The sequence below is a fragment of the Arachis ipaensis genome, chromosome B6 (genome assembly GCF_059453495.1).
Source record: "Arachis ipaensis isolate K30076 ecotype BB chromosome B6, ASM5945349v1, whole genome shotgun sequence".
In the NCBI taxonomy this organism is placed as follows: Eukaryota; Viridiplantae; Streptophyta; class Magnoliopsida; order Fabales; family Fabaceae; genus Arachis; species Arachis ipaensis.
The window spans coordinates 46,607,330-46,679,418 of record NC_142441.1 but is presented as its reverse complement, the minus strand read 5'-3'; the positions used below and the strand labels follow the sequence as shown (position 1 = coordinate 46,679,418).

Genomic DNA, 72,089 nt, shown 5'->3' with positions numbered 1-72,089 from the left:
GGGAAGATCAAATTAAAGCTAGATCTAGAGAGGAACAAGGGTTTCTCTCTCTAGAAGAATAAAGAACCAAAAACTAGCTAAAAATTGTGTCTAGTGTAAAATGATTGATCCCCCCCTTTCCCCCTAGTATCCTTGGGTCTTTTCCATGCAGAAACAGCTTGAATTTAGGCCTGATGAGTCTCAGAAATTACCAAGCACGATTTCCTTTAATGAGGTCACGTGCAGCTTTCTGCGCGTGCGCGCCATGCGTGCGTGCGCGCCGATTGCTTTTGAGATCCACGCGTGCGCGCCAGGTGCGCGTGCGCATCGATGGGAATTCTCTGATCCGCACGGATACGTCCATCCTTGCACGCCACTTCTAGCTATCCTCATCCACGCGTGCGCGTGGAGTGCGCGTGCGCGCCAATGCTGAATTTCCCAAAATCCAAATCTTCATGTTCCTTCCTCTTGTGCATACTTTCTTTCTCTCTTCTAGGCCATTCTTACCCTATTAACTCTGAAATCACTTAACAAATACATCACGGCATCGAATCGCAATAAAAGAGAATCAAAATATAGCAATTTTAAGGCAAAATAAGCATGTTTTTCATCATGGAGCAATATTAGGAAGTGAACACAAAACCATGCATTTCTTGTGAATAAGTGTGAGAAATATTAACAAAAACTCGCAAATTAAGCACAAGATAAACCACAAAATCGGAGTTTATCAAATCTCTCTCTCGCTTGACCCTTATTGTGGCTTAAAGCCACTTTTTTCTTTTTATTATTTATTTTCTTTTGTTTTAAGTTGCGAGTTTCACTTGAGTTAGGATCCACCAAATATATATAAATAAAATTTTGTTAACAAATGTTCATAGGACATTGTTTTAGGTTATTACTTATGATCATTTTTTTCTATTAATAAATACATTATAAGTACGTCGAAAAATTCAATTATTTATTTTTTCATAAAATTTTTTTTATTAATGACCTTAATTAATGTCCTTAGACATTTTTTTAGAACCATAGTAGATATAGTATGTATATATAGCTAGACAAGGGTATGATTATACAAGGTTTATAATTTGGATTATTTTGACTTAGGATATGGACTTGGTAAAATCTATACTTTTAAAAAATAGTTTATTCATGAATTTTAAAAAATAATATTCTAAAGTTATAACAATTAGGTTTACTAAATTGAAATAATTAAAAATAATTTTAAATAAGAAAAAATTATAATAATTATATTTAGTAAAGTTATTTTTAAAATTTTAAAAAAATTAATAGACAAAAATGGAATAAAAATAATAATAAATCTACATATTTACTAAACATATACAAATTTGTGTCTAAGTAAACAAATAGTAGACATATACTGAAATGTGCTTAAAAGGATATTTTTATTACTTTAGAAATAAAGTACAAAATTGATCATTTTATCATGTTCAAGAATATTAGAATAATTACATTATGTCAGTCTTAGTTATTTAAAAACTAAGAGTTCATCTCAAAAATAATGGTGTTGACTTGAAATGCATAAACTTTGAATTTATTTAATTAGAATTAATTTAATTTATTGTTAGGATTTGTCTAACAAATTTTGTAGTATTTTTAGGCTTTAAATTTAAATTAAAGCTAATCTAATATAATAAGATTAAATCTGATTAAAATTTGTTATCATATCTCTAGGGGTTTAAATTTAAATCGAATTTAATCTTATCTAATAAGATCAAATATGATTTAAAGTAATTAGAGTTAATTTTAGAACCATATCCTTTATTTAATTTCGTATTTTATTGTTTTATTCTAAAAAGATTTCAGTTAGGGGTCTATTTAAACAAATTTGTAATACATTTTATGCACTTTTTGATAAATAAAATTTTTTAGTTGTTTTATGCACGTTTTTCTTTGTGTATTCAAGTGAGGTGGGTGATTTGCTTTGTTTGTTGCATGAAGAAATTGAAGAATCCAACCTAAGGTAATTCTTAGTGTTACTTCTTTCAATTTTATTCCTTTGATCTAGGTTGTCAAAGATAGATTCTTTGAAGGTCTAGTAAAAAAAATCTTTTCGATAACCTAAGTTGCTAAGAATAAGTTTTTTTAGAGGTCTAATAGAAAATTCCTTATCTTTCTTAGTGTTTCTGCTGTGTTTCTTGTACTTCATTTTTTCTTATCATATACTACTATACATTAAGGTAGCATTTAAAAGGGAGACTGAGATTAAGAGACAAAAACTAAATTAAATTTTTTTATTGTGTTTAGTATAAATTGTACAAAATTGAGTTATGTTTTAGTATCTTGTTTAGTTTAATATAAAGGTGGAGACTTAAATAAATAAAAGTACTGAAATCCTCTTAATTAAATCAAAACCTACCCTTTTTCTTTTCTTTTTTTTTCTACCTGCCACCCTCTTCTCTCTCTCTCTCTCTCTCTCTCTCTCTCTCTCTCTCTCTCTCTCTCTCTTCAACAAACCACCATGTCGTGTCTCATATGTATTTAAATTTTTATCCATCCCCTTTCTCCTTAACCTTCTGCTCAAACTGCGCATGAGTAGTGTGTCTAACTTCTGTTCAACTATGCCGCCGTCAGCACTGCCCAAGTCGGCATAGAAGACGTTTCTGTCAAGAAAAGCGCGCTACTGTGTCCCCAACTCTTTTCAATCATGCCGCCAAAAAATGTCAAAGGTAGTGCCTCACTGCCATTGCATCTCACCATCATTTTGCTGATGGTTCTTTTTCTGTGCATCTTTCTATGTCTCTGTTGAAAAATAAAGTGGTCTGTGTATTGTGCTTTTTTATTTTTTCATGATGGTGGTGATGGAAAAAAAATTGGTCTCTGCTATGGTTTGTTGTTTTTTCATGATGAAGAAGAAGAAGAATGATCTTCAGAGAATAAATTAGTCTGTCCTGTGGTTTGTGTAGAGGGATAAACTTGAAAAATTAAAAATATAATGAGGATATTTTAGGAATGAAATGTTATTAAAGTTTCAGTTTCTATTCTTAAAAATTTTTGTCCCATGTATCCCTTCTTTTTGGAGGTACTTGATAAACCCTGTTTTTAGGGTTTATCTTGTAGTGATTTTAGAAGATTTTATGACTTTTTACCCACATTTATTCAATGAAATAGCATGGTTTCATGATTGTCTCCTAATTTGTGCTTGAGTATGAAAACATGCTTTTTAGGCCCTTAATTGCTAATTTTGATTCACCTTTGATTACACTAGATACCTTGATATGTTTGTTAGTGATTCTAGGTTGAAAAGGCTAGGAATAAATCAAAGGAATAGAGAGGAAAGCATGCAAAGTGGAGAAATCATGGAAAAGCAAGGATTTGGGATGCTGAGATCGATGCGCACGCGCAGCAGACGCGCACACATGGATTGTGACGTCGCCATATGCGCACATAACGTGTACGCATGGATGGAAAATTGTCAAGCGACGCGTACGCGAGCTGTGCGCGTACGCATCGATGCTCGCACGTGACTCACTTAAAGGCAAGACGCTAGGGGCGATTTCTGGGCTTTCCAGGCCCAAATCCAACTCATCTCTGATGTTATTTAACCCAAGGACTGAAGGGGAATCACATGTCTAGTAACCATTAGTTAGCTTTAGTTTAAGTTTTGGAGGGAAAGTTAGTTTTAGAGAGAGGAGCTATCTCTTCTCTCTAGAATTAGGATTAGGTTTCTTCTTCTAGATCTAGATCTACTTCTTCTCTTGCTTCAATTTTCCTTTTGCTTTATGAATTCCTATGTAGATCTCTATTTCTCTTTCAATGTAATTTATGAATTCCATGTCTTTTTGTGTTTGATTTGGTTTTCTATTATTGATCTCTTGCTATTGTAGTTAGATCTCTTTTTAATTCTTGCAATTTATATTGTTTACCTTTATTGCCTTTTATGTATTTGATGAAATGCTTCTTTTAGCTATGAGTTAGATTTTGTTCCTCTTGGCTTTGGTTGAGTAATTAGTGACTCTCGAGTTATCTAATTCCTTTGTTGATTGATAATTAGAAGTTGCTAATTGACTTGAATGCCACTAAAGCTAGTCTTTTCTTTGGGATTTGGCTAGGACTTGTGGAATCAAGTTAATTCATCCACTTGACTTTCCTTTATAGTTAGAGGTTAACTAAGTGGGAGCAATGGACAATTGTCATCACAATTGATGAGGATAGCTAGGATAGGACTTCTAGTTCTCATACCTTGCCAAGAGCTTTGTTAGTTGTTAATTTATTTCCTTTGCCATTTACATTTCTTGTCTCTTACCTAAAAAAAACCCCAAAATATACCTCATAACCAATAACAAGAACATTTTATTGCAATTCCTAGGGAGAACGACCCGAGGTTTGAATACTTTGGTTTATAATTTTAGGGGTTTGTTACTTGTGACAACTAAATTTTTGTATGAAAAGACTATTGTTGGTTTAGAACTATATTGCAACGAGAATTCATTTGTGAATTCTATACCATCAAAAATCCATTCATCAAAATGGCGCCGTTGCCGGAGAATTGCAATGGTGTTATGTTATTGGTTATTGTATATATGTGAATATTGTGAATAGCTTGATTTTTGGATTGCTTGTTAGTTTTTGCTAGCTTTAGGACTTGTTTCATTCTTTCTTATTAGCTTTTGTTTCTTATTTTCTCTTTCTATTATGAATTCTCACTTTGGCTATGAGTTTGGTTCTAACTATGTTATAGGAAATGAGGACTACAATGAGGATGTGTATCAAGAATGGGACAATCAAAGGTGGGAGGAGCCATATGCACATGATCAATCCTCATGGCAACAACCTCCACCAAGACACTATGAATAAGAGCCATTCTATGATGCATACCAATCAAATGGCTATGGTGAGCTTCCTTATGACTTTCAAGAACCACCTCCTCCATACTATTACCAAGATGAACCACCACATCCTTATTATGATGAACCACCTTCCTACTATGAGTCATTCTTCCAAAATGATGAACCATTCCAGCCACCCCAACCTCCAATGGACAACATCCTTGATGTTCTTGTTCAAGGACAAGAGGAGATGAAAAGGGAGGTACTAGAATTCACGGCCGTCTTGGCCGAGGTAGTAAACCGATTAGCCTCCCAATGCTTGGACACTCAAGGAACTCCCATGGCCACATATAGAGAATCAAATGAAGAGCATAACATGGAGGAGAGATTGGAAGCCTCAGTGGAGAATGAGGGAAATTGCTTTATATTGGAACAATTGGAGGAAGCTACAATTGTTAAAGAGAAGGAAGAAGTGGTTAAGGACCTAGAAGATGTAGAACTACCTTGGCAATCTAGAATTGAAGAAAACCCCTCCAAGAAGATTGAAGTTGATGTTGAGGAAGAAAGTGCACAACCTCCAAAACATATCCCATATGAAGACTTGGACGGGATAGAGCAAGAATTGAGTTCCCTTGGAATTGAAGATCAAGCATCAAATCCTTTGAACTTGAAGAACCTTCTCCCGATGAAATAGAAAGTAATGTGGAGGTAAAATTCTCTCACCCTCCCATTTACGATTTGAGTAAGGGAAAAGAGTTAGATAAAATTGTTGAACAAAAGATTGAGATTGAGAAACCTTGTGAGGAGGTGGAGGTCCTTAGAAGAGGAAGGACGGGTTACGCTTTATCAAGACCCTTAGGAGCTTCTTTACCTAGGTTGTCATCTACTCCTTCACTTGAGTGGGTAAAATTCATCTCTATTAGTTTTATTGTCCCACTTGAGTATAGCTTGCTTGAAACAGATGGTCAACTTAGGATGCTTTGTGGGATGAAGCGTAAAAGAAAGATGTTTCGTGGTTGGCGTTGTAAATCAAGGCTCATTATGGTTGATACATCAAACATGAAATATAAAGGTTGGAATAGTACTCAACTAGTTGGGTCTAGGAGGATTGTTGGGCACTTCATTGAGAATTCATCTTGCTTGCCACCCGGATAGATTAATAATGATCAACTTCAAGACAGGTGCGAAAATAGAGTGTGGGATCCCGGATTACAAGAAGAGGATCAACTTTGGGAGCCCTAAGCTTGTGAAGAACTCCATAAAGACTTGGTGCAACTCATAAGAAACCTTGGGGCACAATGGAGAACCAAGCATTGGTGGGAGTTCCAAGAAGAATTTAAGCACAAGCCACCTTGAGAGGAGCTCCCCATAAGTCCAACTTAAGGACAAAAAACAAAAGTGCTAGGTGGGAGACACCCCACCATGGTAACATCTTTCCTTTTTTCTCTTTTGTAAATATTGGTAGAATTAGTTTAATTTCATGTTTTGATTGGTTTGATGAGTTTATTTGGTAGTTTAGTATGTTGAATAAGGTTTCATGGTGTTTTGGGAGCTTTTTGGAGGTTAGGCATGCTTGGTTTGGTGCAAAAACATAGAAAAATTTTGAAAAATAGAGTACCAACCCACGCGTACGCACACCCCACGCGCACGCATGCCCCCAAGCATTCTCACCTATCCACGCGCACGCGCCATGCATGCGTACGCGTGGATGCCACATTTTCACCTCCCAGCCAAGGACCCGAGAGTTGCGCCTGCATTGTGCTAATGTTGTGCCTGAGGCACAACCATCACCCACGCATAAGCGCGATGGACGTGTTCGCGTTAACCCTTTGGTCTGCCAGGCACGCGTACGCGTGACCCACGTGTACGCGTTGCGTCCATTTCACCATCACCCACGCGCACGCGTGGTGCACGCGTACGTGTGGACACCCTTCCTTCACTATACCTCTTTTCTTCTCCTCTTTCCATTTCTTTCCTTCTCCTCTCTTCTACCCTCTCCTACCCCTCATCCAACATTACCAAACACCAACTATAACCAATTCTTTTAATTAGTTAGTTAGTTAAATTAGTTAGAATTTTATTTCATTTCTTCGTTTTCAGTCTAAGTGTTGAACTATTGATTTTGTTTACTATACATTGATGCTTATTATCAACTATGCTATATTAGCATAATTGTTTTTGGATATTCATTGTTGGATCCCTTGTTAAGGTTACAATTCATTACTTGGTTTTGAATTCTTCATGCTTAATTTTGTGAACACCAAGTACATGAGAATTGCCTTCAAGCTTGTTAACCTTTTTGAATTGTATGATTTGGCCACCATGTGATTTGAATCCTTTTCTTTGATTAGGCAATCTCTTGTTGGATGTTGTACATTTATCTTAATGTATTGTGCTTCATGATCATATGAATCCATATGTTTTTAGCTTGAATACTTTCATGCTTCTTTACTGCTTGTCCTAACTTACAAGTTTAAGAGCATCTCAAGCACATTAGGATGAGTGACATGTGTGCTTCTCTTGTGACTTAGCCTCTTATGCTAGTGTGTGTTCTAAAAGGCACCCAATTTAGAATCCACACACTTCTCTTTCATTAATATCACACTAATTCACTCACTCAATGCTAGTGATTTACCTCATACCAATAATTTATGCTTCCTTGCTTTGTATTTTCTTATCTTATAGTGTTATTTTTTATTTTTCATGAATGATGCACCACAAGCTAAAATAGAAGCGGGACAAAGAACACGCAGCACCGGTTGACCTACCAGCTGAAGGTGGCAATCTGGAAAGTCACCATACCCCCTTACTCATCTTTGCATGTACCAAGGATGGTGCAAACTTTTAAGTGTGGGGAGGTCATCTGACCGTTCGGCATTTTTGAGTGACAAATTTATAATCCCAACACTTTTGCATTTCATATTAGGCCTCTTAGGATTTGTAGTTGCATTTTCTCAATTTTGCATATATACACACAATAAGCTTAGTCAAAATGATGAAAATTTTCGAGATTTCCATCTATAGGGCACACCACCCAATTGATTTGAGTAAAAAATTTTCATAGAACTTGCTTGAATTATATATATATATATTGTGGAACATGTTTTGAGCTAAGAACACACAACCTAGTGAGTTTTGAGCCTAATGATGTGGTTACATCTTATAACCACTTATTTTCCTTCTTGTGTGCATTATTCTCTTTCTATGATTGTAATCTTTGATTTGTTTGATTCTTTATGTCCGTTATTTTTTGTAGACATGCACTTATATGATTGAGGTCATCATTTCATTTAGCTCACTTACCCAAATAGCCTTACCTTTACCTTCCATTGTTAGCCAACTTTGAGCCTACGATTAACCCACTTGTTCTTAATTTGAGCACATTACAGGCCTTAAAGCGAAAAACAATAAATGTCCTTTATTTGGATCTTTGATTAGCTTAGACTAGTGAGTGTGTATCATTCAAGTATGGGAAACTTGGGACATTGGTTGAGTAAAAGGGTAGTTTTGTATTTTTGTTGAAAATATTGGGAATTGGGTACATGCTCATGTGTTAGTTAAATGTAAAACCATATGCATTGGTAATTTTGTATATACTTTATTGCAAAAAGAAAAAAAATATGAATAAAAAGAAAAGAAATATAGAAAAAGAAAAAAAAGAGAAAAGAAATAAAAAGGGGACAAAATGCCCAAAGTGAAGCTCAATAAAGATCAATACATACGAGTTGTAATAAAAAATAGAATGCATAAGTATGTGAAAAAGTGAAAAATGAGTAGTTAGGTTAGCTTTGTATTTGTATAGGTTGTCATATAGGTTGGGTAGGTAGTTTAAGTTGATCAAAGATTCAAATTTCAAGTCCACTTGACCAAATATGCATCCTACCTTGACCCTAGCCCCATTACAACCTATGAAAAGACCTCATGATAATTGTATGCATGCGTGAAATAAATGTTGATTGTTAGATGAAAAATAAATCTTAGAGAGCATGATTAGGGGAGAATTGAGTGAATCAACCCTAAACACTTGAGCGAATAGAGTGCAAACACTTCCGATGAGGGTTTGATGCTCAATTACATGTCTCCACCCATGATCATCACTTTTCTTGCAAGTTTGTAAAAATCTTTAATAACTCAACTCAATTGTGGATTTGATTTGATTGCTATTGCCTTAACCCTTATGCTTATATATGTATTCTTAGGAATTAATTTATTTTGACCAAGCAATTGCATTCATTTAGATAGTTGCATATAAGTAGATTGCATTTGGTTATTTTACATTTTAATAAATGTTGATACCCTTTGTTTTCTCTTGGTTTAAGTGTGAGGAGGTTGATAAAACCCATTTTGAGGGTTTATCTTATGTTGATTTTAGGGGTTTTATCTCCTTTTACCCACATTTATTCAATGAAATAGCATGGTTTCATGATTGTCTCCTAATTTGTGCTTAAGTATGAAAATATGCTTTTTAGGCCCTTAATCACTAACTTTGATTCACCTTTGATTCCACTATATGCCTTGATATGTTTGTTAGTGATTCCAGGTTGAAAAGGCTAGGAATGAATCAAAGGAATGGAGAGGAAAGCATGCAAAGTGGAAAAACAATGGAAAAGCAAGGATTTGGAATGCTGAGATCGACGCGCACGCGCAGCAGACACGCACACGTGGATTGTGACATCGCATGGCGACGAGTACGCGCACATGACGCATACGTGTGAATGGAAAATTGTCAAGCGACGCGTACGCGTGCTGTGCGCGTACGCGTCGATGCTTGCACGTGACTCACTTAAAGGTAAGACGCTGGGGGCGATTTCTGGTCTTCCCAGGCCCAAATCCAACTCATCTCTGATGCTATTTAACCCAAGGACTGAAGGGGAATCACATGTCTAGTTACCATTAGTTAGATTTAGTTTAAGTTTCGGAGGAAAAGTTAGTTTTAGAGAGAGGAGCACTATCTTCTCTCTAGAATTAGGATTAGGTTTCTTCTTCTAGATCTAGATCTACTTCTTCTCTTGCTTCAATTTTCCTTTTGCTTGATGAATTCCTATGTAGATCTCTATTTCTCTTTCAATGCAATTTATGAATTCCATGTCTTTTTGTGTTTGATTTGGTTTTCTATTATTGATCTCTTGCTATTGTAGTTAGATCTCTTTTTAATTCTTGCAATTTATGTTGTTTACCTTTATTGCCTTTTTTGTGTTTGATGAAATGCTTCTTTTAGCTATGAGTTAGATTTTGTTCCTCTTGGCTTTGGTTGAGTAATTAGTGACTCTTGAGTTATCTAATTCCTTTGTTGATTGATAATTAGAAGTTGCTAATTGACTTGAATGCCACTAAAGCTAGTCTTTTCTTTGGGATTTGGCTAGGACTTGTGGAATCAAGTTAATTCATCCACTTGACTTTTCTTCATAGTTAGAGGTTAACTAAGTGGGAGCAATGGACAATTGTCATCATAATTGATGAGGATAGCTAGGATAGGACTTCTAGTTCTCATACCTTGCCAAGAGCTTTGTTAGTTGTTAGTTTATTTCCCTTGCCATTTACATTTCTTGTCTCTTACCTCAAAAAAAACCCCAAAATATACCTCATAACCAATAACAAGAACACTTTATCGCAATTCCTAGAGAGAATGACTCGAGGTTTGAATACTTCGGTTTATAATTTTAGGAGTTTGTTATTTGTGACAACCAAATTTTTGTATGAAAGGACTATTGTTGGTTTAGAACTATATTGCAACGAGAATTCATTTGTGAATTCTATACCATCAAAAATTCATTCATCAGTACTAAAGAGACTAAAATTTTGTGTCCCGAAATTGAAATTTTGTGTTCCGAGACTAAAATTTTAGTTCCAGTCTCTATCTACTAAACACAATATTAAGTCACAGCCTCCTAATCTCAATCCCAGTACCCCATACCAAACACTACCTAAGACTTCATTTAATTTTGCTTTTAGCATATACTTTAAGATATAGACATAAAGACGTAAACATTAAAGACAAACATAAATAGATATGTGCTATGTTTAGTAAGATAGATACATAATGCACACAAAATTCTAAAATATCTATAATACCATTATCATCTATCCTCATGATCACCTCATCAGGTTTTTCATCTACCACTGCCAACTTACTATTAATAACTACAAACTAATAATTCATACGACAGAAAATTTTCGTAAAGTCAACAACAAATTTAACAATTTTAAAAAATAAAGATTAATAAAAATGAAAAATAGATTTTTTTTATAAAGAGAAAATCAAAAAAGAAGATTAAGAGAGATGCATAGTAGAAGGGAAGCAAAGATGGAAATGGAGAAAGACAGTAACAGAGGCAAAGAAAAGGAGGAGGTGATGACGTCAATGAAGATGAAGATACGATAGCAATGGCGACAGAGAGGAAGAAGAAGAGGCGACGTCAATGACAACAAAGAGGAAGAAGAAGAAGTGGCACGACAAATAAAGAGATGCAACGACACAAATTTGGAAGGATGGGGGAAGGAGGAAGGAGGAAGAAGAGAGGCAACATAACAAAGGTGATGACACGATGTCATAAAGAAGCGAAAGATAATCAAGAAGACAAGGATTGAAATTGAAAATAGAAAACAAAAAGAATAGACTAAAATTAAATACAAAAGAAATCACTTTACCTTTTATCCAATTTCTTGATACAATAAGAAATAGATTTACTCAACCTAACTTGTACACATAATAATTTGGAATAAATTAAAATTAAACAGAAAAAAATTGCTCTACCTTCTCGAAGCAACAAGAGAGAGGCTTACTCAACCTCACTTGGCTACTGATGCACCACTATTTCGTGGTACATTTTGTACTTAATTGAGTGGATTTTATCCACTAAACTCACACTTATTCATATAATTCGCATGTTTTATATTTTCCTTCCTAATTCTGTGTTATAGTTGAAAACTTGCTTCCTAAGCCTTTAAATTATATGTTTTTAATTCCCCTTTATACTATTCGATGCCGTGATCTATGCGTTAAGTGTTTTCAGGCTTTATAGGGCAGAAATGGCTTAGAGGATAGAAAGGAAGCTTGCAAAAATGGAATGAACACAAGAAATAAAGGAGACAACCAGCAAGGTTCGACGCGTGCGCATACCTGACGCGTACGCGTGACCAGGATTTTTGTCAATCGACGCGTACGTGTGACTGACGTGTACGCATGACATACGCTACCTACAGAAATCGCAAAAAATGCTGGGGGCGATTTTGGGCCGAGTTTGGACCCAGTTTTCAGCCCAGGAACGCAGACTAAAGCCAGAGGACAAGCAGAGACTCGGGGGACAACTCATACAACATTCATCAAATTCACACAATTTAGGTTTTAGATGTAGTTTCTAGAGAGAGAGAGAGGAGAGATTTATGATTTCTCTTAGTTTTATGTTTATTTCTTCTCAATTCCAGGTTCAATGTTCCTTTAATTTAGTTTCTTTTCTACTTTTATTTATTCTATCATTCTAGTTTATTTATTTTTCCAATTTGGTTTATGAATTCCATGTTAGATTTGATTTCTTTATTTAATGCAATTTGAGGTATTTCATATTTATGATTTTAATTTAGCTTTTATGATTCTTAGCTCTGGTTGAGTAATTAGAGACACTTGAGTTATCAAACTCCTTTGTTGCTTAATAATTGGAATTTGCTGATTGATTTGGATCCCTCTAAGCTAGTCTTTCCTTAGGAGTTGACTAGGACTTGAGGAATCAATTTGATTAGTCCACTTGACTTTCCTTTATTTAGTAAGGGTTAACTAAGTGGGAGCAATGAACAATTCTCATTACAATTGATAAGGAAAACTAGGATAGGATGTCCAGTTCTCATACCTTGCCAAGAGTTTTTCTTAATTATTAATTTAAATTCTTATCATTTACATTCCTTGTTCAACCTTTCAAAAATCCAAAAATATATTTTTCCATAACCAACAATAAATACACCTCTCTGTAATTCCTTGAGAGATGACCTGAGATTTAAATACTTCGGTTTAATTTTTATTGGGTTTGCTTTAGTGACAAACAAGTTTTTGTACGAAAGGATTATTGTTATTTTAGAAACTATACTTGCAACATGATTACTTTTGTGAATTCTTTACTAGCAAGAAAACCGTTCGTCATCTACACTATAGTTTTAACATGAAACCAAAAAGTGTATTTTCATATCTCTCATTTATGTTTGATCACTACCATACTTTAAGGAGATAAGCCTCAAAGTAGTCTCTGAAGTTGCACTCGAGCCTCAAAGTAATCCCTAAAGTTAATAATTCCTCAAATTCGTTCCTGAAATTGCACTCCGGGACTCATAATAGTCCTTGAAGAATTTTCCGTTCTTCAGAATCTTAAAACGATGTCGTTTTGAGAAGTAAAACAAAAAAAACAAAAAAAAATATTGGAAACGACGTAGTTTTATGTTTATTAAAAAAAAGAAAGAAAAAAAATAAAAACACGTTAAACCCCTCCCATTCCCCTCCCTTTCCCTTCCTCAACTCTTCCCCTTCTCCAACCTACCCTTTCCCCTTCCCCTTCTCTCACTCACAAGCAAGTTTTCCTCAATCCTCTTTGTCGCCGGCCTCCATTTCGGTGCCGCGCCGATCGCCCCTCCCTAACCTACCCTTTCCCCTTCCCCTTTTCTCACGCTCCCAATCTGCTTCTCCGCACCACCACGAGATCCAAGTGCTCTTCGACTTCGCCGTCCAGATTTCACACTCCCACTATTTTCAAGCACTCTGTCAACCACCCCAACCCTCCGTCGCCACCGTCATCGCTCTCGAGCCCGCCGCACTCGCCGGCGACTCTAAAGCCCACCAACAGCTCCACAACGAGGCAGGCGCTCCAGGCCACAAACAGAATGTCTCTCACGGTCAGCTCCAAGCGCTCTCCATTGTCCTGACTGACAGCCCCCTCTCTACTTGTTGCCGTCTGCTCTCTGTTCTTCTCTTTGTCTCCCTCTGCATTCTTCTTCTCTTCTCTGCGGCAAAGGTGAGTTTTTTTTTTAGTTATTTAATTATTATTGTTTAATATTTTGGATGATTATTGCTACTGATGACTGTATTTTAATGTAGTTTCCAAGGTTGATTTTTTGTTGTTTTTGATTCTGTAATTGTTGCTTTTTTTTGTGATTGATGCTTATTATTTAGGTTAATTGATCTTTTCTAATTGTTGTTGGTTTTTTTGTGATTTTTTGTAATTGTTAGTTTTTTTAACTCTGTGATTTTTGTTGGTTCTGATGATGTTGTTCTTGTTGCTACTATGAAATTGAAGAAGAAGAAGAAGAAGAATGAAAAAGAGAATTGGTGAAGATAAGGATTAGTTTTTTTTTTAATAAATACAAAACGACGTCGTTTTAGTCCAGCTCAGTTTTCCGGTAGTAAGGATGGACGAAAATTATTTCAAGGACTACTATGAGTCTTGGAGTGCAATTTCAGGGACAAATTTCAGGAATTATTAACTTCAGAAATTACTTCGAGGCTCAAGTGCAACTTCAGGGACTACTTTGAGACTTATCTCTACTTTAAGAGGTATTTATACACCTCATATTAAGTTAAAAATAAAAAACCTATACCTAATAACATAAAAGTCTATTTTGCTAACTAAATAAAATCAAAATGTATAAAATTAAATAAAATATTCTAACACTTAATAATATAAACTAATAACTACTAAATAATACTTACACTTATCATATCATGAACATCTCTGAAGCATGTATTACTCTTCCTTTTTTAAAAAATATTCATTTTTAAATCTTCTGGTTGAAAAAGATAGTATAAGAAAAAAACAAATAGAAAGAAGAAAAAGATTATTTTTTTTCTTTTTCTTTTTTTTCTTTTTTTTTTTAGATTACACAACCCTTTTTTTTTTCAAGAACATAAACGTAACGCAAGAATGATGAAGATGTAACAATAATTTTTTTTTTGTTAGAATATAGAAAAAATAAACATAGAATCTAAAAACTTGAGATCTTATACTAAATGATAAAAAAATGAATAGATAAATAAAAAATAAATTAAAATTAAATACAAAAGAATCATTTTACCTTATTTGTATATGTCATAGTTTGGGATAAATTAAAATTACATAGAAAAAATTACTCTACCTTTTAATGAGGATTTTTTAGTCTATGCTTAGTTGTTTTGTTGTTAGGATTTATTAGAAGATTTGATTTAGTTATGATTTGTTCAGTAGTATTTTTAAAAAGTTTAAATTTAAATCAAACCTAATCTAATCTAATAAAGATCAAATTTGATTTAAATTAAATTATCTTTAGAAATTTAAATTCAAATTAAATATCTAAAAAGATTTAGCTCATTCTTAAGTTGATCTGTGAAGAGTCTATTTAAAGATTCCTTGATACTCTTTCTGAATTGATTTTGATGAATGAAAATTTTTTTGAGTTTCTTTGAGAAACTTGCATTAGTTCAGAAGAGGTAAAGTAATTCTCTTAACTGTTATATTAAGAAATTAAAGTGGGGTAAATGAGTCCCTTTTTTTGATTTTTTATCTTACTCTCAATTACATTCTGTATCACTTTCTATCTAATTTCTAATGGAACAAAAAAATGACTCAATCAATCTTATTTATTCACACCATAATTTCATCACAAAATTATTAAGTGTAGTTTTACTCCTTTAACCTCCATCTCTTTAACTAAGGGTTACAATGGTTTAAGAGGATATTTACTCCTAAATTTTTTATGGACATCATTAACACAAAATATTGGTATGAGAATCCATTTTTTTTTTATGCAAATAGATCAATTAACATTTTTTTTTCTGTTTTGTTATTATTTGTTGACCAATTATGGGTTGAAAACAATTTTTTTTTCCTAAAATTATAGATTGGTATTAACTGTGAAAAAACTTAAAATCTCTTATGAAACTCTCATCTTAAGATATTTTTTTCATTGACCCACTATTACATTATACTAATTCCATTAGTAGGAAGAATGTTTTGAAAATGGACTTTTTTAATTTTTTCTCTCAATTGTTATTTTATAGTTTTTTTTTATCATACATTCTTTAAGTGGGACAAAAAAAAATATGAGAGAAGATGTTGAATAATAAAAAATCATACTTGACAAAACAATTGAAAAAAAAAATTAAAAAGATCCATTCTCAACTCTCAAGTATTTATAGTGTAACAATTTTTCTTCATTGTTTTTTTAGAAATATGGTAAGTGCAATGCCTACATATTAATAAAAGATCTTCATCTGAATTATTAATGAACACCTTATAATTTCAACTAATAATAATAATAATAATAATAATAATAATATGTTGATGAAAAATTGTCTACATCTGAAAACTTAAAAGAATAAAAATACAAAGTATAAGAAAGACCCATTTGGGAGGAACAAAACCAAATAAACAAGACTACTAGTGGTGTCGCACATGAGATGATGGATGACATACAAGTAAAATTTGTCCAGAAAGACAACCAACAGGGGGTTAGCAGCACTAGTAGTGTTGGGTAGTTTCACATTAATAAGAATATGCATTAAATTTGTATTGTAATTTGTAAAATGGTAATGGACCAAACGACACTAAGAGCAAAACCGTGTTGAATTATGTTTAGTGATTGAGATATAATAAACACAAGGCTGTTTTTTATCGGATTCTATGCCTTTTGCATCCAACAAAAAATGTGTAACATGGGTCAGTTTCTTTGAGTCTTTGTAGTCTAGATGCGTCACATCCATTCCTATGTGTGCCATGATGCATGCCTTGCCTTGCCTTTGCTCCTTTATATTTAATTAATAACAAAAGAGTTTACTCCATGTAAATATGAATAATAATCATTTTTATTACGTAATTATATATAATTTTTTTATAATTGACAATATATTAAAAATAAATTCGTAATAGAATGTATACAAGTTGTTTCAATAGTTGTGTCTTGAGTATTAAGAAGTTAAATTTGGGTATGAAAATCACATGAGAATTTTATTAAAATGATAAAATTGGTACCGAGATAAAGTAACTAATAAATTCCGATGTTAAACCGTAATACATTCTTCTTTTTTACTAATTTACCAATATATTCAGTAGCTATTCATGCTTCGTTTTATTCGATAAAATTTTTAATTCGAATTTTAGCCAAAAAAAAAAATCCTCATTAAAAGAGGTAGTTACAGTTTGTCTAAAGAGACTTATAAACAAATAATTGAATAATCGAAAACAGATTGTGATTGGTTGACACTTGTCAGAAGGTGGCACGTTTCTGTGCCACCATGCAGCTCATGTTGTGCTGGAAGTAAGTCTGTATAAGATTGTAACTGCTAATAACTGATGCTAATAGAAATAGTTATAATCCCTGTGTTGTTGTTTTTCTGTTTCTAAAATGGTTGTAGACTTGTAGTCATCATGTTTTCCTCCACCCTTTTCCTATTCCCTTGGATGGTGTATTCACCTATCCAAACCAGATGTAGCACTACCATGTGCTTCCCTGTCCTATCCAAATGAACTTGCTTGTTTGTTTGAAAGATATTGTTGCCTCAACTAAATGCGAGTTTGATCAATTGAAATAGTATGAGAAACAAATTTTGTATTTTAGTAATTAGAGTTATTTTTCACTAATTATGGTTTAGGGTTTATAAAATTGAGTCTTTTTTTAGAAATAGAGTGAAATTTGATAACAATGCAGAAAATGACAAGGGAATAAGTATTTTTGTTTTATTTTTTTGTTTCTTTTAATTCTTTTTTATTTTTTAAAACAATACTACATGTTTGTCAAAATTTATTATTTTTAGCCAATACTTTATACTTTAAATACTAAATTCTAAAACATAAATCTTAATAGTATTAAAATAACATTAGCTAAAAATGTTGTCTAATATTAATAAAAAAATTTACATATGCATTGAATTACGTAACTACATGTTAGCAAAAATAACTACTTTTTTCCATTAACCGCATAACATAAATGATGGTTCAAAAGAACGGATACAATTGGACGACGATGTAAAAAGTTTTACACTTTCAGTCAATCAAAATTAAACTCTTAATAAAAAGTGTTCACCCCTTAATATTTCTCATAATATTTTTTATACTCTAGTTTTGTTCCTTTTTTTATTTGTTTCCTTTTTATTTTTGGTATTGAATTTTTTTTCTTTCTTTTTTGGGTCAGATTTTTTTTTTTGTTTTGATTTTGTTTTCTACTTTTCTTTCTGACAATGCCATTTGAGGCCCAACTTGGGCCTAATTTACTGAATTTGGAAGATTTGGCGCAAATTACATGAGGGCCCAAGAAGCCCACTAAACCGTTATCCGCCTATGTAGGAAACTAGAAAGAGCGTGTGTGTGCTGTCTCTTCCGCCAAGAAGCCAGCAGCCATGCCTGCAACTCCATTTTCGTCGTGCTCGTACCTCATCCTTCAGCCACGCTTCAACTCCTACTTCAACCCTCTCTTCCGTTCCTTCACCTACCAGCTCTCTACTTCACTGCTCTCCTTCAATGGAATCAAGTTCACCGCCGCCAGAATCCACTCTTCACTCTCGCCGGCGGCGGAGACCGAGTCTCAGAGCGGCGGTGGCGGAAGGTCTGGAGCTTTATCTCCCGGTCCTATAGTCGCTGGAGAGGTGCAGAGGATCGACGTGAACCCTCCCAAGGGGACGCGTGATTTCCCCCCCGAGGAAATGCGCTTGCGCAACTGGCTCTTCAACAATTTCAAAGAGGTTTTATTTGATTTTTCACTTGAATTTACTTGAAAAGCTTCAATACTACTTTATGCATATGCCTGTTTATGATTCGATTTGGTTCTAGTGTTTAGCTTCAGATTATGGAATTTATTTATCTATTTGGATGGATTAGGTTTCGCGGTTATATGGATTTGAGGAGGTTGATTTTCCTGTTCTTGAGAATGAGGCATTGTTCACTAGGAAAGCAGGGGAGGAGATTAAGGACCAGGTAACTCTTTTGCTTTAGGTATGTGTCAGTGTCTCCGTATGGTGCTCTGGATTGTACTTTGACGGAAATTGCACTGAAACAGCATGCTTGTAGTGTGGTTAGGAAATATCATTTGTGAATATAGGAAATCATAAATTATAAATTAAGATAGAAGAGAAGGAAAGTGCAACGACAAGTTTTGGAGGAATACGAAAATGTAATCTATACCTTTTCGTTTGTGCAGCTTTATTGTTTTGAAGACCGGGGTAATCGTCGTGTTGCACTGAGGCCAGAACTTACTCCGTCTTTGGCAAGGCTGGTGATACAGAAAGGGTAAATTTTAATTTTGATATTTCAATTTGACCGGTATAGCTATAGTGGATTTTGCATGTGGATGTCAAATTCTCATCCTTATGTTAGTGCTTTTTCTTCCCAGCAAGTCTGTACCACTGCCATTGAAGTGGTTCACTGTTGGACAATGTTGGCGGTATGAGAGAATGACAAGGGGGCGCCGTCGTGAGCATTACCAGTGGAATATGGACATCATTGGTGTTCCTGGTGTTATGGTATGTGCTAAATGTTACACACACTTGAGCATGGAACTCAGTCTGATTCAGCAGGAACTATTTCATCATATAATGAAACTGTCTGAATGTTCCTTGTAATAAAGTCATGAGCTTTTTGTTTTCTTGGTTATTTATATTGTCTATTAGACATGGCTTGGTGGATGTTCATGCTTGGTTCTCATTTGTATACCTTATACTTTTGAATTACTGTGCTGACAATATTGTTGAATGCATTGAATTGTGATAGTTTTAATATGCTTTCTTGTCAGCTTTTTTTTTTTTAATATATATTGTAGGCTGAAGCAGAGCTTATATCGTCTATCGTCTCTTTATTCAAGCGAATAGGAATTAAAGACTCCGATGTCGGGTTTAAAGTTTCCAGCCGAAAGGTTCAAAGTTTTACTTTTCCCATATATTGATGATCTACCTATTTTTCCTTTGGTATTTCTACTTGTGCTGCACTTCTTCTTCTTTGATCTACCGATTTTTCCTTTCGTATTTCTACTTGTGCTGCACTTCTTTAATATCTTACAGATTTGTAGGTAGTTGCAGTCTTCAATAAGAAGTGTTTGGTTCTTATGTTCTTACATATTCATGTGATTCTAGGTGTTGTCTCGGTTTCGTGGTCGTCTTACACTGTTATTTATTTCAATGCTTTCCAGGTTCTACAGGAAGTATTGAAGTGTTATTCCATACCTGAGAGTTTATTTGGCAAGGTCTGCGTCATTATTGACAAAGTGAGTTGTGCAACTTTTTGCTATTTTTGCATGATTTTATTTTTTCAATTGATGGTGGTTGAAGATATAATGGCTTGTCTTTGTTCTTATACTTTGTAAATGTCAAGCAACATAATGTTATATTAGTTGGAATAATGATATGGGGATGCTTATGATTCACCCTTATCTAAGAATAAGTTCAATATGCAAATGATGATTCCAATGGCTTAAGTCAACACCAGCATAACCAAATTTCTACAGCAATCCCTTATTTTTATCTTTTTTTATTTATTTATTCATTTATTTACTTCTATCTTCTAGGTGGCCACCAGTCAATTTTTTTGTTTCGGCAACCTGTGTTGCATAAACTATGTTTTTCAGAATGTAAAGTAAGAAAAGCTATGCCTGTGCTGATTCCCTCTATCAAAGAGTTGCAACATGATTTATCTTTTAACTCCTAGTCTCAAGAAGCACAATGGCTCACTCTATTATAGGCCATCTATCATGAGACTCACAAACAGACTAATTTAAAGATATTCATCCTGACAATAAAACCATGATAAGAGAAAGAGAGAAAAAGCAAATAATGTAACTTAGTATATATATATATGCATGTGTGGGTGTAAATTAATATACCACTCCCCCAATATCATTCCAAAGTTGTAAATAAGATTTGAATGAAGTCATTCATAATAACATTTTTGGATTCCCTTGAATGTTGAATTTATTATATTGTGATGCTTAAAGTGTCATCAATTGGGAATTTTGTGTCTAGGCTTCTGATGGTGTCTGCATCCTCTGCTCTGCTCTTCTATCTCTCTCTGATCCATATGCTTTTATGTACTTCTAATTCACCTGTCTTTGGGGTGACAGAAGTTTCATATTCTGGCATTTTGCCTTGCCAACTTGTTTATAATTTGAAATAAATTCACTGCTTTTTATTTTTTATAGATCGAGAAAATTCCAGTTGATGAGGTAAAGAAAGAGTTGATGGCCGCTGGTGTATCACAAGAGGCTGTCCAGGAGCTTTTGCAAGTCCTTTCTGTAAAGTCATTGACAGAGTTAGAAGGTTCAACTTTTACAGTTAATTTGTTCTAAAACTTTTTAATAGTTTTTGAAATTTCCTGGAAATTATGTTTCTAGTCAATGAAATTATATGTTCAATATATCATTTGGAAGCACAATGATTCATTTTCTAGCTTATGGCATATGCTTAATTCAAAAAAGTTTTTGTTCTTGGAGAATGTCTTTCATTGGTTACTTTTTCTTGAAGCCTATCTATGGCTCCAAAAGGTTCACTGATATGAAACCTAAATTTGGCTGTGCTCAGAGAAGCTTGGAAGCAGTGGGGAAGCAATTGCTGATCTGAAACAGTTGTTTTCACTTGCTGAAAAATTTGGTTACTCTGAATGGATTCAATTTGATGCATCAGTTGTTCGAGGCCTAGCTTACTACACTGGCATTGTATTCGAGGTTAGAATTTTTCATGGTTAATAGTATTGAAATATACGAATTGAGACAAGGATTGTGTTTTGGATGAATTCCTTGAGAGAATCATCTCTCAGCGTCAATATATATATATACATAGGTACAGAAATAAAATCCCTTAATACTAGGAGATATGATAGAATCAGATCCCTTAATACTAGGAGATCCAACAGAATCAGATATCTAAAGACGGAAACTATATCAAAACAGATCTAATCTGATATTCAACACTCCCCCTCAAGCTGGAGCATATAAATCATATGCACCAAGCTTGTTACATATGTATTGTATCCGAGGACCCCGGAGAGCTTTGGTGAAAATATCTGCAAGTTGATCGTTGGAGTTGACAAAGGCCGTTACTATTTCCCCACTTTGCAACTTCTCCCTTATGAAATGGCAATCAATCTCTATGTGCTTGGTCCGTTCATGAAACACAGGGTTGGAAGCAATATGTAAGGCAGCTTGATTATCGCACACCAGTTCCATCTTACTCGGCTCACAAAACTTAAGTTCCTTAACTAATTGCTTCAACCATATAAGTTCACATGTGGCAAGTGCCATAGCTCTATATTAAGCTTCCGCACTAGATCTTGCTACAACATTTTGCTTCTTACTCTTCCAAGATATCAAGTTTCCACCAATAAAAACACAATAACCAGATGTAGAACGTCTATCAGATGGAGATCCTGCCCAATCTGCATCAGTATACCCAACAATCTGGTTATGTCTTTTATCTTCATACAACAAACCTTTTCCTGGAGCACCTTTGATATATCTAAGGACTCTAACAGCTGCGTCCCAATATCGCATGGGGAGTCAAGAAACTGACTTAGGATACTTGTGGCAAATGAAATATCTGGCCGAGTGACTGTCAAATAATTCAATCGGCCAATTAATCTGCGATATCTACCAGGATCTGCAAGAGGTTCTCCTTGATCTGGACTAAGTTTTGTGTTGGGATCCATTGGTGTATCTACATGTCTAGAATCCAACATTCCAGTTTCTTCAAGAATATCCAAAGCATATTTTCTCTGTGAGATACAGATCCCAGCATTAGATTGTGCCACTTCAATTCCTAGGAAATATTTTAACTTCCCCATATCCTTAGTTTGAAAGTGATCAAACAAGTGCTGTTTTAACTGAGTGATTCCCTCATGATCATCTCCAGTAATGACAATATCATCCACATAAACAACCAGATATATGGAGGTCATGGAGGAAGAATGACGGAAGAAAACTGAATGATCTGCTTCACTTTGAATCATGCCAAATTTAGAAATAACAGCACTAAAGCGACCAAACCAAGCTTGAGGGGATTGTTTCAAGCCATATAAAGATCGGCGTAAATGACATACTAAGCCGGAAGACTCCCCCTGAGCAACAAACCCCGGAGGTTGCTCCATGTATACTTCTTCCTCGAGATCACCATGTAAGAAAGCATTTTTAATATCAAGTTGATGAAGAGGCCAATGGCGAATGGCAGCCATAGAAAGAAAAAGACGAACAAAGGCCATCTTCGCAACAGGAGAGAAGGTATCACCATAGTCCAAACCAAAGATTTGAGTGTAGCCCTTAGCCACAAGGCGGGCTTTTAATCGATCAATGGTTCCGTCTGAGCCGACCTTAATAGTATAGATCCAACGACAACCCACAGTAGATTTGCCCGGTGGCAATGGAACAAGATCCCAAGTACCAGTAGAATGTAAGGCAGACATCTCCTCAATCATAGCCTGGCGCCACCCTGGATGTGAAAGAGCTTCTACTGTTGTTTTGGGTATAGAAATAGAAGACAAAGAGGAGGTAAAGGCATAGTGCGAAGATGATAAACGATGGTAACTAAGAAAATTATAAATAGGATTAGGATTACGGGTGGAACGAGTACCTTGTCTGAGAGCAATAGGAGGACTACTGCTAACTCCCGAAGAAGGATTCAAGGACGGTTCAACCACGGGTTCAGGAGATGAGTTATCTTGGACTGCAGGCCGTGGGCGGCGATGATAAACCTGGAGAGGCTTTGTGGGAATAGGAGGCCCATCTAAGTAAGGAACAGGAAGCACCTCCGTAATGGAAGGTGAAGTGATGTCGGGTGCAGAGAAAAAAGGGGTATTCTCAAGAAAAGTGACATCGGCAAACACGAAGAAACGATTAAGAGCTGGAGAATAACAACGATAACCCTTTTGAAATCGAGTGTACCCTAAGAAAACACATTTGATAGAGCGAGCAGTTAACTTGTCTTTGCTTGGGTTAAGATCATGGATGAAACAAGTACAACCAAAGACTCGTAGTGGAAGAGAAAAAATGTGCTCATGAGGAAATAAAATGGAATGAGGAACTTGATTTTGCAAAACAGAAGAAGGCATACGATTAATTAAATAACATGCAGTCAGAACAGCATCACCCCAAAACTTAAGGGGAACATGAGTATGGAGAAGAAGAGTGCGAGCAGTTTCAATCAAGTGACGATGTTTACGCTCAGCCACACCATTCTGTTGAGGGGTATGAGGACAAGATGACTGATGTAGAATGCCTTGGGAGGACAAGTAAGACGAAAAGGGTGCTGAAAAATACTCACGAGCATTATCACTTCGTAAAATTTTAATTGAAGTTTTGAATTGGTTTTGAATTTCAGAACAGAAAGACTGAAATGTACAAATAATTCAAATCTGTCCTTCATTAAATATAACCAAGTGCAACGAGAAAAGTCATCAATAAAGGTGACAAAATAACGAAAACCAGAATGAGAAGTAACCCGACTAGGTCCCCATACATCAGAATGAATAACAGAAAAGGGAGACGCAGCCCGTGTATTGACACGACTTGAAAAAGAACTACGAACATGTTTACCTAAATGACAAGTTTGACACTCTAAGGTAGTAAGACGAGATAAACTCGGGACCATAGCTTGTAACTTCGAGAGGCTGGGATGTCCCAGGCGACAATGGACCACGTTCGGAGACTCAACAACAGCAACAGAAGATACAGTAGTAGTGGGTAAGGCAAGCCGATATAGTCCTTGAGACTCACATCCTGTACCAATCGTCTGTCCCGTCCCTCGATCCTGCACAATGACGGAGTCAGCAAAAAGGTAACCGAACAATTGAGAGAACGAGTAAGTTGGCTAATAGAAATCAAATTGAAAGGACAATTGGGCATGTAAAGAACAGATTTCAAAGGTAATGTAGGAAGAGGAGTAGCTTGACCTATTCCCTTAACACCAATTTTAGAACCATCAGCCAAAGTGATAGAAGGAAGAAATGCAGGGTGTTCAAGTTTAGAGAGGACAGAAGAAGTACCAGAAAACCATCAGCCAAAGTGATAGAAGGAAGAAATGCAGGGTGTTCAAGTTTAGAGAGGACAGAAGAAGTACCAGAAATGTGATCAGAAGCACCTAAGTCAAGGACCCATGGTCCAAGAGAAGAGGAATGAGAGATACAAGCAACAGAATTACCAGAGTGGGCCACCGAAGCAACGGGAGTAGATGCCTGCTTTGAAGCTTGGTACTTGAGAAACTCATCATAATCATTGCCAGAGACAAATATCCCTTGTGGTTGTGCGGCGGAGTGAACGTCAGATGGCTCATTAGTTTGGACAACATTAGCTACCTTGGTAGGACGACCATGGAGAGCATAACATTTATCTTGAGTATGACCAATCCTATGGCAATGGGTACAACTAAGGCGAGTACGATTACCACGACCCCCACGGCCGCCGCGAGTGGGCACTTGAAAGGACACTTGAGAAGAAGATTGGGATGCCAATGCAGTTTGGTCGAAAGTATGGGTCTCAAGAGAGGGGCCGGATTGCAAGAGTCGTGCAAATACGTCTTGAAGGGAAGGAACGGGTGAGGTGCCCAATATTTGTTGCCGAAGAGATTCAAGTTCAGCTGGCAACCCAAGTAACGTAAGTACCAAAAACAGCTTTCCCTGTTGAGCATGATGGTCATCAGCATTAGACACATAGGAAAGGAGAGTCGAAAACTCCTCCTTGACAGCTTCCACAGCTCCAACATAAGATTCCATATTAGTTCCTTGAAGCTGTAAACTACACAGCTTCTTAGCAACATGGTAAAGTCTTGCAATGTCATTAGTGTATAAAGCTTTAGCACGATTCCACACCTTTTTACAAGTTTTGTAAGCCCGAAACATAGTTAGCTTCGGTGGATCAATGGTCTGCCACATAAGGTTACATAGCTGGGCATCAATCTTCTTCCAAGTGGTTTTGTCAGCGGCGCAAACATCATCAACAGATTTAGTAAGGTGGTCTTCATAGCCTTGGCCCATGAACCAAAGTTCCACAGAATCAGCCCAAGAAAGGTAATTTTTGGCACCCATCAATTTTTCAGAGGTCATTGTAGCGGTTCCAGAAACGACAGATGTTAGAACAACCGGTTTACCACCATTGGAGTTGGTGTCGGGGGTTACCTCAGAAGACATGATGGCAGACACTCAGAAACGGCCGGAAAACACCTGCAGAAGGGAAATGAGGGCCGGTAAAAGCCTGGGCAGCGGAGAAATTTTGGGGACAGGCCGAACTTGGCTTTCCGGTTCTGATTCTGGGGTTGCTTCGGAGTGGGTTTGATGTTTGACAAGGTTGTGGCCGGAAAAAGAGTTTCTGACGAAGAGACAGCTGATAGTGTCAGCTGGTGGGAAAAGGGAACACGACTGAGAGATTGCAGCCGGAAAAGAAGAAAAAAAAACAAATAGAAACCAGAGCCGGGTCGGAACCCGCTCTGATACCAACTTGAAATATACGAATGGAGTGAGACAAGGATTGTGTTTTGGATGAATTCCTTGAGAGAATCATCTCTCAGCGTCAATATATATATATATATATATATATATATATATATAGGTTCAGAAATAAAATCCCTTAATACTAGGAGATCCAAAAGAATCAGATATCTAAAGACGGAAACTATATCAAAACAGATCTAATCTGATATTCAACAATACTAATCAGATGTTTAATGTCTGCAATACATATGGTTAATTTTATTCAGTGACCTTCTTGGTCTAATTTCCTGTACGTATATCACTTCTCCCTTGCATAAATAAATGCTTTCTCTCTTTAGATAAAGACCTAGTTCTGTGACAACTGTGTTGAAGATTAATTCGGATATTGATGAAAGTATGACTTGTGTTTTGAAATATATACTATTCATGTATAATGGCATATTATATACAGTTTGGCAAATAATGGCTGGAATGCGATTAAAACCATTTTCTTGGTTTAAATATTTTTCTCATTGGCTTAAACTTAGACATTAAAAGAATTCTTTTCAGTTCTTCCTGAGATAATTTTAATTCATTTATACTCATGTGGCATGGAGGCAAAGAGCATGATATGTGCAAATTCTTGGAGCAAGTCACTGTAGCATGTAAGATCCTTAGTGATAATGTGATATCATCATGATATCCAACAAGATAAAATGCAAATGCGGAATCCTATCGTTGCCCTCTATGTTTTCTTTTTGATGATTTCTTCATTTTATATTGAAAAGTAGAAAAAGAACATGGAAAATGAAACAGTTAGGTTTCTAATGTTTGAAGGCACACCATAGGTTTACTAGCTATGTATTGCTGCAATGAAGTTACATTTGTCCCTGACTCCCCGTTATATGTTTCATGAAGTACAGTTGTGCCATAGCATATCAGTTGTGTTTCTAAGGTTACACATTAATAGGAAGTGATAGTTTTGTTGATACATTATTATTGTATTGGTTCTAAATATTATGTTAATATGTTTGTTTATAGCCAAGGCACATATTGGCTGTTTTATCTTCCATTGTTTAAACGATTAATTTCTTCAGTAGGGTTTTGATCGAGAAGGAAAGCTGCGAGCTATTTGTGGTGGTGGTCGTTATGATCATTTGTTCTCAACTTTTGGTGCTGATGACATTCCTGCCTGTGGTTTTGGATTTGGTGATGCAGTTGTAGTGGAAGTAAGTCTAACTTTTAAGTAGTAGGAAAAATGGGAAAATCATGATGTTTTGCATTTTTATAAATTACTTGCTGCCTTCGTCTTTGACACTTTATTTTACATTTAGGACTAGGTGCATGAAGCAAATCATGAGAAACTATGCAATTTATTATCTATAGTTCTTTAGAAAGCCACATCTTTTGATGTGATGTAATGACTTTATAAGCTTTGACTCCAATTATATTCTGTTTCTGATTCCAAGTTGTACAACTTGCAGTTAACTGGGTTTGTACTGAGATTCTTTGGCGATTCTTGCGAAATCCTATAGGCTTTTAGAGCAAAGAGGATTACATAAAAAAAAAAAGGAGCAAAGAGGATAATGTATTTAAAAACGGTTACTCATGCATAATTTTTCAACTAAATTCATGCTTTTGCAGCTTATATCGGACAGATTTTGCTGGATATTGTTACTTTCCTTCTTATTTTGACTGGAAATTGTTCTCTTAAAATTTGAGTGATTTCCTTTCTCTTCCTTAGACTGACTGTAGTTCTTTTTGAAAAGCTTTGTGCAATTTGCTATTCATGCTGTTCTTAAGTGTTTTAAAGTTTGTCCTGCATCTCTTCCTATATTCAACAACAGCCTAGTCTTGGTTTACCATGTAGGGTTGGTTATATGGATCATGGGACACCATGTCCTATGGTAAACCATTTCTGTAAACAAACCATGAAACTCTGTCTTTTTCAATGGTTTCACTTGAAGAATTTTGGGTCTTTCTTCCCTAACAACCGAGCTACCCTCTGTTTGATCTATTCTTTTTATTTGGGTTTCTACGGGTTTTCCACAGATGACTAAACCATCTGAGATGGGAATTTCACCATCATCTCTACAGTTGATGCTAACCCTACTAACTTACCCTCCAATGCATCCTTGTCTAGTTGTTTACTCATTCAACACAACATTCTTATCTCTGCCGCAATAAGTTTATTTTCTTGATGCCTTTTCACCATCTAACATCTAAGCCCAACATTAAAAGTCTTACAGCTTCGCGGCAAAATGTTCCCTTAAACTTTGAGGGTTACATCTCTCTTTATTGATCCATAATTTTGTATAATTGGCCCATAATAAATAAACTATGCATCAGTTGAAGATTTACTTCTTTTACTTTGATTAAAGATAAATTAAGGGAAAAAACATACTTTGTTTAGATTACATTATATTGTCATCTCTTTTTCCCGATCATTTTTAGTTCCCATTCTGTAATAGGCTTTATCCCTAGTTAAAGGTAGTGTGCATCTATTAAGATGCTTCAGTTTATGTAGTCAACACCATCCCATGTGCAGTAAATTTATAGGGGCACTCTAATACAGCAACCGATAAGCCTTATCCCTCTAGGTGAGATTTTCTGTATGGATCAAGCAATGTTATAGTTCCCCAATATATTATAGGGAACTGATATCTTACTTTCTCAGCTATGCTGATTTTCTTTGTTACTTAATGCTATTCTCTGATGTGAATTGGTCTCATTGATTTTGGCCTCTGTTCTGTTTTTCCCTTCTTCTTTTAACACATACCCTTGTCCTCCTTGCTCTTTGAACAGTTACTTAGAGAAAAGGGTCTGCTACCGGATCTCAGCTTACAAATGGATTACATTGTATGTGCCTTGGATGAAGATCTTCAAGGTTCTGCTGCTATGGTTGCTCATGTTCTCAGAAAAAAGGGACAGAGTGTTGACTTAGTTTTGGAAAGCAAACCTCTTAAGTGGTAAAAATTCATGCTTAAATTTTTTTTCTTTCCTTGTTAAAGTGCACTTGCATGTTATAATGTCTTCTGATATGATATATAATTCCTCATTCACATTCTAGGGTTTTTAAGCGAGCTGCCCGAAATAATGCTCAGCGGCTTGTATTAGTGGGGAGCTCTGAGTGGCAAAGGGGTGTGGTTGGTGTCAAAATTCTTGCTACTGGTGAACAGTACGAGGTTAAGCTGGATGAACTGATATAAATCAGAATTTTATTCTTGTTAATTTTTTTGGTTATGTATTTTGGTCTCGTTAGTGCTAGTATCTTTTACCTTTAATTTTTACCCTAGTCTAACTTTAGTACTTGTTTATGTATGTATATGCATAAATGCCCGACTCTGTTGATGATGTTATCCTTTGTTCCTTCATTTCCAAAAGCATTTATTTCTGTTCATATTTACATTTTATCGAATCAAGTTCTTCACCTGTATGGATGTACCAGACCTCTCTCTCTCTACACATGGACACACACATTGAATCACAAACAAACTTGAATACACACATTTTATTTGTTTATATATTGAAAAAGTAGTATAGATTATTCCTTATCTTTTTTTTAGAGTACCCATATTGCAGATGTATCCAAGGCCATATCAAGAATAGATCAAAGGCGAATATTCAGATGAAATCTTGATTTAGATGATTTGTTTTACAGATCCTTTCAACTAAAAGTTATCATACTATCCTTACCTTAGATGTTCATTGTTAGTAAATCAATACTCCTTTACCTCAAGAATGCGTTTTTATTCAATAAAAGTGATCCATGTAATTATGATGATATTGACGTGGTTAGGGGTGTAGCAGGCATCTTTTATTTGCAGTGGGGAAGAAAATATTGGGCAAAGAATATGCAAACTTTATGCAGTTGAATGAATGAATCTTCAATTTCCATCAAATATGACAAAGTATACAGCTGGGTTTAGTTTTTTATGATAGTTTTGGTGAATTCTTCTGCATGCATTTTTTATTTCAGAGTACTAAATGTTTTGATCTTAACTAAATACTAAGTACTAAAGAATTAAAGATGTTGTGATGTGCGTTTGAGCAAAGCTGCTACGTTTCTGCTATTCTGCTTAATATGTTTGCATTTTTTGAGGAGATGCAGCTGTGAATGAGTGGATGATATGAGTAGAGTGCCATTATTATTTATTTCTCTTTTATCTTGAATTAGTACAGTTTCATTTATCTTTGAAATTTGAAAGTAGTCCACTGTAGTCATATTTATCTTGATTCCCCTTTTCCATGTTGCCTGAAATGTTTATCTTTGTTCTCTCTTCTGAGAAGTTGATGGTATGATGTTTTTTTATGCAGTGCTGGAACTTGACCATCCAGTAATTTGACAAAGAATTTCAGATTTATGTTTCTTTTATTTTCTTTTCTTTTAATGCTTTGGTGTGATAACACTTATCTCTGTCCCTGCTGGTCATGAGCCTAAGCTCTGGTTTTAGAAGGGAAACAAGACGGTGTTTGCTACTTTACTTGTTGAGGTATATGTTAATTATGATATTGAACATACAGTAGAGTAATTTATGCTTTATATTACTGGTGCATATTACAGGCACTTTATTCTGGTTGGTATGCATAAGTATAAAGTGCCTCTTGTACAATGAGGATTGGTTCTACTTGGTAGGTAATGACAGCTACTCTCATAAGTTCTATGCTTATGGATGACATGACGTCACTAGTTTGAAAAACTATAATACTGATTGATGCTCTGGTGGTTTAATATCTTTATTCCTAGCTTTAGTTGCGGACAAATGTTCCCACTTGCCCAAATCCCATTGTAAAGAAAGCCCCTGCCTGCAACAGCAAATATACAAAGAAATGATCATGTCCAAATAGCAGGTCATAGATTGCACAGTGAAGCATATACATCCCCATTATGATCTCCAGTGGGTTGATCCTGTTGGTTAAAGTAAGGGCCATCATTATGAATCTCATGAGTTAGTAATATATGGACTATGGTGTAATCATCAGATATTGTCACTGCATTCTTTACTTTACATTCTAACGTTATGTATTACATTTTCTTTAAGTACAAAATTGTATCACAAGAAAAGAAAAATAATAAAAAAAGAATATGGTTGTGTTCCTGTTGCTCTTTCTCCTTAAGTTTTAGGTTTATTTTTCATGCTTCAATTAAATTTTCCTGTGGATAATTGTAGATTGCACAATGGCTATTTGTTGTGCCGGTTGAATAGATTGCTTTTAGATAAAGTGATAAACTAACTGCAAGACAGCTGGTACCTTTCTATTATTCGGAATGGAAAGTGTGAATCACTTGATGGCCTTGTATTGTTCCTTTGTTTCAGGGCATTTTCAAGCTTCTCTGTTGCAACCCATTCATTGACACGGTTCACTTTTAAGAGTCCTGTAATTGTTGCTTTAGTTCGATGGTGTGACATGACATTCTCGAAGAGTATCCAGGATACTAGCAGATGTATGGATCTGTCCCATAGTTATTTGAATGGAGAATAATTAAGATAACTGAGCACACAAAGTTCTACACTTCTGTCAGAAATCAATTACCTTGGGGTGGAAAGTGCATTTAGAATTGTAATGGTTGCTTGGATATATATGGCAATCTGCTTTTTGAGACTGACTTCTGGAATTAACACACAGGATAGTATAACTATGCAGTAAAAGAAGAATGTGACCAGTGTGCGATGATCTTCCTCACAAAGAAGAAAGCATAGATAAGATGAAGTCTCTTCAAAAGTGATACCCTCTGAATGATACATATTGTTCCAATCAGTATATGATTTTATAATTTATATATGAGAAATTGAAGTCTTCTTAGCTCTTGATATAACAATTTAACCCTTGAGTACCTTGCAAAGAAGGATTTCCTTGCTCATTTTCTTAAAGAGAAGCTGGACCAGATGACCACTGTGCTGCTGATATCGGTATGCATTAAATGTATTTGGTAGTTCATTTTTTACCTAGGAAGCAGCAAAAAGCCGAAAACATGATATAGTATCAAATTATCAATGAATCAGATTAGAAATAAATAGCTCACTTTTACATCACCCACAAAGAGGAATTCCCAGCCCTTAAGGCTTGCCCTAACTGCTGGATCCATATTTTCCACTGTAGTTCGGTCTTTCCATCCCCCAGCATCTATTATTGCTTGTATCTGCCAATCTCCTGTCCCCATTTGTTACAGAGGAAGTTTGAACAAATCAGAAGCTCAAAGTGATATGCTAAGGCGATTCTCTGAATTTGGTCCATTGAGCTTCTTAACTCGCCATTGAACCCAAAGAATGAGTATGTATAGTCAAGTGACATCTCTTGAAGGTGTGTCATCATACATTCTTCTGAGTTTACTGTGCATGCATAGTAAAAAAGAAAAAGTTAAAAGAGTTTCTGATTTACTGCAATCTCCAAGAATGCAGATGCTTTACTGATTTGGCATGACAGCTTAACAATGTGGATGTTGTAATTACCGACCAAATTCCCTTCTGGCTTGAACCAATCCCAACTTTGGATTCTCAAGAAGATAAGGAATTCTATTCCAATGAAAATCTGCATCTGGTTGGAAATCTGCATCAAATATTGCTACAAACTCACAATTCTCACCATGTTTTGTATCGAAACCCTCTTTTAGAGCACCTGCCTTGTAGCCATTCCGATTTCTCCTTGTTTCATACTTGACATGATTACCTTTCTGTATCCCCTTTTATACTCTATTTCAACTGATTCCTGCATGTTTCTAAATATTGTTAAGGTCAACTTTAACACACAAACTTGGGATCAGCAATGAATGTGCAGTTGATTAATTAGGCACCCTTAAGACTTCATTTGTTGAATCATCAAGAACCTGAAATATGAACCTCTCAGCTGGCCATGAAAGCCCACATACTGCTCCAATGGAAAGCTTGTATACCTGGAAGCAGAAAGTGAGTTGTTTTGGCCGAGGTAATTCACCTTTGTCTTTTAATAATTACCAACAGTAATGTATCTCAGTATTACTCCTTCCTAGTTCTTGCAAAAACATCGAACTTCTGTGATCCTTTACTTTGTCAGTTAGTTGTTTGATATATTATTTATTGATATCTGCCATGGTTATATCTCCGCATCATTAATTTTGAAAATTATGTATTTTGTTGCACAGAAGTTGAATTAAAATAATGACTCTTTGAAAGAGCACCCTTGTTTAAGGTTTTCTAAAAGATGCTAAATTTTTGTGGGTAAAATTAAATGCTACATATGGAAAAGTTTGAATCTGTTCAAGGTTTACTAAATAAGATGCAGGTTACCTCCTCATTATAATTGGATACCTTTTGCTTCTCTCAAGGCTATGCTTCATGGCATCCAAATTGTACTTATTGTATTTTTTCTTCCTCAGCACTTTGACAATCAAAATATGCCTACTCTTTCAATAAATAGCATGATTGACATAATTGAGCACAATATGACTCCTAGTTTCAACAGTGGAATTATCACTGGGATTCGTATTGATTGCCACACATAGTGCACTACTTGGAGCATATTCTGGAAGCTCACCATCTGGCTCGTCAAAGAATAGGTTTCTCATTGTTTAGGGGTCGTACTTGGGAGTTGGAAATGATTATTGAGCCTAAAGAGAAGGATGCTTCGGGGCTCGAGGCAATTGTAGATGGGTAAGTGACTTGTTGAAGGCAGATGATCAAGTGGGTTTGATTTGTGTTAGAGCTTACACCATTTAAATAGGAAGAAAATGCAGGGGGCCAACATCAGGACAAGCATTTGGTTTAAGTGGAAGAATGTAGTATATTGAGTGAACTCTTAAGAGGAGTTCTCTTCCTTTTATGAGACACATTCGTCAAGAAACCAACAAGGTTGTGACATAGCTAATTGATAGCTGGACTTGTCTTTCACTGCCAACATGATGATTTTTAGTGTGCATAATCTTCATCAGAGTATTAACTGTGTGTGTTCTATTTAATTTACGGACTGTGTTATATTGTGGGCAAGTATTAGATAAATGCCAACAGAATCATCCAGTCGTTTTTAGTGACTATATTTATGCTTAGATACTGCCTAACAGTGTTCTCACATGTTCCTCTCTGTTTTTATCCGTGTTTTATGTTCCTCTTGTGATCAGGAGTATAATTAGTCACATAAAACTTAGTTAATTTGATTCTTTGCAGATTTGTCTCAAACAGATTAACCACAAGCAAAATTTAACAGACTTCCATGCGTTAATCTCCTGGCGCTCTAAATGATCCTGCTCAAATTTACTTTATTGGTCCAACCCCGACCAATTGGGTAGTGCTTGATCATTGGTGCGTAGTTCCACTATGTAATGTGAATCTATAGAAGTATTCTTAAGTTTGAAATTTCCCAAGTTCATGAAGTAGTACCAATGTCTGAAAAGCTACAAACTGATTCCTGCATTTCCCGAGATTTTGAAGTAGTACCTCATATTGATGCATTTATGCATTACTGCTATTTATCTTCATTTTTTCCACCAAGGGATATATATATATATTTTATCTCCTATATTTATGTTCTCTCTTACGGTTTTTTTTTTTTCAATAATTTATTCTCTTGCTAAAACAAATCACTTTGCAAGATCAAGAGTCAAGAATAGGAAGTGGGAATGTAGTGGAAACATGGAGATGAACCCTTGTCACCAAAGTGAAACAGGTGTTCCAAAGTGATGGATATGATAAAGAGAAGAGGGTTTGCATTTAATATTAAAGTTCAATAATTTCTTGACGCTAGCATCTCTGATAAGGTAGAATTTAATAGTAGGAAGAAATGCAGTTGATTATAGCACAGAGCTTTGTTATTTTTAATTATAGTTTATGTAACCCTTTTCCTTGAGATCCCTAAAGTATATCCTGTTGTTGTTTTTCAACCTTAAGAGTCTGGGGCGATTGTTTAAGACAATATGATTTTCTCTTCTTCTAGTTGAACCTGCCGTATGTTAATCCCAAACTTTTGCAAGTTTATGCTCTCTGGTATTTTAGAAATGACCTGAAGCAGAATATATCGATGAATGACCAGTGTTGGAGAATCAACATATAGAAATAAAATATTATAATGTCGGACTCAGATAGCCTGTATTTGTCCTGTAACAGCTTGTAGTTCTTAGGATTTATCAAAATAAATGTCTTCAAATTTGACAATATGTGCACTTTGCTTTAGTGTCATTTTCCCAATGAATTAATTGTTTCGTGCAAGTTGAGAGGGGGAATGTACATTTCCATGGATTCTGCCCTTTTGGCTTCTGCCATTGAGGTCGAAATATTAGTGGCCCACTTGACATTTTGTCACAGTTGCATGAGTATTGAGGCTTTACAGTGTCTTATGTGAAGGGTTCTCTTTTCTTTTTTTTTCTTTTCAAGTATAGCATAAGTGATGGATACTTTGGAGCCATATAGGAAGTATGTTCTTCGTGTCTAATTAGAGTCACTTATGCTGTCATGTGCTTTGCTCTTTGAAAAGAAGAGCTTCGGAATGCAGATTTACTATCTTTACAGTTGTTGCATCGAAGAGTGAGACAGGGAATTATTTTTTTGTGATATTATGTTGTGGAAGGGTTCTTAAGTTCTGACTTTGCACATCAATTACATCTTATTCTCCAACTTACACTTGCACTCACTGATTTTTTTTTTTTTTATCTACTCCTTTCTCTTTTTCTTCATGTATCATTGTTTAGATTGTACTTTGACTTTCAGATTCCTCTGCATTGAATGTGGAACAGATCATATTTCTCTGCTTTAGGAGAGGCTGACAAAATATGCAGAGAACCTTCCTATATAGATATGCACATTTCTCTAACCCTTTTAGGAGCTGTGTTATATCATTTCCCTTTGTGTAATTGTGTTGCTTTCCTTAGACTTGTCTATCTATAGATATTGAGTTTATACTTTATATAGTTGTATATCGGAGAGGAAGATATTGTTTGTCACAGTTGTTGATGTATTTGTTTGGTTTTTATATATTTTGTTGTATATTAGGATGGAAGATGTAGATATTGTTTGTATACTGTTTTATAAATATTGGGTAGCCGAGGCCAATGCTACTCGTCTTTAGACACTGACAGCATATTGTTCCCAACGTGAGTTGTTTGTTGTTTTTGTTTTTGTTTTGTTTTAGGTTAAGTAGTTGTTTCACCAGCAAGCACAGTAACCGCTTTTGGTTTCAATCCGAGCACAGCCAATCCTTCAGCCATGAGCGGTTGCATTTGGTCTTTCTTCACTACATAGTCAATAAGGCCAAATTAGAAATCATGCTAACCAAAATTCTCTAGAGGTGAAAAATTTACGTACAGTTGTCTTCATGTGAAGTTAATAGTTGAAAACTGTTAAATAAGAATTTAATCAAATTTGTCAAATTATTTAACATTTTTCAAATGTCAACTTCATATAACGACAATTACATGCGAGTTTTCACCTTTTCCAACTAGACCGGTAAAAAAGTTGGTGTAGAGCATGTCCGTTTAATGCCAAATGATTTGCATGAACTTATAGATTCAATCTCTTATTAGAGAGATTATTTGCCTACTGAAAGAATATAGGACTTGTTTGGATGAGCTTTTAAGAAAAGATTTTTTTCGAATTATCTTTTTTTAAAAGATCTTATAAAGAAGTAAAAGTAATTTTATGTTTGGATATTTCATGTAAAAAGGTCTTTTTATCTATCAATTATGTTTGGGTATAACAATATAAAAGTACTTTTTTATTTATTTATTACATGAAAAACATCTTTTTTTTTTATTTTACTAGTGCTTTTACTTTTACTACTAGAAATTTGCCAAACACGTTAAAAAATAAAAAAAGATCTTTTTTCATTGAAAAAAGATCTTTTTTAACAAAATAATGACGCCCAAACATACACATAATCTATCTTAGCTAAAATCTAATAATAGAAGACTTATCAAAGAAAAGAAAAACATAAGAATTCTTAGAAAGAGATGGTTGAAGCATCCATCGATTACTTTTTTTTCTTATTTAGATACTTCAGACTTTCAATTATGAAAAAGGTAGGACAATAAGAATTCTTAGAAAGAGATGGTTGAAGCATCTATGGATTACTTTCTTTCTTATTTAGATTACTTCAGACTTTCAATTATGAAAAAGGTAGGACCATGATTTCAGCAGGAATGGATTTTTTGTCTCATAATATTTTTAAATGTGACCTCTCTTACCGCGTCTTCTTTCCTATGTTTTTTCATGCTTCCCTTAAAAAAAAAAGTTGCTACACATTCGAGTATTTTTGGCAATCAAGTCTAACTAAGTTGGTTTAAACCCAACAAAAACTATTTTCATTATACGTAGTATGTATACATCTTGCTTCACTAACGCAAACGAAATTCTACTTCACTTTGCGTTTATTTTTCGTGCATCTCTTCCTCTTTCTTCTATTGGTGATGTTGCTGCGTTTTATTTTTGTTTCTTTTTCTTCTCTTCTTTTTCATGTTATTGCAGTAATTTATTCTTTTTTTTAAATATATTCTCTTTTCTTTTTTTTTTTTTTGATTTTATTTCTCTCAAGAGAGTACATCAAGAAGAATTTTGAGAAAATAAAATAAGGATAAGATGGAGATAAAAAAATGAAAAAGAAGATGATGAAGCGGAAGATGAGGAGGAGGAGGAAGAAAGGTTTTGAATTATGCAGGACAACGAGACCAAGCATCGAAATTACATAGTGATTGCGACACAATTAACTCAGAAATGCACGGAAATTATAGGAATTTCTGAGTTTATAGAAGACTCAATTTTCGGTTCATTTGTTATTACACAATAGTGTTGTTATAATAATATTTCGGTTCATTTGCAGTCTAGTGGTCTTGTCGATGAACAATTTATTCCAAAGGTTGGGATGACTTTCAAGACAAATTGAATGGAATGAAATGGAATCTCATGCAATTGAATAAAGTGATAATGAATAATTTTATTCTTCTTTGCTAAAAAATTTGGTCAATACTTATCAACAGCATTAAAAGAACCTCAATTAACACACAAAAAAAATCGAAATTAGTTCAGATTTGAACAAACAGTCAAAAAGACTCAATCATTAACAAACACCCATCGAATTCATTTCTGAATCCAAATGAACCACAATTAAACAAAGAAATAAATCGAAATCACTTAAGGAGTAAAAAATTTGGTCGATACTTACCAACAGCATCAAGTGAACCTCAATTAATTCATAAATGAATCAAAATTAGTTCAAATTTAAACAAGCCGTCTAAAAGACTCAATCATCAACAAAAATACATTGAATTTATTTCTGAATCCAAATGAATCTCAAATAAACTAAGAAATGAATCGAAATTATTTAATAATGGCATTAAAAAAAAAAAGCAAACCAATAAAGATGTTAGAAAAATGTTAGTGTTATTGGTGATGACGATAACCAAAGAGAAAGATAAAGAAGAAAAAGCAACGATAGTGAAACGTGCGGGCTTGAATTTAAAATATTTTGTTGGACTTAGTTAGAAGTATGACTTGGATATAGAATTTTATTTTAAAAGAATATATAATTAGATATTACACTTGATAATACTAGTTAAAAAAAATGGAGAAATAGCCTGGTATTACTGTACTAGTACTAGAAATAGAAATGGGCTTATCCAGCCGAAGCAATAACATGGAATAAGTATAAACCTTGCAAAGTTGCAGATATCTTTATCGATCTCACATTCTCAGTTGGATTTGAAAGCTGAAAACCTTACCCTAATTTTATTTCGGCTTGCGTCAAAACCTGGTATCATGCCCCTTCCCGCCTCATAACCCAACTTCATTGGGCTTAGAATCATTCTTTTCTTGGCAAAAAGGGAATCATTTTTTTCCCTTAACAAAAAACAAAAACTCATCCACGTCCAAAAAATATTAAAAAAAGAGATCATTATTTTCCAAATTAAAAATGACGAAAACGAATTTTTTTTTTATCTCAATTAATCGTATACTACACAAATATTATTCACTTATTTTTTTAGTTCCACTTAAGCATTATATAGTATAAGATCACACTTTATAAGATTAACCAAATGAAAAACAAAGAAAATCTATTTTTAAAAAGAGTAAACTATCATTTCTATTTATAAAAGTTGAACACGCTGATATATCTATCTATAGAAGACGAAAATTATCATTTGTACCCATGAAAAATAGTTTTTTCAAGTCAAATTATCAAAACTTTAAAAAATTAAATAAAATTTTTAAACTACTCTCTCTCTCTCTTTCTCTCTCTCTCTCTCTCTCTCTCTCTCTCTCTCTCTCTCTCTCTGTTCTCACTTCTCAGCGAGCTAATCCCAACATCGACCACATCACCGCTCAGTACCACCGACTCACCCTCCTCCTCAACCATCATCCTAACCCCTTCGCCACACACTCTCCCATCGGTGTCGGTCGCAACTAGTGGTGGCAAACGGGCCTAAACCCGCCGGGCCGGCCCGCGTAACCCGCCAAAAAAGGCGGGCCGGGCTGGAAAATTGGGACCGCCAAATAGCAAAAGCCCGCTTAACCTGCACCGCTTAAACCGCTGGTTTTGGCGGGCTTTGGCGGGGCGGGGCGGGCTTCCCCGCCGGGCTTAGTCTTTTTTTAGCAAGGGGTATTTTTATAATTTTTTTTACCAAAACCCAACTTCCCCAACCCAATTTACAAGAGAATGAAGATGAAAATTGGGTGTTTTAGATTATGTTTGTTTTGTTTTAGAGACAATATTGTTAATTATGTTTTGGATTATGTTTATTTTGCTTTGGAAACAATATTTATAATTACAAAGACTTTAATGTTTGTGAATACAAAAATTATAATTTGTTTATACTTTTAGAAATTATAATAGTTAAAAGTAAAAAACAAAAGAGATTTTTTTATATCTTTATATATATTATTTAATAGTTAAAAGTTAAAAAAAAAAAAGAGGATATTTGGCGGGCTTAGCCCGCCGGCCCGCCAGCCCGCCGTTAGGCGGGGCGGGCTAGGATTCTGGGACCGCCTCACTAGGCGGGGCGGGGCGGGCCAGCCCGCCAAATGGCGGGCTTCTGGCGGGGCGGGGCGGGGCGGGCTTCCCCGCTTGCCACCCCTAGTCGCAACTCAAGAGCACTAGCACCACCATCACCAGCATAATCATCTAACGCAAGCTCAGCGAGCAGCGTGAGCGTTCTGTTGGGATGGATAAACCGTCACTACCCTTAACTTCATCATCCTCGTCATCTTCCATCATCGTCAAACTTAACTGTTTGGCCTCGGAATTCAACACCCTAACAGAATCCATGAAGCACGTGAAAAGACTTCTGCATTACACATCTTTGCTTTTACCATTCAACGATTCGGATCGGGTTCTAGAGAACCAGATTGGGTTTTCTCTGCACACACATTCAAAGGCTGTGACTTTTTCAATGGTTGATCGAAAAATGGTGTCTAAAAATGATCCAATTGAGTCCTTCTTCAATTTCATTCATGTTGTGAAGGAATCGCTGTCCTATCTGAAAGTGGGTATTCGAAAAGCTGCAAAGGATCTTGAGCACTGCTTCCTGTCAGGGCACAAGAATAAGGACACAGAAGGTGTTTATTTGATTGCCCAGGTGAAGTAAGGTGGTAAATTTTAGATCTGCGATATGAAGAAGAGGAAAGGGTTGTCAATGAAATTTTCTTGAAGGCTTTCTTGAGTATTTTCTCACAGAACTCAGTGAGTGATAATGGGAATGTGAATGCGAATGGTGATGAGGTGGATAAGAAGGATGATGGGTCTTCTTTCACCAATTGCTTGAAGTTTGCAGTGACTTAGTCTTTATTGGTTAATGGTTTCCTTCAAACTCTCCCAACTCCTTTCAAAGCTGGTAAGGGAGGAGACGAGGTTGGAGTTTTGGAAGAGGTGGAAGGTGAGGGGGAAGCGGAGCCTGCGATTGAGATCAGAGTCGAAGAGGTGGAGGGAGGAGGAAGGGTGGTGATGGCGGTGGTGGTGATGGTAATGGCAGCAGTGATGGTGGTAGTTGGAGAGGAAAGTGGTGGTAGAGTTTGGGATTCAAGTAGTTGAGAACATTGAGAGAGCAAGAGAGAGGGGAGAGACGATGGTAGTAGTTGTGGAGAGAATGGTAGTTTGAAAATTTTATTTAATTTTTTAGGGTTTGGATAATTTTTCTTACAAAAGCCATTTTTTATAAGTACAAATGATAATTTTCGGATATGTCTAAAATGAGCACAACAATTATGTGCTTATTGGATATGCCGCACTTATATAGACTATTAGATTTTATTAGATGAAAATCAAAGGCTAATATGAAAGAAGAGCATTGATGGATTCTAATAAATAAAGAATATCCTAATACGTAAATAAATGCTTTAAATGACAATACTTTAATACACAATACTTTAAATGACAACAAAATCTATTATTCTTAAATAATTAAATAAAAAATACATAAATACAAAAATATGAGTATTCTTTATTTAATAAGATTATTTATTATGCAAAAAAAATTTTATAATAGTAAAAAATTATATTAAAATAAAATGTTAAACTGTAACATAAAAATATAAAATAATTAAAATTTTATTTTATATTAATTAACAAATAATTACATTATTATATTCAAAATTTATTAACTAACTAATTTTTTAAAGATATTATTATATAATATAACCTTTTATCAAAATATTTTGAAAATATAATTTATTTAAAATATTATATATAATATACGAAAATATTAACCTTTTCATTTTTTCAAATTTTTTTAGAAAAACGGAATAAATAATATAATTCTAAATGCATGCCTATCACATTATATATTTACTTATATTAGTAAAATCTAAATTAATCAAACTTACATAATTAAGAATATAAAACATATAAATATTTTTTATTTATTAAAATTAATTATTATGCAAAATTTTTTTATAATATTAAAAAATTATATTAAAATAATATTTTAAACTACAACATAAAAATATAAAATAATTATATTTTATTTTACATTACTTAATAAACAATTAGATTATTATATTCAATACTTATTAACTAACTATTTTTATTAAAAATATTATTATATAATATAATTTTTTTATCAAATATTTGTCAAAATATAGTTTATTTAAAATATTATATATAGTATATGAAAATATTATTTGTTTAATTTTAAAAAAAAATTAATAAATAATATATATCAACTACGTAAATATATCATATGTATATATATAATAGTGACTGATATAAAATTGGTATATATTCTTTTATTCTTTAACCTTTTTAATATATATGCCATTTCATGCCTCTCTCCTCTAGTCTTTCTTATTCATATTTATTTTGTGGTAATATTATATAAATAATCATTTAAAATTATTTTTTAAATTTGACATTTATAATTTCATATAAAGAATATTTAAAATTATATATTTATAATAAAATTATTTTTTATGTTTATTATTTTAGTTAAATTTTGTATTCTCTAATTCGACCCAAAAAAAAAAAAATATATATATATATATATATATTAATATACAAATATATTTAAAAAAGATATTTGTACACTAATTTCTCACATATATATTTGAAAAAGACTAAAGACAAGATATAGAAAAAAGACAACATTGTTGTAGGTTTGTAGCCAATAATACTCCAAAAAATTATATAAGGAACATGCTCTCAAATTTTATTAATCTTAGAGTTTGAATTTCGTTATTCACATAAAAATTAATTTGATGGATTATTTGATATAAGTATTTCTATATAATAAAAAAATGGGAATATATATATATATATATATATATATATATATATATATATATATATATATATATATAATGTTATCAACGCTTAAAAAATGGTGCTAAAATTGAAATAATATTTTTTAATTTAAAATTAAAAATAAAAATTATCAAAATATATATAAATAGAAAATAATTTTTTAATATTATAAAATAATTTACATAATAATTAATTTTAATAAATAAAAAATATTTATTTTTTTTGTATTTATATGTTTTATATTTTTAATTATATAAGTTTGATTAGTTTAGGTCTTACTAATATAAATAAATATATAATGTGATAGGCATGTATTTAAAATTATATTATTTATTTCTTTTTTTTAAATTAAAAAAAATAAAAAGATTAATATTTTCATGTATTATATATAATATTTTAAATAAATTATATTTTTGAAATATTTTGATGAAAAATTATATTATATAATATTTTTTTTACCAAAGATAGAGAAACTTGAATATGTGACCTCTTAGATGAGTGTGGAGAGACTATGTTATTTGAGCTATAATTTATTGGTATATTATATAATAATATCTCTTTAACAAAATTAGTTAATTAATAAATTTTAAATGTAATAATTTAATTATTTGTCAAGTAATATAAAAAAAAATTATTTATCTTATCTTTTTATGTTACCATTTAAAATTTTATTTTAATATAATTTTTTAATATTATAAAAATTTCTTGAATAATAAATAATCATATTGAATAAAAAATACTCATATTTTTGTATTTATATATTTTTATTTAATTATTTAAGAATAAAAGATTCTGTTGCCATTTAAAGTATTGTGTATTAAAGTATGGTCATTTAAAGCATTTATTTATGTACTAGGATATTCTATATTTATTAGAGTCCATCAATACTCTTCTTTCATATTAGTCTTTGATTTTCATCTAATAAAATCTAATAGTCTATATAAATGTGGCTCATTCAATAAGCACATAATTGTTGAGCTCATTTTAGACATACCCGTAATTTTCGTCTTCTATAAATAAATATGTCAGCATTTTCAACTTTTACAAATAAAAATGGTAGTTTACTCAAAATTTTTACTCCTCCATGTTTTTTACACCAAAATTTTAAAATCTCGTTTTACCAAGATGGCAAGATCCCCCCTCCCCCCCACCCCACCAAAAAAAAAGGTAATAATTTACCTAAACATGATGACACATGAGAAGTTCACAACACAGGCACAAAGATGCTGATCATGTCAACTCACCTAATGGATAACAATGATAATGCGAAGGCCGAGTGCTCCACAAAATATCGCTTGCATTTCAAGTTTGTATCTGATATTATTAGATTGAGAATCCACAAAAGAAGATATCAATAATGACTACTCTCATCAGGTGTTTTCATTTTTTATCATAACAAGTGTTGTCAATTTTGCTGGCTTGAAACGAAATGTGCGTATAATATCTTTGATCATTGAACTATTATCATCAAGGGTTATATAGTAATGTTGATGTCCCGAAATTTGTGCTCTAACAAAATTCACATCAATAACATAAAAAGAGTCCATGACCTATATATGTTATCCCCACCAAGGACTAGCACTAGGAGGTAGGAGCCACTTCCATTCAAACAGCATATGTTGATGTTTCATACCCTTTACTTTTTTTTGTTTTTCAACATTATGACCAATTCTTGGTCCCCATTTACCCATAGCACCTACTTAGGCATCATGCACATACCCCTTTTCAGTCATTTACCCATATACCCTACCCTTTTCCCCCCTCACGCTTTGTGTACATACTCTCCCACATTTAGATCATTCTTCAATTTCTTCTAGTTGTTTTCTAGTTCAAAGTCATGCACGTTTTGGTGCCCCCATCATGTGACCTTTTTCTTTTCTAACTTGCAACATTATTGTTTGTCCCCTACATGCCCCTTCATAAGCACCTGCAACCCATTGGGGCTAGGACCATATATAAGCCTTTTGAGTTGCCATGAGGGGTATCGTATACCTTGATGAATATCTGATTGTGATGTTTCTGAAATAGTCAACAAGCTAAAGTGCTAGAGTCCCAAGTGTTGTATTTACAGCCACCGTTACCTATTAATGTACCATTAGTGTTGGAAAGTGATAGAAACTTCAATATAGAACCATTTTTTCACTTTGTTAACTGCACTTCATATTCTGATAAACATAGTTCATACTAATACACCTAACTATATATTACAAATAAGACCCTCTTTATATTTTGCATCATGTCAATAAATACACTATTATTTTGAAGTAGTTCAACGTGGATGATGACTATAAGCACATTGTTGGAAAGTAGGAAGAAGCAAAGATGGCTACCGTGAATTCAACCATTTGAATCGTAATCCGTCTTTGTCATTTCCGTAGTGAGATTCAGAAAGACAAGAAGATACATTGGTGGATACACAAAACTACACTAAGGTCAAAACAAAAATGGAAGTAATTATAATGTGGTTTATGATGACATTACTCTCTTTGTAGCCGTTAATGTCTAACCTTGTCTTTCGACATCTTTTGGCCTCGTTGAAGAAGTTGAACCGGACGCCATCTCAATGACTTGGGTATGTGTGAATCTTTGTAATTGAATCATGCGCGCATAAACCCCATCAGGATGATTCTTCAACAAGTGCGAATGCGAGCCTTGTTCAGCTACTTTGCCATCATCAATCACAGCAATCAGGTTGGCATTTCTGATGGTTGATAGCCTGTGTGCAACAACGATGGTTGTTTTCCCCGAGCAGGCACGGTCTAGAGCCTCCTGAACCGACCTCTCGGATTCAGCGTCGAGCGCACTAGTTGCTTCGTCAAGAAGCATAAGCTCAGCCTTCCTCACAAAAGCCCGAGCAACTGCTATTCTTTGCTTTTGTCCCCCAGAAAGTTGAACTCCTCTCTCCCCAACAAATGTTTTGTATCCATCTGGAAGAGAAGATATGAACTTGTGAGCATTGGCAAGAGTCGCAGCCTCCACTATCTCGGCTTCAGAGGCCGCGTCATGTCCATAGGCAATGTTTTCATAAATACTTGTCGCAAACAAGCATGGCTCCTGAGGTACCACAGCAATGTGTCTTCTTAGAGACTTGAGATTGTATCTCCTTATGTCCTTTCCATCAATCATGACTCTACCAGAACATGGATCATAGAATCTCTGTATAAGTGCAAGGACTGAGCTCTTGCCGCAGCCACTAGGTCCCACAAGGGCCAGAGTTTTACCCGCCCTGGCACGAAGGCTGAGGTCGCGAAAAACAGCCATATCGGGCCGCGTTGGGTAAGAGAAGTCCACATGCTTAAGTTCAACTTCGCCTCGAAGACGATCAGGAACAGGGGTGGCATCTGGATCATCCGGCTCAATTTCGGTTCTCCGGTCAAGGAGATCAAAGACTGACCTCATAGCTCGGCCTCCCTTGATGAAATCAGGAGCCAATGTCAAAGTTTCGGCAGCTCCATTAGCAGAGACCATGAGGACCATGAACACTCGGATGGTTTTGGAGAAATCAGAGATTCCGTGCTTCACAAGCCAAGAAGCATACCAGAGACCAAGTGCATAGGAAGCATAAAGAGCAAACTGTGCTATCCCATATCCGCTTCCAGAAATTTGTCCTTTCCAAAAGCACCGTTGTAGTGGAATTTCGAGGTTCGAAGCGAAAAGCCCAACAATTTTGGTTTCTGAATTGAAGGCTGCAACAGTTCTTACATTGGCTATAGCTTCTCCAGCTAACTGTGTGGCCTTGCCATGAGAAGCTTCCAGATCACCAGAGAAACCAGTCATGAACATTTTCTGTACAAAACTCAAAGATAAATATGATTAATACAAACGAAAACTTAAAATTGATGAAGTCTTAGGAGCCAACAAGAACATCCAAACCTCAATTACAAGAAACATTTGAAATCTAAACTCAACAAAAGCTCATCTTTAGTGGGCTGAAATTAGCTGCTATGGAAACATACAGTAAAGGAACGAAAGAAGATCGAACCTGCAACACAGTGGCCGCAACAACAAGAGGAAAGACGGCGATGAGGACAAGGGCAAGACGCCACTGCAGGACGAACCCTGCAGTACACGCAACTAGCATGAGCGCAGTGTTCTGAACTATCACCGAAATTCGATCTCCAATGGCTGATCTAACATTGTTGGCATCAAGAGCAAGCCTAGCAGCGATCCGTGCACTCTCGTTTTCCTCCTGATCAAACCAAGCCATCTCATTTTTTAGCACTGCCGTCAGCATTTTCTCCCTCACTCGTTTTGTTAGATTTTCACCAACAATATCCCAGAAGGAATGTTGCAATGTGTTGAAGATAAGTGCAGCTGATGAAAGGCCAATCAACAAGTAGCAGTACTTATCAATTTGTGTGATCATGTGCTTGTGATTCGGATGGTAATACACACTGAGGACAGCACTGAGAACATATGCGAAAAAAGCACTAAGTGATCCACAAACAATGGAGCCTATAGAGCCAATCAAAGCGTATAGCCACTCAGGAGAGTTCATCTTCGCTAGTCGCCAGAAGGAACTTGCTTGCTCTTTGAAGGCAAGCTTTTCGAGCCTGTAATTCGGATGTGATGCATCCAGCGACAGACTAAAATCTGATGTGGAGAAATCAGACAGCCTTCGAGAGTATGGTGAGCGGCCGTAAGAAGAATTCCGAGCAATTATGGGTGAGCTTACCGAGTTTCTTGCACTTGAAGGCCTGCAAATGAAAACTCATCATCACATGATATATCTTTAGGGTATCTAATAGTTTTTTTTAGGAACAATGAGGTTACCGTGCACTACTCTTTCTGGCATTGTTCATGGCAGTTTCATGAGCCATTTCTTGCATCTTTATGAGCTTTGCATAGACTCCATTTTCTCCTTTGGAAAAGAGCTCATCATGAGTTCCAATTTCAGACACATTTCCTTGCTGAAGTACAGCTACAAGGTCGGCTTTGCGTATAGTCGAGAGGCGATGCGCAATTACAAGAGTTGTTCTACCAATCATGAACCGGTCCAGGGCTTCTTGCACCAGTTTCTCTGATTCAGAATCCAATGCACTTGTTGCCTCATCAAGGAGGAGAATTGCTGGGTTTTTAAGCATAGCCCTTGCAATTGCTATTCTCTGTTTTTGTCCTCCTGAGAGTTGCATCCCTCTCTCTCCAACCTGCCATTACAAAAGAATTTTTTACTTTATTGAATAATGCTTAAGAAATTATAATTTTCTAAGAGTCTTGCAAAGATATTCCCAATTACCTGGGTTTCGTAACCTTCAGAAAGTTTGATGATGAAGGAATGAGCATTAGCTACCCTGGCCGCTTCTTCGATCTCACCCTGGTCAGCATCAGGCCTTCCCAATAGTATATTTTCTCTAATCGTGGTTGCGAACAACGCAGGCTCTTGGCTCACTAGCCCTATCTGCTGCCTCAACCATCTAAGCTTCAATGTTTTAATGTCATGGCCATCCAGAAAAACTTGTCCTGCACATAGTTGATGAACAATATAACCAACAAGTTCAACTTTCAAACTTACAAGGCAACAAAGTTTGATGCATACCTGAAGTTGGGTCATAAAATCTTTCAATGAGGGAAACCACAGTGCTCTTTCCAGAGCCACTGCTACCTACCAAGGCTATTGTCTTGCCAGCAGGCACACTCAACGAGAAGTCGTTGAGGATCGGAACATCTGGCCTTGACGGGTATGAAAAGTTCACATTCTTTAGCTCTAGAAGTCCAGTTACTGTCTCAAGCTCCAAACCAGATTCACTGTTCTTATCTATCCGTGGTTTGTGATCGATTATGCGAAAAATCTTTGCAGCAGCAACTCTGGCCTTTGTAAATGCAGCCATGCTCGGCGCAGACTGGCCTAGACCTCTGTATATGATCAAATTCAGAAGTGTTAAACAATTTGAGTTTTCTCCCTAAGCTTTGTTTTGAAAAAATAAAAAGAAGGATGAAAGAAATACTGACATTCCACCAATCATAACAGCAAACATGGTGGCAATGGCAAGCCCTCCATTGGTGGCGTGGTGGCGAACCAGATAGCCTCCATACCAAAGAAGAAGTGCATAACAACAGAAAACAACAAAGTAAGTGGCACCCAATCCCATTCCCTTTGCAAAACCAGTTTTGTAGCCAAGCTTCTGGGCAACCTTCAATGCCGAAGAGTATGCCTGCAATGCTCGAGACTCCCCCACGAAGGCCAGCACCACTCGAATTTGCACAACTGTCTGCAGGTTCAGCTCAACATGAGTACTACAAAAACTCCACACTTGAGAAAACTTGGTCAACAATTGCAAGGAGTGTTACCTGTTCCACAATGTTGCCAGCTTCAGAAAGAGCTTGCTGGGTTTTGCCAGAGAGCTTGGCCAATGTGGTGGTGTGAATGGCGCCAATGACTGCGATCATAGGGACCACGGCAAGGGTCACAAGTGCCAATTGCCAGACTGCAGTGAAACCAACAACAAAACCAGACACAAATGTGGCCATGTAGTGAATGAAGTTTCCCAACTGCACAAGAAAAAAAAAACAGAATTAGACACTAAACTAATCCAATCAAAGAGAGAAATTGAATGGACCTTCTCGCTGATGGCATCTTGGACCATGACGGCATCAGTGTTGATGGCAATTACAACATCGGAGGTTCGAACATCCGTGTCGAAAAACTGAATGTCTTGGCTGAGAGCAGCTTCAAGGTACTTGATCCTCATCCTTGTTGATTGCCTCTCCCCACTCCACATCCAACAAGATATCTCTGCAGCACAAAAGGAATCAAAACTCCGAAATGGCATAGAAAGGAAGAAACAAGAAACTCACCTGCCCATGAAGATGCCCATATAGCAGCACCAACTACCAGAAAGTAAAATGCATACTGCAAAAAACACACACACATTGAGACGAAAGAATTGAAGTTTGAAAGCAAGTCAAGTCCTTTGTTGGTACCTTGACGACTTCCTGAGTCATCTTGTCCAAGTTGTTGGCATTGGAACCAAAAGAGTTGACAAGATCAGCGAAGAAGCGAAGGAAGAGTGGCAAGGAACAACCGTGCACGATTGCTCCAACGCTTCCAATGGACATTAGAACATAATCCAACCCATCAGCAAATCTGAAAAGCTCACTGAACCCAACAGAGGGAACACTCTCATTCTTCTTGTTGTTCTTGTTGCTGTCACTACTACCATTACCAGAAGAAGTAGCAGAGGAAGGAGCATCATCATCTTTGTTTGGTTCAGTAGTAGTAGTAGTAGTAGTTTCCATTTGGTGTGTGAGGAGTTTTGTGTTGTTGGGTTTATTATTATAATGGTGGGAAATGGTAGCATCAGGAAGAAGCTCAAGGCCTTGCATTTCGGTCCATTTCCACTGCTCGAGTGTTGTATTTGCTGCCTCCAAACAAGAATCTTGTGACATTTCTTTAATTATTAAAATTCTCACACTCCTTTCTCTTTCTTTTATGCACGAATTCCCATCACAGTTCCTTTTATGTATGCCTCTCTCGGACTCTCTCCATTGCCATTTACTTAGTGGCTTGAGAATGAAAGAAGGTGAGAGTGAAAAGTGGCAAGTGGGTTTGCTTATTCTGTAAAATAAAACAGCGAAAGTGACACATCCGTGGTCCTCACTCAACTCAACATAGACACTTACAATGGCAAAGGTTCAAACTTGAAAGCATGGAGAGAGAGAGAGAGAGAGAAAGAGAGTGTGTGTGTGTAACTGTGTGTGTTTGGATTTTCAACCTGACAGAAAAGAAAACCACTGTGTGAAAAGTGAAACTTGAAGATCAAGAGTCATAATACAAACAAACAGAAACCCCACCTTCATTAATCATCATTATTGTTTTTATGGATAATTAATCATTAATACTTAAAAGTTAAAAGTATAAACTAATTTAATATGTATAATTTTTTATATTATTTTTTATTTTTGTGTTATAATATTATTATGTTATTTTAAATTTAATTATTAAAATTTAATATAAATATGAATACATAAAAATTCGAATTTTATGTAATTATTATTTATTTTATTTTTCGTTATACGTTATTATTTTATTTTGATTGGTATTTACTAAAATTAATAATCAATGTAATTATAAAAATATATTTTGCTTTCGAATAATATATAATTTCTGTTTTATTTTGTGTTTTAATATTATTTTTAATATTATTTTCTGTTGTGGCAAGTTATTAATTTATTCTTTTTGGTATTTATTTAAATTAATGAATAAAATAAAAATAAATATAATTATTTTATTTTGGTATTTCGGTTGAACTATACCAGACTAACATGAATCTTTTATTCCGTAAACTTGATCTGCCAGAGATGTGGCATCTAGGGGTGGCAGGAGTACCCGAACCCGCGGGTACCCGACCCGCCCCTACCCGCTCGGGGCGGGTTTAAACCCGACCCAAGGCGGGGCGGGTTTTGATCGGGGCGGGTAGTGTAGCGGGGCGGGGCGGGGTCGGGGTCAGGGTAAACCCGCCCCTACCCGCCGCGGAGTACTTTATATATATTAGGGTTTGCTTCCAATCCACCAACCATCAGAGATCAGACCTGAGACCCCAAGTCCCCAAATCCCTAGCTCTTTGCTCTTCAGCTCAGCCTCTCATCTCCTCTCCGCCATTGCGCCGTCGCTTTGCAGCTCCTTGCCGTCGTCGCAATTCCTTGGCGTCACCACTTAGTCCCACTGCTTTTTGCTGTCGCTGCTCACCTCCCGCCTGCCGTCGGCCCGTCGCTGCTCAACCGCACAACTTCTCGCCCTCACTGCTCAGTTGCGCAACTCCTCGCCCTCGCTGCTCAGCTCGCACAGCTCCGTAAGTTCCTCTCTCTCTCTCTCTCTCTCTCTCTCTCTCTCTCTCTCTCTCTCTCTCTCTCTCTCTCTCTCTCTCTCTCTCTCTCTCTCTCTCTCTCGTGCTCTCTGTCTCTCCATCGTTGTGAGATCTAAGTTCTTCTCTTGTTCTTCCACAGATTCATCGCTTAGTCGCCGTCGCTGTGAGCTTGTCCGTCGCTGTTGCATGTGAGCCTGTCACCGAAGCCCTTTTTCTCTGTCTCTAACCACCGGTAAGTCTTTGAGCCCCTCTGTCTTTGCAGATTTGCCATCCCACAGGCATGCTCTACTAGATTTGAAAAATTAAAGTTGTTTTGATTGATGAGAAGTGCATATTTAGTTTTGATAACAATATTTTTGACTAATAAGAAGTGCATGTTTAGTTTTGATTTATCATTTTTATGCATTTTGAATTTTGATTTTAATCTGATTTTGTAATTGTCATTGAGTACTGAATGGACCCTTCAAGATTAGAGTGATTTGGTTTATGAAAGGGAATATGCCCAAGGTGTTCTAATTATGGAGAGAATTGGACATTTGAAATTAGCAGAATTAGTAATGTGCGGAAGTGTTCTGAATTTTTTTTATTATTACAAAAATTAGTAATGCCAATTTGTTGATTAGGTATTTCTAATAAACAAGTAGGTAGACATAGGGTAATTAATAGATTCCAAGTTGTGAAACTCTATGATCTGAGTGTTGAGTGGGAAATTGAGTCTCTAATTTGTATTGTAGGCTTCACCAAGGGCTCTACTGCTCAGTGGCTTTTCTCAAGCAAAGTCTCTGCTGTTCCACACTTGATGTCTTTTAAGGTTTCTCAAGATGAGAAGCCTTTTGACTCCACTCTAAAGTTCCCTGCTCCTGAACAGGCTTCACACTACCTACCATCTCTCTCACTTTCTCTAAATTTCTCCGAAATTGACAAGTTAGTTCAATATTTAATCTTCTAGAGTTTTAGTTCTATTTTAAAGTCAACTTTGTATTTGAAGAGGACAAATATTTTCATTCTGCTTATTTACTATATCTGGTATATGAAATGAACTTCACTTCACTTCAGATCTGAACTTAGCTTGATGTTTTTTCGCCCCCAATGTCTTGTGTTTTCAGTTTCCAATCAAGCAATTTTAGTTTCTGTGGGGAATCCATAATGTGCAGCAGTGTTCTGAATTATGATGAAATCAAGAAACAGGGAATAAGATATAGACATATACAAATAGAAAAAGTTTGTTTGTGGTTATCTAATTTAATTCAATTGGCTTAGCATGTATTCTCATATTCTCATCTAAATATTTCATGTGTTACAATCCTATTATATATAGAACTACAAGGATGGGCCTAATATGTGAATGTATGGTTATTGATTTTCAAGTTTCATTCATTATTTCTTATTATTATTATTTTTTAAAAATGTTTTACATTTGGAGAAGCTATGATTAACTTAATCTCCAGATTTCCATAGTCTGCAATGCATTATACAAATTCATTTCGTCCCAAACATGATCATTATGATGATCACGTGAATTCAAGATCACATAGATGATTGAAAGATTGTGATTAACCTCATCAGTAGCCAACAGTTGATTTAATAGCATCCAATATCTGCATAAAATAAGTGGCAGAACTTGTTATGTATTCTGATTTTTCATTTATGCATTCTGATCTTTATTAAGATATGATTTTAATTTGTTAATTGTTATATCTTTTGATTTTCAGGTTTAAATCTTGATTTGCAAATTTTTAATGACGATGAAGATGTTGAAAGTGATCAAGAATAAGGGTTGAAGATTTTTTTATATCTAATATTATAATTTCTTTATTATGGTGTTAAATTTGTAGTGATCTAACACTTTTTTTTTATTTCAAGTTATTTGAGCTAATGACATTGTATGAATTTTTATGTTTGTATTTTAATTTATCTATGAATTTTAAGTTTTTGTCTTAATTTAGATATGAATATGTAAAAATTAAAATATTTAATTTTTATAGGGACGGGTAGGGGTGGGGCGGGTTCGGGTACTGCAATTTACTACCCGCGGGTTATGGCGGGGCGGGTAGTACTTGAGTGACGGGACGGCGGGGCGGGGTCGGGTAGGGTAAAAACCCGCCCCTACCCGCCCCACTGCCACCCCTAGTGGCATCTGACGGTTAATTAGGCCTTATGAACAACGGAATTCTACCATATCTCGAGAGTTGGAGAAATTAGAGGACATTTCGCGTTGCTATCTGCTCTTGTGAAAATGTGGAGGTTGGAGACTCATTCTTTCGTATTATCAGCCGGTGAGGTTACAATGACACTTGAGGACATGTTACACATATTTAGCCTACAGATGATGGAGAGGTTGTGATCGGTTGGACCGATAACAGTCAAGACTTCTTAGTCAACCAGAGTCTAGCGATTTTTAGCAGCAAACCTATTGTGAGTAGTTCATCTAAAAGTTATATAGAGCTAGCCTGGGTTCGTCACGTCAGACATACACAACTTTTAGACACTTAGAAGTTTGTTCAACGATACGTTAGGTGTCACATCTTCTCTCTGTTGGATACCACCTTCTTTGCGAATAATTGCGAAGTATCTACCACTGCTCTAAAATTTTGAACAGATCGGCACTTACCGGCTGATATACCAATTGCACGCAGGTAACGGTACATAATTTATTAGAATTTGAATCGTATTTTATTTATGTTTAACTAGCAATACGTAAATTAAACTCTGTTATAATATTGTGTATTGCAGGTGGAGTCATCATCCACAAACCAGAGTGTGGATGTCGAGAAGCGCGGCGTCTATTAGGCACGACATAGACTACATGAATGAGGTCAGTCTGGGTATTAATTTATAAGAATAATTTATGGTATTAATAATCTAATGGCCCATGCAATATTTTACAATTTGTCTGGCGACCGTACATCGACATCATCATACTTGCCGAACTATATGCACACCTTGATGTGTGTGACACGGTAAGACCGTTGCTTTCATTCGAGTGTGTCGAATGGCATTCGGCGGACTGAGTGGTTCGCCAGTACAGGTATGCACAGTCTCCCCTCTACCTGTACAAGTCATCCCAATTGATCAGCATTGCTACATTCTTCAGGGAATATAATGCCATGACTAGAGTGGGATACATGACGAATGGATACAGCAATAGGGGAACCGCCGCAACAGTCAATTGTGAGATAGGCATCTGTAACCAATCGCCGACTTTAACCCATCTGCTGATTACCGGAGTTGGTACCTTGGTTTTATTCTAGATGTACCTGAGGTTGTCGGAATACATTCTTCAGCAACCACCCCATCAGCAACCCCAACAGTTACCCCAACAGCTAGCACAACTTTATGCAGTGTTTCAACCGTTTCTTTATCATCGCCTACAACTATCTCAGCCATCACACTACAGCCACCACAGCCAGCATCATCTCGCACGTTACGTGTTACAATGCTATCTAACCAACATTTGACACGTGTACAACACGCAGTGCGTATTGGTTAGATGGTCGCCACGTGGACAACACGCATGGTGCGTGTTATGCTTTTGATTAGAACACATGCCCACCACGTTGCATGCGTGCTGACACAGCACGTGACATACGTGTTGCACCTGCTATATTTACAACGTCTATCTACTTATATATATACTAAAAAGTTCTATTTTCAGCAAAAAAAAATACATGTTTTTTTCATGTTAAAATTTTTTAACCGTATTTTGATAATGTCATTTTATTTATAAGTTCATATAAATATATAATGTAAAAAAATATGTGTAAAGTGATATTATTAGAAATATTACTTTTTTATTAATAATAAATTTTTAAAATTAAAATAATATCCTAAATTAGTGTAAAAAAATTTGTAGTCAAACAATTACATGTCCAATAAATTTAATTATCAAATTAATTTTCAAACCCTTAATAATACATCAAATTCTGATAAAAATCTATTATATCTATTATATATTACTAATTTTGTAACCAAAATATGCCACACGTTACTTTTTTGTTGTAATTAAAATAAAAATTTTTTCTCTAAAATTAAAGAGTTTTTTTCTCTTTTTTCTCTCTCTTTCTCTGTCTTTCTCATTCTTTCACCTATTGTATTTCTCTTATTCTTATACCCACTCTATCTTTTTTATATATCATTATCAATAATTAATTATAAATTTAACAATCAAAATGTATAACATGATATTCTCCAATTACAAATTAAATTAAAATTAAAATATTAAAATTGAACTATAATTATATCTATTATAGCTTACTGATTTTATAACTAAAATGTGTCATATGTCATTTTCTCATTGTAATTAAAATCAAATTTTTTCCTCTAACATTAAGGAGTTCTTTCCTTCTCTCTGTCATTCTTTCACCCACTCTATTTCTCTTATATATCATTATCAATAACTAATCTATTATTTTATTATACCTTACTAATTTTATAACTAAAATGTACCACATGTTATTCTCTCATTGCAATTAAAATTAAATTTTTTCCTCCAAAATTAAAGAGTTTTCTCTTCCTTTTTTTCCTTCCTTCACCCACTCTATCTCTCTTATATATCATTATGAATTACTATTACTAATTATTACTTACTAATTTTACAACCAAATTGTGTCACATGCCATTCTCTTATTACAATTAAAATCAAATATTTTTCTCCAAAGTTATGTTTCCTCCACTCTATCTCTCTTATATATTATAATCAATGGCTAATCTATTATTCTATTATAGATTACTAATTTTACAACCAAAATGTGCCACATGTCATTCTCATTGTAATTGAAATCAAATCTTTCCCTCTAAAATTAAAGAATTCTCCCCTCCTCCCTTTCCTTCTCTCTATCTCTCTCATTATTTCACCCACTCCATTTCTCTTATATATCATTATCAATGATTAATTACAAATTTGACAATCAAAATATTCTATATTAATAATTTGACAAATCAAAATGTGTCACCAGATTTAACACCTAATCAAATGTAAAAGTATACACATTAAATTTTTTCAAATTTTAGATAACGAATGTTAAAATTAATTACTAGTAAAAAATTAAACTCTTTCACATGAAAAAATAATAACTAAAAATCTTATTATTTGAATTTTTTATCTACAAAGATTCTATTTTTCTTAACTGACAGAGATTTTTGTCTCCTACGAATTTTTTGTAAAAGTAGTTTGATTTTATAAATCTTTTGTGCCATAATTAATATCAAGACAAAACTGACATAATTTTAAAATATTTATATTTCTGTAAAGTTATTACAAGTAAAAATACTAATTTTAACTAAATCAATCATTATCTGTATTTAATAAAGATATATAAAATTTTAAAATTTTCGTATTAGTTCTCTATGTGGAAGAACTATTTTATGTTAAAAGTTAAGACTAATTTATCTATTAATCAAAATTAAAATTTAAAAACTAATTAATAATTAAAATTTGTTAAAATTAAAGTGTCTAATTTAAAATATTACCTGTAACATTTTTATTATCAGAATATCATGTTTTCGGTTGCGCTACTCTGATAGAGTATATTACGCTGACTTCCGTACATATATAATACTAATAAACCAGAAATGTGAGGGAAAAGACATCTATGACAATACAATCATAAAGCGCAGAAATCACGTCATAAGCTTCCTTGTCCGTTTTTTGAAAAGAGAAGTTTGTAGAGGGTGAGAACCTAACCACACGGTCTCACCAAAAAAGTTTAAAATTGTCATATATATATATTTAAGAAGGTTGTTTTCAACTGCAGTAATCATCGCTCACCTTATGAACCTTTTCGAAAAATCAACCATTACTTATTTAGAATCCAAATTCATATTGTAATAAAAAAATTTTAAAAGTTACTTAAATGGTATGAATAACTAACATGTTCCAAGCATAAGTTCATTAAGTCTATGCTGAATCAATTTATTTTTTCATAATTTACTAAACCTCAAATATAAATCAATCACGGCATCTGACCCAACATATAATCAATTACAAGCCACTATACTCCACCATAATTCGAAGTAACAAGTCACAAACACAAGCAATCAAATAGACAATCAAATAATCACACATAGAGAATATATTTAATTATTATTTCATTATTATATATGTATAGAAGTCGTTGCAATATCTGTTCTATTAGAATAATGCAGCCTGAAGTATAACATTCTGACAATAAAGATATTACATTACTCTAAAAATTTTAAAAGTAGAAAAAATAAAGGTGTTTCAATGTACTAATCTCAAACTAAGATTTTGTCTTTATTATCTCCTTTTTCTGAATCACTCATACTCTTATTTTTATTCATATTCAGACTCTTAAAAAATATAAAAAAGTATTTATTAAAAATTATTTTTAATATAGAGATGAATGTAGTGTTTTGGTTGAATATTAATATTTTAAGTGTATTACAATATTATGGATGTACAGAAAACATGTACAACATATATTTTATGTGTTGACTAAAATGTTGACACGTGTTCAATACGCACCTTGCATGTTAATTCTCTACCTGCAAAATTCACCTACCTATAATTACACTAAATAATTTCATTTTCAATAAAAATACCAATATTTTTTCATATAAAAAAATTAGTCACTTTTTATAAAAGAACCCTCTTTCTTTTAATATATATATTCACCATATTCTCAATTTTGCTTTAATTGTATATAAACGGTAAAAGATGACGAAAAAAAGTTAACAAATATTACTATATGCGATTAGTTATTAGTAACAAAAAAAATGTGATTAGTTCAGACTAATAAATTTATTTGATTAAAATCAGCATATGTCTAAAGGTGACAACATACACTTTATTTGTGGTATTCAATTCGATCTATATAATTGTCAATTTAATCTGCAATAGATAGAAAATATACTTGTATAAAAAATATATATACTTGTATGAAAATATATATACTGATAAAAAATTAGCCACTTTCTATAAAATTCTTCACATTTTCAATTTTGCTTTAATTGTATATAAACAATAAAATATGACGAAAATAAGTTAACAAACATTACTATATGTAATTAGTTATTAGTCACCAAAAAAAATGTGATTAGTTATTACTCTTTTTTTTATTTTATTTTAAGTTCTTAAGATCCTATATATTATATACTTATATAAAAATATGTTTCAAGTAGATGTTGAATCAAAGATATCTCAATAAATTTAAAAAATTTTTAATCGCTAAAAGAAGATCATTAATTGATAATTTAATATGTTTTTTTTTAACATAAAAAATCAATTCTATTTTAAATTATCATAAAGTGATATACTAATATTGCATCTTTTTTATAACCTGCAAATAGGGTCGAGTACTCGCAAATTAAGAATAAGTAGAGTTAGAGTTGAGATATTTTTTACCCACAGATAAAATATGATTGAATTTATATAAAAATCTCAACTTACTAAAGTTAAAATTAAATCCAAACCCTATATATCCTATTCTACCCCTTGTGATCCCTACATATGTCCCCAAACTAGCTAGACCAACACTCATATATATATATATATATATATCTTTTTTTCTTTGGTGAATCCATATATCTATATGTTTCAGTAACATTAAAACCTTGTATAACATTTTAGGAATCTCATGTACCGAAGCTGAAGACACCAAAGTACGATAAAAAAAAAAAATTTGTCAGAATCTGGGGATTCCTCAGAAATTTGATTCTTTTTTTAGTGATAAAGACAGCAAAGTAAAATTCTTGTTTAGGGGGGCAAGCTTCTCTAATTAGGGATCAGGGTTTGAATTACTAAAATAAAATATTATTAAGAGCAATGATGATAATTGGTTTATATTGAAACATTTTAAATTGAAGTGTACTTCATCAGACATTGTAACACTGCAGTGTCTTACTTCCCGCTCTTGGTTGGTTTAATTAAATAAGCAACAACAGTAAAGTCAGCACCTTTTTTAGCTTCAAAACAAAACAAAACAATACAATAATAATGTGTGTCAACTTCTGACACTCTTCAATTCCTTCTAGCTTTTGGTGCTTTTTTGTTTTTTATTATTATTATTATTATTATTATTATTATTATTATTATTATTATTATTATTATTATTTTCTTCATGGAATTAATATTTAAAATAAAAATATTTAAAACACAACATTTACATGATTAATAAAATTTATCATTTTTATTAATAATTAAAAACTAAAGATACTTTTATACTAAATCTTAAATTTTAAATTCTAATAATATAAAAATAAAATATTTATAAAAAATATTAATTAATATCAATAAAAAATATTGGCACCCTAACATTTTTATTTATATAAGAGTGTCACTGCCTTACATATAAACATATCAGATATCATAATTTTACTCAATACAAGATATATAGCTCATCTATAATATATTCTTTGTTAATGGAAAGTCTAAAATCCTATATATTTGATATATTCCATAAATCTCATTCAATAATAGGAACGGAATTATAAAAGAATGTGTATCTACCAATATGAAATAAAAATAACTAAATATCAATCATATATATAAGGTGATCAAAATATAATAGTAATATGAATTCCTTTAAAAAAAATATGAAGATAAGAAAGCATATGGGTGTAAAGGTTGAATGTGTTTGCTTTTCCCGTTTTTACGGTTGCCGTACAGTCATCAGCATGAGACAATGTTATGTTCTGGCAATGGCATGTCCCTCTGGGGAAAAAAAAAAAGCACAGACCTTGATTCGTAAAACACGGCAATTGCAGTTTATTTATTAATTATTAATTCTGTTATCACGAAGTAAAATGGTACTTATTTTTATTAAATACTATAGATTTTTTTTTTCAAAAGTTAGGAATAAAACTCGAATTCGTGATCTCTAAGTGAGTATAAAAAAATTATGCCATTTTGAATTATAATCCGATGATCCATACTATAAATCTTATATGTAGAGACATTTTATAATTTATATAACAAATTTTTCTATACCACCTAAACCTCAATATTAGGGTTAAGAAAAATGGCATCTATGACTATACTTTAAGTCATCTCTAACAAACCATGTGATAATCTCTTTATGCATGTTTTTCGCGAAACGCTCTTGTGTTTTAAGAGTGGTATTATTGCCATATTACTAACCTAAGGAATCTTAATTACTGGCATCTGTGATATGAAACAAGACGACTACGACAATAATAATAACAATAATATCCTAAATTAATCCTAAGAAATTTTTAATTAAATATTTTAATTCTCAATAAATTTTAATTATCAAACTAATTTTTAAATCTTTATTTCTTTAGATAAATCAATCTCCCCATTAAATTGTTTGTTTATATAGAAAAATTGATCTAAAATTTTTAAAAATGATTAAAAATTATTATATTTTTATTAAATAACAAAAATAATTGATTTTCTTTTTTACTTTTTAATAAAATTTAATGTAAAAATGATATATTTCATAAAATAAAGAATTAAAGACTAATTTTATAATTAAATTTATTAAAAATTAAATTATTTAATTAAAAAAGTTTTTGTCTAATGACACATTTCAATTCTTCCTCAAGGATGAGAGGACTAATTTAAAGGCACGCTCTTATAATTATACAAACGACAAAATACTTAATTGGCTTACAGGGTAAGTTTATATGTAGTTGTGTACCTTCAAGAAAATCTTATAATAAGCTCACAAAAAGGTAACCAATATATATATATATATGGGGTAAGTACGATTTTGATCCCTTAAATTTAGTGCCAGAATCGAATTCGTCCCTCTTGTTATTTTGCAATTAAAATCGTCCTTAATGTTGCATTTGTATTTAACTTCGTCCTTTATAATTAAATTTTTTTTTAATGACAATTCTACCCTTCCCCCTTCTCCCCACCCCCACTGTCCCCTCCCCCTCCCCTTCCCCGTCTCCCCTTTCCCCTTCCCCCCACCCTCATTGTCCCTTTCCCCTCCCCGTCTCCCTGCCTCTCATTCCCCCTTCCCCCCACCCCCACTGTTCCTTCCCCCTCCCTGCCTCTCATTCCCCCTTCCCCCCACCCCCACGCGTCCCCTCCCCCTCCCCGTCTCCACTGTCCCCTTCCCCCTTCCCCCCACCCCCACTGTCCCTTCCCCCTCCCTGCCTCCCATTCCCCCTCCCCCCTCCCCCCCACCCCCACCCCTACGCGTACCCTCCCCCTCCCCGTCTCCACTGTCCCCTTCCCCTCACCCCCACTGTCCCCTCCCCCCACCCCCACCCCCACGCGTCTCCTCCCCCTCCCCGTCTCTCCTTTCCCCTTTCCGCCTCCCTTCTCCCCCACCCCCAAATAGAAACAGAAATTCAAGAGAAACAGAAATAGAAACAGAGGTCACGGCGACGACGAGGTCATGGCGGCGACGACGGAGGCTTCTCGGCGCCGTCCCCTTCCCCCTCTTCCTTTTCCCTCCCCTTCCCTCCCCTCTCCCAACGCGTTTTCTTCTCCTCCCCCAACACTGTGTTTTCGTTTTTTTTTTTTAATTTTATAATTATTATTATTAAAATAAGAATATGGGTAGTTTAGGAATAAAATAAAAAATTTTATTAAAAAGGACGATTTTAATACGAAAAAAAACATCAAGGACGATTTTAATGGCAAAATAACAAGAGGGACGAATTCGATTCTGGCACTAAACTTAAGGGACCAAAATCGTACTTACCCCTATATATATATATATATATATATATATATATATATATATATATATATATATATATATATATATATGTTTTATGACTACCTCATCTAAATGCATGATTCAGTGCAGCCATGTTATGTAATGAAAATTATTGTTGATCTATTTCTTCTTAATAATTAGATTAATAGTTAAGTTGAATGAACAAGTCACCCCTTTCCACATAAGAACTCTTTTTTGGGTTGGGTGAATTGGCTTCTTTTTTTTTTTATATTTACTTTATGTTTTTTTTATAACAAGAATTAAACACTAAATTTTTTAGTCTAAAAAATTTTGATACAATGTTATAATTTTTAAAAAAAAAAATTAAGATAATAAAACGTCACATACAAATTAAACGGGATGAATTTGATTAATCCAAAAAAAGACGAGTTAAATGAGCAATTTATTTAATTTTATTTTGTATTTCTAAAAAAATTAGTATTTTTTATCAATACTTTTTTTCATCCAACTCAAAAACTCAAACCTATCAACTAAAAAAATTTAGTTCGTTTAAGGTTTATAACTTAAAGTGACTTTTATTTTGTTCAAATTTTTTTTTTCAAAAAAAATAAACTATAAATGAGCAAACCGTATAACTTGTTAATTTAGTCGGGTCAAGTCTAAACGGATTAGACTAATCCATTTGACAGTCCTACTAAAACAAACTGAATGAATAAAATGATAGAATTTCTATCTTTATATATGTATATATTTTTTTAAATTAAGATTATAGAATAATTAAATAATTATATATTATACATGTTAAATTACTAATATTTATTATTATAAATATTCAAACAATTAATATTAATGTTTTTGAATTCTATTAACGCTATTTGAAGTGTTAATAAGCTTAAAAAAAGGTAGTTGGTGATTGGTGAAGCTAACATATATTAGAGGGAAGGAGTGATTGGTGAAGTGAAGCTAACCACCGCTGGCCTTAATTAACCGGGGAAGAAATAAATCGTACATAATGCATGAAAGTCAAATGTAGAAAATCTTTAAAATGGAAATGGAAAAAAGTAACGTCTGACACACACTTGTTTGAGCATTTAACCAGTTGTTGCCAACTTCATGCACTACTGCAAGCATATATAAATGGATCTGTCACAACAAATTCTGGACTATATTTATAGGTGAATGCTATGGTGTCTATCACTTTGTACCTAAGTTACTAAAAAAGATAAATAAATAATATTTAATAAATTTTATATGATTTATTTTTTATTTTAAATATTTTATTTTTTATTTTAAAAAAAATTTAAGCAATTTAAGCACCATAACAAAGACACCATAAAACTCCCCATATTTATATCATAGTTTGGTTTTTTTATTTATTTCACTTGGTAATATTAACCAGTTCTACATTTATATTTTATATTTATGTCATGTATGGAGAGAGTCAGATACATCAGAGATGCTACATGGATACATACTGTTTTAGAGAATATTTGTTGAAATTTTGGCAAAAGATCATTGAAAATATTGAATGAAAAGATGTAGTACTAATACTAGCTATTCATCCAATGATTAATTAAAAAATATATATATATAATATACATTTACCATATCATTCAAGCAACTCAATGACTCTTTTGCTTGTAATTTAATTTAATTTGTTGGAAGAACTTGTTTTATATCATTCTAAGTTTCTAACAGTTTGGATTCAAAAAGAAAATTATATCCTTAGTTCTTGTTTGATTTGGTTGATCCTAATTAAGCTTAGTTATCAATTTGACTTTACTCTAAATATCAGATATATTCTGATAACTATATTAGAATTAAAATTAAATAAGACTAATTTAATTTTAAAAATTAACACATAAAATAAAAATATTTTACACTTATAAATTATCTAAAGGATTTTATTTTTTAATTGACTTGAGATTTATAATAAACTATATATATATATAGGAGCTACTCATATAAAGATGCTTAAAACGTCTTTTTAAAATATATTTTTTAGTAATTAAAGTTTAATATATATAATTGATTAAACCGTGTTATTTTTACCAAAATTAGATTACATAAATTGATTTGACTAAAAAATTGGTGAATTACATATTGAACTGATCTAAATTAATATTTTTTTCATAAAAATGATTACATTATCTCTATTATAAAAAATGACTAAAATACTTTTATCATTATTATTATTATTATTATTATTATTATTATTATTATTATTATTATTATTATTATTATTATTATTATTATTATTATTATTTTGAGAACCCTAAATCCTAACCCTTCTCTTCTCTCTGTGCTGTCATAGAGTTAGGATTTAAAGTTTTCAAAATTTAATATATATATATATATATTCCCCAAAGATAGTAGGTTATATTTCATTAATTATTGAAAAATAAAATACAAAGATGTCCAAAAGTAGGATAGCATAATAAAAGGTGGGGATTTCCCAAAAACACTACACTGAAGATATTCATCCAACGGTGCGTGGTCGAAAAACGAAGAAAAATCTTAAAGAAGAAAGAATGATAATTCAAATTGAATGCAACTAAGAGCTTGCCTCATGGAGATGACGACCTAAACTGAGAGTTCTTTGGATTTCACGGAGCAACTTGACAGAGCTTGCTAGAATGGCAGACAGCATAGAAGTAGAACCTTCAAAAATCAACTGGTTGCGAGCTTTCCAGTAGTTCCAGCAAATGATGGCAAGCAATTAAGGATTACGGTTAGCATTCTTTAACGGGTTAAGTATCTCTATTGATGCAGTCCACCATGTCCAAAAGTCGTTAGGACTCTGAGGGAAAAGACAGTCACAAAGATAACTCTGAGACCATACGTCTTTAATTCTAGAGCAATCGATCAAACAATGAGTGACTGTTTCCGTTGCTTCATGACAGTAGGGGTATATTGGTGATATAGATGGGATGCGGTGATGAATTTGAGCAAGCACCGGAAGTCGGCCATGGAGAGCTTTCCAGATAAATAGCTTAATTTTGTGAGGCAAGTTCAACTTCCATAGATCAATCCACGGCTTTTTCTGCTGCATATAATTAGAGCAAAGCTCCAGAGGCGGATGGTAAAATAAATAGTCAATTCTGTAACCTGAAACTGTATCATATTGCTTGGATTTGTTCAAATCCCATTGCAATTTGTCCCTACTCTGCTGAATTTTAACTGACAAAATCATGTTTGCAACGTCTTGGAGAAATAATTCTTGAATGAGATTCTGATTCCAATTTCTATCTTCAGTAATTAGATCTTTAACTCTTGGAACCAACTCAGAAATAGCCTGTCTATTTGGCATGTCAGAAATCATTAAAGGATATGGAGGAGGCAGCCAAGGATCCTCAAAGGTTTGGATATTCTCACCAGTACCTACAGCCCAATTAAGACCTTTTTCAACAATCTTTCGGCCTTTCAGTATGCTCCTCCATCCCCAAGAAGGTAAGACTCTAATTTCTGCCGTTATAGCATTACCATTGCTACCTCTTAGGATTTTGGATAATAAGGAAGTAGGCTGTGTTACAAGTTGCCAAAACTGTTTGCCTAAAAGCGCCAGATTTTGGATTCTGAGATCTTTAAATCCAAGGCCTCCTTCTTTTCATGGGTGAGTCATAGTGTCCCAGCTAATCCAAGCCATCCGCCTTTCAGAACTTTTTTGTCCCCACCAGAACTGAGAAAGTAGAGAGTGAATTTTCAAAATTAAACCATCAGGCAACTTGAAGCAAGACAATGTATAAATAGGAATAGCTTCTCCCACTGCCTTAAGCAATACGTGTCTACCACCTGACGAAAGAAGATTGCGCTTTCACCCTTGTATTATTTTCTGAACCTTTTCTTTGATCATACTAAAAGAAGCCTTTTTCGATTTAGAGACTGTAGAAGGCAAACCAAGGTATTTATCCTGAGCTCCAATATGATTAATATTCATAGAGTTAGCCAGTAGTGTACGAGTAGTGGAGGGAGTGTTGTGGCTAAAGAATACAGCAGATTTATTAAGATTTACCCTCTGGCCACTGATGCTTTCATAAGAATTCAATAAATGCAGGATATTTGAACATGCTTCAGGATTAGCCTTACAGAATAAGATGGAATCATCAGCAAACAGGAGGTGGTTGACCTTGGGACATCGCCTATGTATCTGAAGACTCTGAATTAGTCTGTTTTGTTCTGTCTTGTGTAGCAAGAAGGAGAGACCTTCTGCACAGAAAAGAAAAAGATAGGGGATAGAGGATCTCCTTGTCGAATACCTCTATTTGGTTTGAAGAAACCATAAGGTTGTCCTTCCACAATAACAGAATAAGAAACAGTTGTCACTAATTCTCGAATCCACATGATCCACCGGGAGTCAAAACCAAACTTCTCCAATATAAACCAAAGAAAGTGCCATTCCACCCTATCATATGCCTTACCCATATCTAATTTTAGCGCCATTTCATTTTCGAGTCCCCTTTTTTGTTCTTCAAGTAATGCATACACTCATGAGCAATTAGGATATTATTCGAGATTAATCTGCCTTTAATAAAAGCATTCTGCGTAGGGCTAATTAGTCTATTCATCATACCCTGAAGTCTATGTACAACTACTTTGGAGATAATATTGTAAAAGACTGAAGATAGGCTTATTGGTCTTACCTGAGTCATATCTTTAGCATCAGAAATCTTGAGAATAAGACAGATCTGAGTGTGGTTAAAACCCTTCAAAATTCTACCCCCTGAAAAGAAGCTCTTAATTGCTCGAAACACATCACCACTAAGTATGTTCCAGAAGCTTTGAAAAAATTTTGCTGTCATACCATCATCTCCTGGAGCACTTTGAGGATGAATGCTAAATGTTGCACGTTTCACTTTCTCCATAATCACTGGTCTATGAAGCCTACGGTTCATGTGAGATGTAACCTTAGGTTCAAAATCAGTAAACAGAGGTTCAGGGTTCTCATGACAAGTGGAGGATAAAAGATGTCCTTGAAATAAGATTTAGCCACAGAAGCAATACGAGCATTTGAAGTAGCCACTTCACCATCACTGCCAGTTAGTTGCCAAATTCTATTCCTTCGGGTTCGATTTCTAAATTTCTGATGGAAGAAAGCTGTATTCTAATCACCAGATTTGAGCCATTTGACTCTAGACTTATCTTTCCAATAAGATTCTTCATTTTGCAATGCTTTTTCAAGTTTGTCCTCTATTTCTGAAATGATGCCGCATCCATGAATTCATGCTAAACGAAGTTCCTCTAATTCAGACTGTAGTAAATCAATCTCCACCTTCGAATTAGATCTATGTTCTTGCTGCCATCTGACAATCCTATGCCGACAATGCTTTATTTTTTGAGCTAGGATATACATGGTTGAACCATCAATCTGTTCGTGCCAAACCTCTCTAACAATCTGCCTTATTTCATCATTGGAACACCATCTTTCTTGGAATTTGAATCGGTGTTTAGATCTCTCAGTTCTCGGATTAGAGTCTAAGAGAAGAGGGGAGTGATCCGAGCCTGATTTTGACAGTCTAAGAACCGTTGCATTGTGATAGAGTTGCTGCCAATCAACTCCTACCAGAAATCGGTCCAGTCTTTCCTGTATCAACTCATCACCCCTCCGTCTATTCGACCAAGTGAATGGTCTTCCGACCATACCAATATCAATTAGGGAATTATCATCAATAAAACTGTTAAAAGTTTCAATAGAAGAAGGAGATTTAGCACCCCCACATTCTTTCTCCAATTGATTAGAAATGGCATTAAAATCACCCATTAACACAACCTTACCATCGAACTGTTGGGTGACTGAAGTTAATTCAGCAAATTGAGCCATTCTATATTGATCATTTGAACTGAGATAAACACCTAGAACACCATAGGGATCATTAGAACCAGCTGTCAGAACTGATGCCGCAATGAAGAATCTAGCATGCTGTAAAATCTGAACAGTGCAACCATCCTTCCATGCCATAGCCAAACCCCTTGATAATCCATCCGGATCCACAATAAACCATTCCTTGAAACCACAAGATCTTATTTTTCCTTCAACTTGTCGAGATTGATTTTTTGTTTCACAGATAAAACCAACCTCAGGGGAGTAGGATTTGCAAATCCCTTTAAGATTGTGGATTGTCAGGGGTCTCCCCAAACTCCGACAATTCCATGAGAGTAGTTTCATATTTCTTTGGGTGCCATTTGAAGGCTGGCACCCTCCACCGTCATAGCATCAGAGACAATATCATTGAGAGAAATTTTATTTGAAATATCTTCAGTACCATTACCTCCACTCCTCCGTTTGAAACCTATCACAGACTTTCTGGCAAGTTGTTTCAGGTTTGGCTTTTCGTTCTCCTTTTTAAGCTTAGATATGACGTTGTTATTGTGTTGGACATTATTCATGGGATAGGATATCTCCAATAAAGTATTAGAAGAAGAATTAGTATCAGTAGCCGTACCTGTGTTTTCTGATTCACCCTCATTTTCTGATCTAGAACCCGAATTGGCAGCAATTTTTTCATTATTCTGTTTTTTCTGATCATCTTGCATACTCATTTTTGAGAAACTATCAAAAATCCAAGCAGGTGGAGATTTTTTCTTCGGTTGAGATGGAATAGAACCATCCCGAGGTTGGTTAGGATTGAAGGAAGCTTTCTTTTCAGTTAAACGCCTACCGACTTGATCTGCCTTAAGCCATTCACTAACTCTATCTTTCTTGATATTGTTTTGGGCAGAATCATCAATAAAAAATTGGCAGTTCTTAGATTCATGCACTAATTTTGCACAATAAGTACAGAACACATCTATACGTTCATAGCGTACTCCAATTTCCAACATTTTCTGATTAGGATCAAGCAATTTCAGTGTATCCCTCACTCTTTTATCACCGTTCAGTTCCACTTTAGCCTTCACTATGCGTGTATCTTTGCCTCTAACTTCAAATAGAGCAACATCTTCAATTTGACCAAGTCTCCCACCAAATTTTCGGCCAACCTCAAGCGTTTTGTATTGTTCAGGCAATCCCCAAAATTGTGCCCATACAGGAAAAGAAGAGATGTGATTATCCTCCATGTTTATTGACTGCTTCCATCTGCGAACATGAATAACAAAACTCTTGAATAACCACGGTGAACCCTTTCAATTCGAGTCACATCAGAGTCATTCTCAAAGAAATATTGAAACTGGTTCCTGAAATTTTTAACTACTTTGAATCCTTCTGGTTTATTCCATATTGCATCGAGAGCTCCTTCCATGGTACCTACGAAAAAGATCCGATCTGAGAAAATTCTTCTGGACAGGCTTCGTGTACATGTTTGAATTCCTTCAGAAACATCTTCATAAGCTAAAACGATCAAATCATCCTCCTGATCACTATCAATTATATGAGGGTTCTGAGTCTCTAATTTGTTGCTCATGGTGTAGAAAAAATTAGAGTTGGTATTTAATGATTCCAGAGAGAAATAAGATATATGGAATAAGTGAATTAGAAAACGGAATGAATTAAAAGAGGAATGAATTGGGAGAGAAAACGAAAATTAGAGAGCTAAGTGGAAAAGAAATTAAGAAAAGAAAGTAGAAGAAGATGGAAAAGAGTTTGACGAAGAAAAGACAAAAAAAGAGGTAACCATGTAGGCTGCGCAGGGAAACCCTAGCAGAACGTGAACGAACTCATCAGGCGCTAGATGAGGAGTACGTACTCCCACAAATTTAATTAGATAATAAAATATTAATTTAGATCGGTTCAAAATTTAGTTTATCAATTTTTCAGCTAAATTAATTTATCTGATCTAATTTTGATAAAAATAACACGATTTAATCAATTATATGTATTAAATTTTAATTATTAAAAAATATTTAAAAAAAATATTGTAAGAATCTTTGTCGAGTAACTCCCTATGTATATACACACACGCAAACCGATTCGTCCTTGCCATTTAAATAAGTAGAAATAAATAATCAAATAAAGAAAGGTTAAAAGGTCAAACAACCTTTTCATTTGGCTTGTTAAATAGGCTGTAAAGAAAAAGGGGTCGGTGATCAAACTTTCATAAAGAAAGAGCAACTAACAAATTAAGTTTCACAATAAATATATATATATATATATATATATATATATATATATATATATATATATATAATAACTGACAATTATAATTTTTATTTTTTAATTCATAAGTTAGAATAAGCCAAGAGAAAGACATTGAATTAGAAAAGTTCAAAAAGGGAAAAACAAATAGTGTCTCTCTCATTGATGAGAGGGAAAAATTATCTATCATAATATAATAGCCTCTCCATTCTCTGTGATCTTGGGTTAAAAGATTAAAAAGTTCAATTACCCTAATATCAAATACAACAAATAACACTCAAGTATCCACTCAAATACTTATCTAACAAAAAGTGATGATTTTGAAACAGCAATTATGTCACTCCATTGTCTTTCTTGTGTTAGCTGTGCATAATTTTGTTTGTATATTAAAAAAACATAAAAAGAGGCCATGTGATCTTAATTATTAAGTAGTGTGCTGATTTCATGGGTTGCATATGCAACTTCTACCACAAGATGGTTTTGATTTGGTTTCCATTCCTTTCCTAATAACAACTGAATTTATCACAGTAGTGCTCATGCATGGTGCATGGACCCACCTTTTTTTTATAATTTTATTATGCCATTTTTTCGGCCTCCTCTACACTTTGTTTGGGAGTGGAAAGAAATAGGAAGGAGAGAAATTGGGTGAAAAGAATTAGAAAGGAAAGAAATGGAAGTGAAATTTAATTTCTATAGGTGTGTTTGGATGGAAGGAAAATAAGATGGAAAGATATTGAAAGATAAATAATTTATGTTGTTTGTTTGGAAAGGAAAATGGAGAGAAAAAATGAATTAAGTTATACAATGACAATATTACCCTTCATATTAATTGTAATATTATTATGTATACAATTATATAAATATTCATAAATGTGATTAACTAATAACAACAAAATTTAGTTATATTTATAATATAATAAGTTAGGAATACAAATTTGATATAATAATAATAATAATAATAATAATAATAATAATAATAATAATAATAATAATAATAATAATAATAATAAAAGAAGAGGGTAGAATTCGGAAATGAGCCACTGCAACGCATTTTCTTTTCATTTTCTCGCCATAGGTGGAGAGGAAAGTTTTTAGTGGGTCCCACTAGCTTTTTGTTACTGTTCTCTCTTTCTCTTTACATTTTCTTTCATTCCCAAACAATTGAAATATCATATTTCCTTCCTTTTTCTTTCCGTTCATAATCACTTCCCCCCAATTTCCATCTAAACAAACACAGCGCTAGTGTACAAAAGCAAATAGAAATAATAGAAATTAGGGGTGCACATGAATTGGGTCACACCGGGTTTGGCTTAATTCAGATTCGATCTAAAATATAGACTGGGCCTAATTTTTAGACCCCAATCCGATTTCAGACTCGATGAAATATACGCACCTTCGGGCTGGGTAAAAATCGGGTCTTTAGCATATAAAAATCACCTAATTTCTAACCATTATTTCACAATTTACATAGTAAAATTCAATTAAAAAAATATAACAAAAACCAAACCTTCTCTAAAATTAAAGCATAACCATAATCAATACTAATATTGTCTAATAGCACCAAATATTTAAATCAATACAAATAACACAATATTATGCATTAGTCTAAAGTCTTATGCATTTTAAACATAAAACATTAACTTATAATCTTATAATGACTAATAACACAAAATATTAAGGTTTACAATATTTAAATTCTGAGCTACTGGGCCGAGTTCGGGTGACCCGAGCTATGGCCCAGATCCGATCCAAAATAATGACCG

At 34.2% G+C, this 72,089-nt stretch overlaps 4 protein-coding genes and 1 pseudogene across 4 annotated transcripts; 1 reads left to right on the top strand and 4 right to left on the bottom strand.

The window, feature by feature from the left end:
- The first annotated feature begins 18,044 nt into the window (after positions 1-18,044).
- LOC107648460 (histidine--tRNA ligase, chloroplastic/mitochondrial) lies at positions 18,045-29,546 on the top strand. Its single transcript, XM_016352316.3, has 11 exons — positions 18,045-18,453; positions 18,590-18,685; positions 18,909-18,997; positions 19,101-19,230; positions 19,527-19,619; positions 19,893-19,967; positions 20,898-21,015; positions 21,277-21,419; positions 27,247-27,375; positions 28,952-29,115; positions 29,217-29,546. The coding sequence occupies exons 1-11, from the start codon at positions 18,112-18,114 to the stop codon at positions 29,353-29,355; spliced, it is 1,518 nt and encodes a 505-aa protein (XP_016207802.1). The 5' UTR covers positions 18,045-18,111; the 3' UTR covers positions 29,356-29,546.
- On the bottom strand, positions 23,309-26,135 carry LOC107648461 (uncharacterized). Its single transcript, XM_088491380.1, has one exon. The coding sequence runs from the start codon at positions 25,865-25,867 to the stop codon at positions 24,635-24,637; it is 1,233 nt and encodes a 410-aa protein (XP_088347506.1). The 5' UTR covers positions 25,868-26,135; the 3' UTR covers positions 23,309-24,634.
- A 1,349-nt stretch (positions 29,547-30,895) lies between the features above and the next one.
- LOC107648462 (glucomannan 4-beta-mannosyltransferase 1-like) lies at positions 30,896-33,689 on the bottom strand (annotated as a pseudogene).
- Positions 33,690-45,167: 11,478 nt separating this feature from the next.
- On the bottom strand, positions 45,168-50,572 carry LOC107648473 (ABC transporter B family member 1). The gene is made up of 10 exons (XM_016352324.3): positions 49,757-50,572; positions 49,631-49,685; positions 49,393-49,568; positions 49,124-49,324; positions 48,785-49,044; positions 48,372-48,688; positions 48,072-48,295; positions 47,609-47,982; positions 46,818-47,532; positions 45,168-46,621 (listed from the first exon to the last, which is right to left on the bottom strand). The coding sequence occupies exons 1-10, from the start codon at positions 50,219-50,221 to the stop codon at positions 45,338-45,340; spliced, it is 4,071 nt and encodes a 1,356-aa protein (XP_016207810.1). The 5' UTR covers positions 50,222-50,572; the 3' UTR covers positions 45,168-45,337.
- Positions 50,573-67,476: 16,904 nt separating this feature from the next.
- Positions 67,477-68,421, bottom strand: LOC148555422 (uncharacterized). Its single transcript, XM_088490648.1, has one exon. It carries the CDS (start codon positions 68,419-68,421, stop codon positions 67,477-67,479), a length of 945 nt encoding a protein of 314 aa, XP_088346774.1.
- Between the last annotated feature and the right edge of the window lie 3,668 nt (positions 68,422-72,089).

Bases quoted from the DNA above. Each gene is read 5' to 3' on its own strand.
- LOC107648460 (XM_016352316.3), top strand. From the start codon at position 18,112: ATGCCTGCAACTCCATTTTCGTCGTGCTCGTACCTCATCCTTCAGCCA. The intron at 18,686-18,908 runs GTAACTCTTTTG...TCGTTTGTGCAG, and splicing joins GGGAGGAGATTAAGGACCAG to CTTTATTGTTTTGAAGACCG. The intron at 19,231-19,526 runs GTATGTGCTAAA...TATATATTGTAG, and splicing joins TTGGTGTTCCTGGTGTTATG to GCTGAAGCAGAGCTTATATC.
- LOC107648473 (XM_016352324.3), bottom strand. From the start codon at position 50,221: ATGTCACAAGATTCTTGTTTGGAGGCAGCAAATACAACACTCGAGCAG. The intron at 49,686-49,756 runs GTACCAACAAAG...TGTTTTTTGCAG, and splicing joins TGACTCAGGAAGTCGTCAAG to TATGCATTTTACTTTCTGGT. The intron at 49,569-49,630 runs GTGAGTTTCTTG...TTTGTGCTGCAG, and splicing joins ATGGGCATCTTCATGGGCAG to AGATATCTTGTTGGATGTGG.
- LOC107648461 (XM_088491380.1), bottom strand. From the start codon at position 25,867: ATGTCTTCTGAGGTAACCCCCGACACCAACTCCAATGGTGGTAAACCG.
- LOC148555422 (XM_088490648.1), bottom strand. From the start codon at position 68,421: ATGAAACTACTCTCATGGAATTGTCGGAGTTTGGGGAGACCCCTGACA.